At 48.3% G+C, this 71,782-nt stretch overlaps 2 protein-coding genes across 2 annotated transcripts; both read left to right on the top strand.

Annotated features, from left to right (window-relative positions):
* The first annotated feature begins 22,322 nt into the window (after nucleotides 1-22,322).
* Nucleotides 22,323-29,221, top strand: LOC100285631 (ABC-2 type transporter family protein). Its single transcript, NM_001158522.2, has 12 exons — nucleotides 22,323-22,705; nucleotides 22,974-23,164; nucleotides 23,244-23,394; nucleotides 23,480-23,612; nucleotides 24,145-24,346; nucleotides 24,887-25,163; nucleotides 26,202-26,333; nucleotides 26,551-26,771; nucleotides 26,880-27,092; nucleotides 27,190-27,274; nucleotides 27,634-27,846; nucleotides 28,840-29,221. The coding sequence occupies exons 1-11, from the start codon at nucleotides 22,484-22,486 to the stop codon at nucleotides 27,808-27,810; spliced, it is 2,004 nt and encodes a 667-aa protein (NP_001151994.2). The 5' UTR covers nucleotides 22,323-22,483; the 3' UTR covers nucleotides 27,811-27,846; nucleotides 28,840-29,221.
* Nucleotides 29,192-29,896, top strand: LOC109941485 (uncharacterized). Its single transcript, NM_001364504.1, has one exon. The coding sequence runs from the start codon at nucleotides 29,298-29,300 to the stop codon at nucleotides 29,766-29,768; it is 471 nt and encodes a 156-aa protein (NP_001351433.1). The 5' UTR covers nucleotides 29,192-29,297; the 3' UTR covers nucleotides 29,769-29,896.
* The last annotated feature ends 41,886 nt before the right edge of the window (nucleotides 29,897-71,782 follow it).

The raw sequence follows: 71,782 nt of genomic DNA, 5'->3' as shown, positions 1-71,782 counted from the left end.
GGCTCGGACTCGGGTAAGCCCCGGAAGACGGTGAACTCCGCTCCGCCCGACCCAGGGCTCGGACTCGGGCTAAGCCCCGGAAGACGGCGAACTCCGCTCCGCCCGACCCAGGGCCCAGACTCGGGCTACGCCCCGGAAGACGGCGAACTCCGCTCCGCCCGACCCAGGGCTCGGACTCGGGCTAAGCCCCTGAAGACGGCGAACTCCGCTCCGCCCGACCCAGGGCTCGGACTCGGGCTCAGCCCCTGAAGACGACGAACTCCGCTTCGCCTGACCCCAGGGCACGGACTCAGCCCTGGCCTCAGCCGACGGTCTCCGACTCGCCCGACCCAGGGGCTCGGACTCGGCCTCGGCCACGGAAGACAGACTCGACCTCGACCTCGGAGGAGCCTCCACATCGCCCAACCTAGAGCGCGGACCGGCCACGTCAACAAGAGGCGCCATCATTACCCTACCCCAAGCCGACTCAGGCTACGGGAAACAAGACCGGCATCCCATCTGGCTTGCTCCGCCAGACAAAGTAATGATGGCGCCCCGCACGCTCTATGACGATGGCGGCTCTCAGCCCCCTTACGGAAGCAAGAGGACGTCAGCAAGGACTCGACAGCCCCGACAGCTGTCCTTCCGCCAGGCTCCAGCGCTCCTCCGACGGCCACGACACCACACGAACCGGGTGCCAAAACCTCTCCGGCTGCCACGATGGCATGTACTTAGGGCGCTAGCTCTCCTCCGCTAGACACGTAGCACTCTGCTACACCCCCCATTGTACACCTGGATCCTCTCCTTACGCCTATAAAAGGAAGGACCAGGGCCCTCTTACAGAGGGTTGGCCGCGCGGGGAAGAGGACGGGACAGGCGCTCGCGTGAGGCCGCTCGCTCCCCCTCCCGCGTGGATGCTTGTAACCCCCTACTGCAAGCGCACCCGACCTGGGCGCGGGACGAACACGAAGGCCGCGGGATTTCCACCTCTCTCACGCCTTCTTCCCCCCTTCGCGCTCGGCCTCGCGCCGACCCATCTGGGCTGGGGCACGCGGCGACATTCTCACTCGTCGGCCCAGGGACCCCCCGGTCTCGAAACGCCGACACCGCCTTTGCATTAAATGCCCCTGCGATTTGGTCGGTTGGCGTGGCGATTTGGCCAGGGTTGCTTCTTGGCGAAGACTGGGCCTCGGACGAGCCGGAAGTATGTTCGTCGCTGGAGGGGGGCCTCGGGCGAGACGGAGATCCTCCGGGGTCGGCTGCCCTTGCCCGAGGCTGGGCTCGGGCAAGGCGTGATCGAGTCCCTCGAATGGACCGATCCCTGACTTAGTCGCACCCATCAGGCCTTTGCAGCTTTGTGCTGATGGGGGTTACCAGCTAGAATTAGGAGTCTTGAGGGTACCCCTAATTATGGTCCCCGACAAAAAGGTTTGACCCTATTTCTCTTTCAATCTCCCCCTTTTTGGTGATTGATGCCAACAGAAACCAAAGCAAATATATAAGTGCAGAATTGAACTAGTTTGCATAAGGTAAGTGCAAAGGTTGCTTGGAATTAAACCAATTTCTACTTTCACTAGATATGCATGGATTGCTTTCTTTCTTTTAACATTTTGGACCACATTTGCACCACTTGTTTTGTTTTTGCAAATATTTTTGGAAAATCTTTTCAAAGTCTTTTTGCAAATAACCAAAGGTATAGGAATAAGATTTCGAGAAGCATTTTCAAGATTTGAACTTTTCTCCCCCTATTTCAAATGGTTTTCCTTTGACTAAAACAAAACTCCCCCTGAATTGAATTCTCCTCTTAGCTTTCAAGAGGATTTTTAGATACCAATTGAAAATTTTTTGATAATCAATTTGAAATATGGATACTGATTAAGATATAATTTGAAAGATACCAATTAAAAACTTCATTTCGAAAAATTTGAAATTGGTGGTGGTGCGGTCCTTTTTCTTTGGGCTAATATTCTCTCCCTCATTGGCATGAATCACCAAAAACGGAGACTTTGATAGCCCTTTTATTTTCTCCTTATTGGTATGAGTAATATGAGTGAAGATTATACCAATCGAGAGTGGAGTGATGGCGAAGGGTAAATAATACCGATAGAGTGGTGTGGAAGCCTTGTCTTCGCCGAAGACTCCATTTCCCTTTCAATCTACGACTTAGCATAGGAATACACTTAAAAACACATTAGTCGTAGACATAAAAGAGATATGATCAAAAGTATATAAGTGAGCTATGTGTGCAAAGTATCAATCAAAGTTCCGAGAATCAAGTACATTTAGCTCATTCCTAAGTTTGGTAAAGGTTTTCTCATCTAAAGGTTTGGTAAAGATATCGGCTAATTGTTCTTTTGTGCTAACATAGGCAATCTCGATATCCCCCCTTTGTTGGTGATCCCTCAAAAAGTGATACCGAATGGCTATGTGCTTAGTGCGGCTGTGTTCAACGGGATTATCCGCCATGCGGATTGCACTCTCATTGTCACATAGGACAGGGACTTTGCTTAATTTGTAGCCATAGTCCCTAAGGGTTTGCCTCATCTAAAGTAATTGCACACAACAATGACCTGTGGCAATATACTCGGCTTCGGCGGTAGAAAGAGCGACGAAGTTTTGTTTCTTTGAAGCCCAAGACACCAGGAATCTTTCCAAAAACTGACAAGTCCCTTATGTGCTCTTCCTATCAAATTTACACCCTGCCCAATCAGCATCTGAGTATCCTATTAAGTCAAAAGTGGATCCCTTGGGGTACCAAAGACCAAACTTAGGTGTGTAAACTAAATATCTCATGATTCTCTTCACGACCCTAAGGTGAACTTCCTTAGGATCGGCTTGGAACCTTGCACACATGCATACGGAAAGCATAATATCCGGTCGAGATGCACATAAATAGAGTAGAGATCCTATCATCGACCGATATACCTTTTGATCTACGGATTTACCTCCCGTGTCGAGGTCGAGATGCACATTAGTTCCCATGGGTGTCGTGATGGGTTTGGCATCCTTCATTCCAAACGTGTTGAGTATGTCTTGAATATACTTGGTTTGGCTGATGAAGGTGCCTTGTTGGAGTTGCTTGACTTGAAATCCTAGGAAATACTTCAACTCCCCCATTATAGACATCTCAAATTTTTGAATCATTATCCTACTAAACTCTTCATAAGTAGATTTGTTAGTAGACCCAAATATGATATCATCAACATACATTTGGCATACAAACAAATCATTTGCAATAGTTTAAGTAAAGAGTGTGGGATCGGCTTTTCCGACTTTTAAGTCATTAGTGATAAGGAAATCTCTTAGGCATTCATACCATGCTCTTGGGGCTTGCTTGAGCCCATATAGCGCCTTAGAGAGTTTATACACATGGTTAGGGTACTCACTATCTTCAAATCCGGGAGGTTGCTCAACATAGACCTCTTCCTTGATTGGTCCATTGAGGAAGGCACTTTTCACGTCCATTTGGTAAAGCTTAAAGCCATGGTAAGTAGCATAGGCAAGTAATATGCGAATTGATTCAAGCCGAGCTACGGGTGCATAGGTTTCACCGAAATCCAAACCTTTGACTTGTGAGTATCACTTGGCCACAAGTCGGGCTTTGTTCCTTGTCACCACACCATGCTCATCTTGCTTGTTGCGGAATACCCACTTGGTTCCTACAACATTTTGGTTAGGACGTGGAACTAAATACCATACCTCATTTCTCGTGAAGTTGTTGAGCTCCTCTTGCATTGCCAACACCCAATCCGAGTCTCTTAATGCATCTTCCACCCTGTATGGCTCAATAGAAGACACAAAAGAGTAATGTTCACAAAAATGTGCGACACGAGATCGAGTTGTTACCCCCTTATCAATATCGCTGAGGATGGAGTTCATGGGGTGATCTCTTTGAATTGCTTGGTGGACTCTTGGGTGTGGCAGTCTTGGACTCTGTTCTTCTTGATCATCTTCCTTATCTTGATCATTGTCATCTCCCCCTTTATCATTGTCCTCCTCTTGAGGTGGCTTCTCTTCTTGATCTTCTTCTTCATTGTCTTGAGCCCACTCCTCATCTTGGGTTGGTGGAGATGCTTGATTTGAAGATGATGGTTGATCTTGTGCTTGTGGAGGCTCTCCGGTTTCCTTAGGGCACACATCCCCAATGGACATGTTCCTTTGCGCGATGCATGGAGCCTCTTCATCATCTAGCTCATCAAGATCAACTTGCTCCACTTGGGAGCCATTAGTTTCATCAAACACAATGTCACAAGAAACCTCAACTAATCCAGTGGATTTGTTAAAGACTCTATATGCCCTTGTGTTTGAATCATATCCTAGTAAAAAGCCTTCTACAGCCTTAGGAGCAAATTTAGATTTTCTACCTCTTTTAACAAGAATAAAACATTTGCTACCAAAGACTCTAAAATATGAAACATTGGGCTTTTTACTGGTTAGGAGTTCATATGACGTCTTCTTGATGATTCGGTGACGGTAGAGCCGGTTGATGGAGTAGCAGGCGATGTTAATCGCCTCAGCCCAAAACCGGTCCGTAGTCTTGTACTCATCAAGCATAGTCCTCGCCATGTCCAATAGAGTTCTATTCTTCCTCCCACTACACCATTTTGCTGAGGTGTGTAGGGAGAAGAGAACTCATGCTTGATGCCCTCCTCCTCAAGAAAGCCCTCAATTTGAGAGTTCTTGAACCCCGTCCCATTGTCGTTTCTTATCTTTTTGATTCTCAATCCGAACTCATTTTGAGCCCGTCTCAAGAATTCCTTTAAGGTCTCTTGGGTTTGTGATTTTTCCTACAAAAAGAATACCCAAGTGAAGCGAGAATAGTCATCCACAATTACAAGACAGTACTTACTCCCGCCGATGCTTATGTAAGCGATCGGGTCAAATAAATCCATGTGCAGTAGCTCAAGCGGCCTGTCGGTCGTCATGATGTTCTTGTGTGGATGGTGGGCACCAACTAGCTTTCCTGCTTGACATGTGCTACAGACCCTGTCTTTCTCAAAATGAACATTGGTTAGTCCCAAAATGTGTTCTCCCTTTAGAAGCTTGTGAAGATTCTTCATCCGAACATGAGCTAGTCGGCGATGCCAGAGCCAACCCATATTAGTCTTAGCAATTAAGCAAGTATCAAGTTCAGCTCTATTAAAATCAACTAAGTATAGATGACCCTCCAATACTCCCTTAAATGCTACTGAATCATCACTTCTTCTAAAGACAATAACACCTATATCCGTAAAAAGACAGTTGTAACCCATTTTGCACAATTGAGAAACTGAAAGCAAGTTATAATCTAAAGAATCTACAAGAAAAACATTGGAAATAGAATGGTTAGGAGATATAGCAATTTTACCAAGTCCTTTGACCAAACCTTGATTTCCATCCCCGAATGTGATAGCTCTTTGGGGATCTTGGTTTTTCTCATAGGAGGAGAACATCCTTTTCTCCCCTGTCATGTGGTTTGTGCATCCGCTGTCTATTATCCAACTTGATCCCTCGGATGCATAAACTTGCAAAACAATTTAGGCCTTGTTCTTAGGTACCCAAACAGTCTTGGGTTCTTTGATGTTAGAAACAAGCACCTTGGGCACCCAAACACAAGTCTTTGATCCCTTGTGTTTGGCTCCAACATATTTGGCAACTACTTTGCCTGATTTGTTAGTCAGCACATAAGATGCATCAAGAGTCTTAAATGAAATAATTGTCTCATTTGATGCAGTAGGAGATTTCTTTTTAGGCATTTTAACATGGGTAGAATGCCTAGAGCTAGATGTCTCATTCTTGTACATAAAAGCATGATGGGAAACATAATGAGACTTTCTAGCATGAATTCTCCTAATCTTATGCTCAGGATAACCAGCAGGATATAAAATGTAACCCTCGTTATCCTGAGCCATGGGAGCTTTGCCCTTGACAAAATTAGACAATCTTTTAGGGGTATTAAGTTTGACATTGCTTCCCTGTTGGAAACCAATGTCATCCTTGATGCCAGGGCGTCTCCCATTATAGAGCATGCTTCTTGCAAATTTAAAATTTTCATTCTCTATCTCATGCTCATTAATTTTAGCAGTTAGTTGAGCTATGTGATCATTTTGTTCTTCAATTAAAGCTAGGTGATCATGAATAGCATCAACATTAACATCTCTACATCTAGTACAAATAGAGACAAGATCAACACTAGATGTGGAGGGTTTGCAAACATTTAATTCATCAATCTTAGCATGTAAAATAGCATTCTCATCTCTAAGATTGGAAATAGAAACATTGCAAACATTTAAATCTTTAGCCTTTGAAATTAAACTAGCATTTTCAATTTTAAGGCTAGAAATTGATTCATTCAATTTATCAATCTTAGCAATCAAACTAGCATTATCATTTTTAAGATTGACAATTAAATCATGACAAGCATTTGATTTTTCAACCTTAGTAAGTAAATTACCGTTCTCATTTCTAAGGTTGGAAATGGTGTCATGGCAAATGTTGAGCTCCTTAGTCAAATTTTCATTCTTTTCTACTTCATGAGCATAAGCATTCTTTACCTTAACATGTTTTTTATTTTCCTTAATAAGAAATTCCTCTTGACTATCCAAGAGTTCATCCTTCTCATGAATGGCACCTATCAATTCATTCAATTTTTCTTTTTGTTGTATGTTTAAGTTGGCAAAAAGAGCAAGCAAATCATCCTCATCTTCACTAGAACTACCCTCATCACTAGATGTTGTATATTTAGTGGAGGCTCTAGATTTTACCTTGTTCTTTTTGCCGTCCTTTGCCATGAGGCACTTGTGGCCGACGTTGGGGAAGAGGAGGCCTTTGTTGACGGTGATGTTAGCGGCGTCCTCGTCGGAGGAGGAATCGGTCATGTTTTCGTCGGAGTCCCATTCCCGACACACGTGGGCATCGCCGCCCTTCTTCTTGTACTACTTCTTTTTTTCCTTCATTCTTCCCTTATTGTCGTTGCCCCTGTCACTATCACTAGACATAGGACATTTAGCAATGAAATGACCGTGCTTACCACACTTGTAGCACACTTTCTTAGAGCGGGGTTTATAATCCTTCCCCCTCCTTTGCTTGAGGATTTGGCGGAAGCTCTTGATGATGAGCGTCATTTCCTCGTTGTCGAGCCTAGAGGCGTTGATGGGGAGCCTACTTGATGTAGACTCTTCTTTCTTTTCTTCCGTCGCTTTGAATGCGACGGGTTGCACCTCGGGTGTGGAGATGCCGCCTTGCTCGACGATTTGTTTGGAGCCTTTGATCATCAACTCAAAGCTCACAAACTTTCCTATCACTTCCTCGGGAGACATTAGCTTATATCTAGGATCACCACGTATTAATTGAACTTGAGTAGGATTATGAAATACGAGTGATCTAAGAATAACCTTGACCATTTCATGGTCATCCCATTTTGTGCTCCCGAGGTTGCGCACTTGATTCACCATGGTCTTGAGCCGGTTGTACATAGCTTGTGGCTCCTCTCCTTGGTTGAGGATGAATCGACCGAGCTCCCCCTCGATCGTCTCCCGCTTGGTGATCTTGGTCACCTCATCTCCCTCGTGCGCGGTCTTGAGCACGTCCCAAATCTCTTTGGCACTTTTCAACCCTTGCACTTTATTATACTCCTCTTGACATAGAGAGGCGAGGAGTATAGTAGTGGCTTGGGAGTTGAAGTGTCGGATTTGGGCAACCTCGTCCGAGTCATATCCTTCATCCCCTTAGGATGGTACTTGCGCTCCAAACTTAACAATGTTCCATATGCTTGCATGGAGTGAGGTTAGAGGATGCCTCATTTTATCACTCCACATACAATAATCTTCATCGTCAAAAAACGGTGGTTTGCCTAATGGGACGGAAAGTAAAGGAGTGTGTTTGGAAATGCGGGGATAGCGTAGGGGGATCTTACTAAACTTCTTGCGCTCATGGCACTTAGAAGTGACGGACGGAGCGTCGAAGCCGGAGGTGGATGGCGACGAAGAATTGGTCTCGTAGTAGACCACTTTCTTCATATTTTTCTTCTTATCTCCACTCCGATGCGACTTGACGCGGGGAGGTGAGTCCTCCCTTCCTTTGGCGCCGGACTCCCTTGATGGAGTCTTCCCACGGCTTGTGTCCGTTTCCATCTCCCTCTTGGCGGATCCTCCCGACATCACTCGAGTGGTTAGACTCTAATGAAGTACCGGGCTCTGATACCAATTGAAAGTCGCCTAGAGGGGGGTGAATAGGAAGAATATGAAATTTACAAACTTAAGCACACACTACAAGCAGGGGTTAGTGTTAGAAATAAATTCGAGTCCGAAAAAGAGGGCAAAAAAATCAAAAACAAATGAAGCGGATGACACGGTGATTTGTTTTACCGAGGTTCGGTTCTTGAGAACCTAGTCCCCGTTGAGGTGGTCACAAAGACTGGGTCTCTTTCAACCCTTTCCCTCTCTCAAACGGTCACCTAGACCGAGTGAGCTTTCTCCTTAATCAAACGGGTCACTTAGACCCCACAAGGACCACCACACAATCGGTGTCTCTTGCTTTTATTACAAGTGCTTGAAGAACAAGAATGAGGAAGAAGAAAGCAATCCAAGAACAAGAGCTCAAAGAACACGAGCAAAACTCTCTCTCTAGTCATTAAGTGTTTGGAGTGTATTTGGGACTTGGAGAGGCTTTGATTCTTTTGAATTGTGTCTTGTATTGATTGCACTAGCTCTTGTATTGAATGAGATGTACGAAAAACTTGGATGCTTGGAGTGGTGTTGGTTGGGGGGGTATTTATAGCCCCAACCACCAAACCAACCGTTGGGGAGGCTGTATGTCGATGGGCGCACCGGACAGTCCGGTGCGCCACCAGACACTGTCCGGTGCGCCACCGGACACTGCCACGTCACCCAACCGTTAGGATTCTGACGATTTCGACCGTTGGAGCTCTGACATCTTGGGGGCACCGAACAGTCCGGTGCCGCACCGGATAGTCACTGTTCACTACCCGGTGCACTCTTCTAGCGCTGCTCTGACTCTACGCGAACTGTTCGTGCACTGTTCACGTTTGCAGGCGACCGTTGGAGTTGACCATTGCGCTAGATAGCCATTGCTCCGCTGGCACACCGGACAGTCTAGTGGCCCACCGGACAGTCCGGTGAATTATAGCGGAGCGGGTCTCCAGAAACCTGAAGGTGAAGAGTTTGAGTCGATCGTCCCTGGTGCACCGGACACTGTCCGGTGGCACACCAGACAGTCCAGTGCGCCAGACCAGGGTTCTTTTCGGTTCTTTTTGCTCCTTTGTTTTGAACCCTAACTTGGATCATTTTATTGGTTTGTGTTGAACCTTTAGCACCTGTAGAATATATAATCTAGAGCAAACTAGTTAGTCCAATTATTTGTGTTGGGCATTTCAACCACCAAAATCATTTAGGAAAAGGTTTGACCCTATTTCCCTTTCAGTTCCCTGTTATGCTCCTACTCATGCATTCTTTGTTGAAAAAAAACTTATGCCATTGGTATTCAACAGAACACGGTTTTGTTGAAATATAAGTGGCAATAATGATTGTAGATAGATATGTTATTATTGCATTGCAGTTCATCTATATCGATCACTCCAGTGCTTTTGTTTCATTGTATGCTTGCAGCCTTGCACTTCAATTTTTGCAGTCCTACCAGAAAAAATGGTTTATATAAATGTCCCAACTGTATACATCTATCTATGGTTAAAACACCTCCTTTTCTATCTTTTTGTTGGTGATTTGCTACCCCAACTTGATCGGGATTAAGTGTTGTTATTGTTTATTGAATTTCATTAAGGATGATATAACAACTAGATGCATCTCCATAGTTTTGAATCGATTTAATGTATTGGATCGTTCCTTAATAATATTCTTATGTGGCTCTGTTCATATCTAACATGCATGTCAAGCTAATTCTTTTCTTTGCAGTATCCAACAAGGTACCCTTTAGGGCATGGTTGGTTGGGAGAAATGGGAGCTTAACTACAGGAGTATAGTACAATTTTACCAGGCTAAATGGTCTAAAGTTCTATTTTTTACTTGGATATATGACTCTCTTAAAACATAAATTCATTGTTTTGCATTCCTTTGTTTATTTGTAGATATGAACAAGTCCTTTGTTCTTTAAAGGGTTTGATTTTGCTGGCTTGAACTCTTTAGGTTTTTGAACTAACGATAACATATGCAGACCTAAAAATTCGTAGACTATTGTACTGAACCTTCTGATGTTTGTTCCTTTCTTCATGTTGTAGGTTGCTGATCAAATTTTAAGCAAGAAATCTGGTATGACGCATGACAAGGTTGTCTGCTAGGGCATACAACTATGTCTCTATTTCATCCTGTAATGAGTTGTAAGTCCTTGTTAGACTCTATGTTGCTAGTAACTTCGTTTGTTAATATGAATTAAATCTGCTTATGTATGTGGGCACTACATTCTGCCATTGCCAAATGTGTTGGTTTTTAATAATATGTTTCAGACTTTTAGAGCATGTGTTTAGTTACTTGGAGTTTCAGCCCGCTGGAGATTCAACCCTCGTTCGTATTTCATGGGGCCTTCGGCCACCGATGTTGCTGACAATGTATGGATGAATTGAAGGAAGTAAAGAAGACATACAATCATACAAAAACTCTGCATCTTGAAACTACCATGGTTGGCAAAGAAGCTGGATGCATCCTTTGCATTGGTGTCTTCTTATCACCAAGCAGTAATGTGAAGCAAGTTCATTTGTTGACTAAGAACAGATGAACACAAATCAGTGAAGATTTAGTTGCGCTAGAGATGGAGGATGGAGAGGTTGTAAATTTCAATATGGCTTTGATACTATTTTCCCTAACAATCTTTGTACGAAACAAGAAAAATGACGATGTATGTGGATACTATTGTAATTCTATAATTTATTTCTAAATAATAAATATGACTACAAATGAGACTTTTGTGATATAATTGATGAGACTATGGATTTAAATATTGTTATGTGATTGTGTGTGAGATGTTTTATGTGAAAATATGTTGTGCTATATAGCTTTTGATATATTTGTTATGTTGTGGAATGTGGTGTAAAATAAAAATAAACAACATTTGTAATGCTGGTCAAATTAACTTCCTAGAGGCCAATTAAGCCGTAGGAAGTTAGACAGCTAACTTCCTAGGGGCTACAGTCAGCCGTAGGAAGTTAGTCAGCTAACTTCCTAGGGCTACAGTCAGCCGTAGAAAGTTAGTCGTAAGAAGTTAGTCAGCTGACGGCGCTGACGGCGTGAAGCTACTAACTTCCGAGAACCTACTAACTTCTGAGAGGCTTCTTTGGCTGTAGGAAGTTAGCTAACTTCCCAGAGGGCTCTAGGAAGTTAAGCTAACTTCCGACAAAAAAATTTCAAGAGCCAAACTTCCGACGGGATGGCTTAACTTCCGAGAGTTTACCTAACTTCCTAGAGTTTAGGGCTAACTTCCTAGGGTTTAGGCTCTAGGAAGTTCACTATTTTGGTGTAGTGTCGGGTGTCCTACCAACCCCGGGGCACCCCCTAGAACTCTCCTCCTCGATGGGTCCCTCCCAGGGTCGTGTCATAGGGGTTTTCAAGAAAAAAGACGACTTTGTGCCATCGTGAACCATCCGGGCTTGCGGTCTGGACCATCCCGAGAGTCATAGAGAGGAGCCGCTCCTGCAGCAAGGTCACAGACCGTCCGACCCTCAGCCACGAACCATCTGTGCTCCCACAAAGAGCTCTACCAAGTGGTTCACCCCTAGTGTTTGGCTCCAAATCAGAACTAACAAACTTTTTGGTGACTCCACTGGGGAAGAGGGTGTATGGATGTACTAAAAATTAGCCTCCAAAATGACCGGTTCAAAATATCGCACCAATGTTTCTCCAAGCAACATCATGAAGCCGAATATGGAGAACCTATGAGCTGAAGACCAGCAGCGCTTTGAGGACTACGCAAGACAACTGAGAGAAGAGGTGTTGCGAAAGGGAGATCAAGAAATCGAGGAGGCAAAGGAGAAGTACCTGACGCACTTCAAGATGGACTGGCATTAGAAGGTCATCCAACAAAGGGAATGTGACATGGCATCTCTTCTACCTATCGCACCTGCCTCCGATGTAAGTAAAGCTGACGACATCCAAACTCTAAGGCATTATGTAGATGAGAAACAAGATCAAGTAAAACAACACATGGGGGTATGGAAGAAAATTATAGAAGAATTTTAAAGATTTGTAAGAATTCTCCCAAGATGTTGATAACCATGTTCTCTAATGATAGATTAGAAGCCAAATTCCCATATAAGAGTTATCTTTGCTTCCTCTAAATATTTAACTTAAAATATAGATTATATCAATGTGCCTTTATGGGAATTGATAAGGCATCAGATTTGGTTAAAATTTAGGAATGAGAAGGGAAGGATTCATATCCTAATTATAGACGTCGTGACTATGGGCATAAGGAAAAGGTTCGAGGGTGCAAATCAAACAATAGATGGGTTGTCCCTTAGAACCCTTACCTCCTTTGGACTCGGGCAAGTCGTGACTGCGTCTCCCGCCTGGGGATGGCCTCGGGCAAGTGGTAACTGTGTCTCCCACCCAGGGTTGGCCTCGAGCGAGTGGTGACTGTGTCGCCTGACCTCGGGCGAGTCGTGATTGTGTCTTCCGTGCTGAGATGGCCTCGAGCGAGTCATGACTGTTTCTCCCACCCTACGGTGAGTCGTGACGAGTCGTGACTGCGTCTCCCACCCTCGGGCGAGTCGTGATGAGTCGGGACTGCGTCCCCATCTGGGTTTGGCCTCGGGCGAGTCATGGCTGCGTCTGCATCTCCCACTCGGGGTTGGCCTCAGATGAGTCGTTACTAATTGCATATCTCGCCCAAGGTTGGCCTCGAGCGAGTCATGACTGTGTCTCCCACCCAGGGTTGACCTCGGGCGAGTCATGGCGGTGTCTCTGGCCCGAGATTGGCCTTCGGCGAGTCGTGCCTGCGTCTCCCACACGTGGTTGGCCTCGGACGAGTTGTGACCGTGTCTCCAATCGGGGATGGCGTTGGATGAGTCGTGATTGTGTCTCCCGACCCTAAGCGAGTTGTGACTGTGTATCCCACCCAAGGTTGACCTCGGGCGAGTTGTGACTTTGTCTCCTGCTCGGGGTTGGCCTCGGGCTAGTCATGACTGCATCTCCCGCCCGGGGTTGGTTTTGAGCGAGTCGTGACTGTGTCTCCCGCCCGAAGATGGCCTCGAGAAAGTCATGACTACTTCTCTCGCCCGGGATTTGCCATGGGCGAGTCGTGACTGTGTCTCCCACCCTCGAGTGAGTCGTGAAGAGTCATGACTGTGTATCTCACCCTCAGGCGACTCATGACGAGTCATGATTGTGTCTCCCTCCTGGGTTTGGCCTTGGGCGAGTCGTGACTGTGTTTCACGCCTGAGGTTGGCCTCGAGCGAGTCATGATTGCATCTCCCGCACAGGGTTGACCTTAAGCAAGTGGTGACTGTGTCTCCCACTCTCGAGCGAGTGGTGACTGCGTCTCCCATCCTCAAGCAAGTCATTACTGCGTCTCCCGTCCGTGTTTGGCCTTGGGCGAGTCGTGACTATGTCACCCACTCAAGGTTGGCATTGGGTGTGTCATGGTTGCGTCTCCCGCCTAGGGTTCGCCTCAGGTGAGTTATGACCGCGTCTCCCACTCGGGGATGGCCTCGACCGAGTCATGACTGACTGCATCTCTCGCCCGAGGGTGAGTCATGACAAGTCATGACTGCGTCTCCCACCCGGGGTTGGTCTCGGGCGAGTCGTGGATGCGTCTCCCGCCTAAGGTTGCCCTTCGGCGAGTCGTGCCTTCGTCTCTCGCTCGAGGTTGGCCTCGGGCGAGTCATGACTGCGTCTCACCCCAGGGATGGCGTCGGGCGAGTGGTGATTGTGTCTCCCGCTCGAGGTTGGCCTCGGGCGAGTCGTGACTGCCTTTCCCACCTAGGGTTGGTTTCGGGCGAGTCGTGACTGTGTCTCCCGCTCAAGGATGGCCTTAGGCGCATCGTGACTGCTTCTCCCATCCGGGATCAGCCACTGGTGAGTCGTGACTACGTCTCCCGCCCTCGAGTGAGTCGTGACGAGTCATGACTGTGTGTCCCACCCTCAGGTGACTCATGACGAGTCATGACTGTGTCTCCCACTCGGGTTTGGCCTTGGGCGATTCATGATCGTGTCTCCCATCCAAGGTTGGCCTTGGGCAAGTGGTGACTGTATCTGCCACCCTCGAGTGAGTGGTGATTGTGTCTCCCGTCCTCGGGCAAGTCATGACTGCGTCTCTCGGCATAGGGTTAGTCGTGACTGCGTCTCCCACCCTTGGGCGAGTCGTGACTGTGTCTCCTGCCATCGAGCGAGTCGTGACTGCGTCTCCTGCCCTCGGGCGAGTCGTGACTATGTCTCCCACCCGAGCTTGGGCTTAGGTAAGGTGAGCCATGCAAGGGAAGGATTCATATCCTGTTTATAGACATCGTGACTATGGGCGTAAGGAAAAGGTTCGAGGGTGTGAATTGGACAATAGATGGGTTGTCCCTTACAACCCTATTCTAGTTTGGCCTCAGGTGAGTTGTGACTACGTCTCCCGCATGGGGATGGCCTCGGGCAAGTCATGACTCCGTCTCCCGCCCAAGGTTGGCCTCGGACGAGTGGTGATTGCGTCTCCCGCCCTCAGGCGAGTCGTGACTGCATCTCCCGCCCTCAGGCGAGTCGTGACTGCGTCTCCCACCCTCGAGTAAGTCATGACTATGTCTCCCGCCTGGGGATGGCCTCAGGTGAGTCATGATTACGTCCCACCCAAGGTTGGCCTCAGACGAGTGGTGACTGCATCTCCCACCCTCAAGCGAGTCGTGACTGCGTCTGTCACACCCGGTTTTAGAAGGCAAACCGAATGCGAACTATGTACGTGCCAGGATCAGACACTCACGTACACAGCGATTACATAATTGGACATCATCACACATTGCTCAAAGTAAATAGTGGAAAGGTACTTTTATTACATCAAGATGTCCAAGACATCCACAGAGTCTTTAACATAACATAGTCATTTAATAACATCAAAGTGCGGAATATGAAACGTAGCAGATAAAGCCTTCACAGGCAGCTGACTGGAGGTTTGCCACTAACGTAACTAGAACTCGTCGTAGTCCTGGAACTCCTCAAAGTCCCCCATGTTGCCTGTGTCTCCTCCTAAGCACTGAATACAGTGGGGACAACCTGAGGTGGGGGTGGTTTTTAAAGCAAGGGTGAGTACACATCAACGTACTTAGTAAAATGCCCCGTTTGGCTAAAGTGGACTAGCTGTATGTGGAGTTAAGGTTAAACAGTTGCTTTTAGTTTGTCAAGTATTTATTACTAATGGTAGAGCCAAATTTTAGTAATGAACCCAGTTATTACCCAAATGTACTCCCTCCAAGAGGAAATACTAGAGATCATAATTATAACCATCATTATTACCCATCACCATAAAAGTATCCAAAGTTCTTCTAATCAAAGAGGATCCCAAGGCCGCTCTTAACCGTGAGCTCGACCGATATACTAGTTTCTAACACTCTGCATAGGTTGCACACTTTACCCATGAGTCATGATTCCCATTCTGCCCGGAGATCATGACTCCCCATTGATCATTACCAAGGTGACCTGGCAGGGTCTCACTACGTAGCCTTTACAAAGACTCCCCTGGTGCATAGCCGCTTGTTAGGTTTCGCTAGTCATATAAACGCAGTACACCTCCCTAAGGTGGGTGACTAACAAAATCAAATTGAATGAACCTCTGCACCCCCTTGGCAGAGCGAGCACTAGGCCCCAGCCCCCATTGACGGCCCTCCGGCAAAGCCAACCACACCCCTAGGTTCATCTAATTATTCAGCTAAGGGCGTCCCATTCCACCCTCATGGTTGCACTATTGTCCCGGGTGGTCACTCAATGAATAGGTCCTTACGGAGAGGTACTCAGCAAAACAGCTGGAGTCCCCAAAGTATCACAAGATCGTCAACGGGATAACATATCGTATCATAAATATTCACATCATGTTCGTTGATTAAGTTAAAGCAATAGCATAAGCTAACCATGATAACCTAAAAAGGTAAACAAGGATAAGGTAAATATAGACAAGTCAATCCTTAGGTTTCAATAATGTAATGCACGACAGTGAATTATAAAGTAAGTAGGACATAATAGGTCTGAGGACACTTGCCTTCATCAGGTTGTTGCTCAGGAAGATCTTCGGCAACACACTTAGGGAGCACGGGCTGCTCGTCGTCTAAATAAAGCGATCATACATTTAATACATTTGGATAATGACAAATGAACAGCACACCAATCATGTACAGACAATGAAACACATCAAAAAGGAAAAGTATAAACTCAAAAGGGAGTTTATGTTATAGGGTGAACTAAACACATTTAGTAGTTTGTTATTCTCTAAGTGTTGTCTATCTCCATGATTACATAATATAATTCCACTTATTTAAATGAGACGTAAGAGTTAAACCAGGGATAAATCCATACATTACATATTATTAATCTCACAAGAGTAAACATTTTCATTTACCATTAGGGTTTCCTTTTTATTTATCTTTTTAAACAAATAAATTACCACATAAACTAACCTATAGCCTAGACATAAAATTAGAATACATAGACATTGAATGATCCTAATTTATTTGAACATAGAATAATTCTATGAACATTTTGCAATTTGAATCACACAATTTGGAGTTCATATGCAAAAGATATGAAACAAACAAGTTTTGAAGTTTCACATACAAAATTAGGACTAAATCTGTGATTAAACAAAAGTCCAGGGTTCAGTCATCAAGATTACAGGGGTCTGCGCGCGAAAACTAGGGACGACATGTTGATTTCAAACAAACCAGGGTTCTCTTTAACAATTTTACCACGTGAAGGGGTATCGGGCTCTCTCGACCATCGGATCTGAGATCAACGGTCGAGAACAGATACGTGGACGAGCGCGCGGACGCGGGCGCGAGCGCGCACTGACCAGCTGTCCAGGGCGGTCAGCGACCGGGGGCAGGGAGGCGGACTGACCGGTCGGGCCCAGCACCAGGGGCACATGCGGTCGACAGATGGGTCCAGGCGCAGGGCGCACATGCACAAAGCGATATCCCGAGATCTAGGCCTTGCAATCGGGATCGGACGGTGGAGATCAACGCCGAGTTTTGCGTTGCGGGCGGCGCCGCTCCTGCTCCTCGGCGGTGAAGTTGCCGGAGCTGGGACGGGTGTGGGCTACAAGGGTTCCGGGGTCGTCGGGGTTGGCCAGGATCGGTGAGGAGAACCTGGCGAACACACTGGTGGGGTTCTGGCCACGAGAGCGGGGCCAGAAATGGGAGAACGGTGGAGGGAGAGCTTCGGGCGGGTCAGGGGTAACTCTGGCGAGGAATCCTGGCCATGGGGAGAGGCAATCGAGTGCGATAGGGCTTGGTCTAGCTCTGTGGAGGTAGGGGAGTGCTATGGGCCAACACAGGGGCATGGGACGGGGCTGAGTTGGCTCGACACCGTGCGGGGCGCGACGAGCAAGCGCGACCAAACTCCGGTGAGGCCAAATTGGCTAAGGTCAGACGCGAATAAAGAAAACCAAGCACGGGAACAGTTTCTCACCTTAGGACGGAGCTCGGGGTGGCTTAGCGCGGCTTCTGACGGGCTGGATGGCCGGCACAGCGGGCGCGGAACACCGGCTAGCGCGAGCGGCGAGCAGAGCACGAGAGAGGGTGAGCTTGCGCGAAATGAGACAGGGGAGAGAGAGCGGGTGTGGGCGGTGCTCAGAAGGGAGCTGGGGGGCGTGGGCAGGCAGCATGGTCGGGGTTCTCGGCGTGCGTGCGTGCTGGTCCACGATGGTTCGTGGGAAAGGCGGAGCTGACAGAGCGGTCCCATGGTGCAGAGAGAGGGAGCGGGTGTGCGGGGGAAACGACTCATCGCGCTGACGAGACGGGACCGTGAGGTAGAGACGGAAAGGGGGGGCGCGGGCGAGGGCGATTGGCGCCGACACACCTACCCCACTAGGCAGAGGGAGGGGGAAAAGGGAGCGTGCGGGGTAGGAAACCGCCGGACATGTGGAGCCCACCTGTCAGGCGGCACAGGCGCTCGCGGGCGTGGCCTCGCTGGGCTGGACTAGGCCGGCTTGGGCTGAAAGTGTTTTTTCCTTTTTCTCCAAATTTCTAATTGCTTCTCTTTTTATTTTCTCTAGGGTTTTGAAATTAAATTCAAACTAAGTTTCAAATTCAAACCAAATCAAACATGTGCATCAATTCAAAGAATATTTTAGGCTCAACATGATGCAACAATTCATGACTCACATAAGTTTTGACAAAATAAATAATAAACCACTCACTAAATTAACCTAATTCTACTCAAAAGGAAGAGAGAGAGACGAGAGAGAGAGAGAGACAAAGGGTAACACCTGAATTTGGTAGGCATTTAGAGAAGAAATTTTATACCCCCAAACTCAGGGTGTTACAACGTCTCCCGCCCTCGAGCGAGTCGTGACGAGACGTGATTGCGTCTCCCGCCCTCGGGTGAGTCATGACGAGCCGTGACTGCGTCTCCCACCCTTGGGTAAGTCGTGCTGAGTTGTGACTGTGTCTCCCGTCAGGTGTTGGCCTCGGGCGAGTCGTGAATGCGTCTCCCGCTCGGGGTTGGCCTCGGGCGAGTCATGACTGTGTCTCCCTCCCTCGGGCGAGTGGTGACTACGTCAGATTTGAGTGTGTCGTAGTCCTCTCCTTCCTCCCTGCCTTTCGTGCCATCCGCTATAGGGTTTCCACGTTGAAAGAAACAGGTAACGCCTAAGAGGGGGTGAATTAGGACTTCTAAAACTTTCAATAAACTAGGCCAAAATAAATCCCTAGAGCAAAACCTATACAATTAATCAAACTAGAATGTGCAAACTAGGTTTCGTCTAAGTGTTGTTATCTCTACCGCAATGACTGAGTTTCAATCTACAACAATATAACTATAAACACAAGATTGAGACTTAAATGCTTAATATAAATGCAGAAGCTAAAGAGCAAGGTAGAGATGCAAACTCTCGTGAATGACGCCTGTATTTTTACCGAGGTATCCGGAACTACGCAAGGTCCCGACTAATCCTCGTTGGTGCCCCTACGCAAAGGGAAGCCCATGTGAGGGCCAAGCACCTCAGTCGAGTAACTCCGTAGAGAGCCGCGGGCCTTCTCCACACGCAAGTGGTGCTCCGCTTCCGGCTCCTCTTGGACGCTCCCCACCGTCTCCACTATCGAGCTTCCGGCCGAAACGTCGCGGGCCTCGTTCCCTCCGGTACACGGTGGCGGTCGTGACACAAACGTTGTTGTCACGGTCTCACAAGACTCTTGCCCCACTCGGTACAATTATAACGGCTCGCGCAAGAGTCGAGGGGTTATGTGGTTGGTCTAAACTCATTCAACTAATTAGGATTCACCTAGAGCAAGCGCTAATGCGGTCTAACTAACCTAAGCACTTCGCAAAGCACCTACGCTAATCACCGAGTGATTCTATTAAGCACTTGGGTGTTTGAGCACTTGGAAATGTCTACAATATGCCTTGGTATGTTGCTTGGGCTCCCACATCTTCAAATGGCTGGTTGGGTGAAGTATATATAGGCCCCAACTCAACTAGTCGTTGAAAAGCAGACTGTTGTAAGGGTGGCACACCGGACAGTCCTGTCAGCCAACAGTGTGCCAACTGTGTGCCACCAGTGAGCCAACTGTGTGCCAACGGTGTGCAACCAACGACTACTTCTAACACACCGGACAGTCTGGTGCGCCAACAATGTGCCAACAGTGAGCCAACTGTGCGCCACCGGTGAGCCAACTGTGTGCCAACGGTGTGCAGCTAACGGCTAGTTCTGACAGCTAGCCGTTAGGTGCACCGGACAGTGAACAGTGAGTGTTCAGTGCATACCGGACAGTCCGTGCCTCCTCTCATAATGGAAACTCTGTTGGCTGTCCTGTGCACCAACTGTGTGCCACCGGTGAGCCAACTATGTGCCAACGGTGTGCAGCCAACGGCTAGTTCTGACAGCTAGCCGTTACGAGCACCGAATAGTGAACAGTGATTGTCCAGTGCACACCGGACAGTCTGGTGCCTCCTCTCAGGCATGAGCAAATGGAAACTCTATTGGTTGTCCTGTGCGCCAACTGTGTGCCACCGGTGAGCCAACTGTGTGCCACCGGTGAGCCAACTGTGTGCCATCGGTGCGCTAACTAACAACCCATCTTCTAGGTCTTCTGTATTTTGTTCTTAGGCTCCTTTGGTCTTGAGTCTTGGGCTTTTAAGCTCTTTTTATGTCTTCATTTGAGGTGTTGCATCCTCAGTCTTAGTCCAATGCTTTTCGCATCCTGTGAACTATACACATAAACACTAGCAAACACATTAGTCAACATGTTATGTTGATCATCAAACACCAAAACCTATTGAGCCAAATGGCCCAGGGTCCATTTTCCTTACACACGTGATGCACTGCTCCTAGATCTGGTGGAGGTGACAGAGGCAAGGGGGCGAGGGAGAGGTAGCGAGTCGAGGCATCAACCATGGAGGCGGAAGCGGTCCTGCTCCCAGATCCGGTGGAGGCGGTAGAGGGGAGAGTAGCGCGGGCGACGACAGACGCAGGCGCATCTCGAGCGGGATGTTTTCACGGGTGCGCTCTGAGTCATGTAGAGGTGAAGGCGAGCGAGGTAAGTGGGTGTCGGAGGCGAAGGCGGGCAAGCATCGTAGGTAGGGTCGTGGATGCTGACTTTACACTCTTAATAGGGAGGGCGGTATGCCGGGCAGCGCCGACGAGGGTGGGGCAGGAGGCATAGTGGCCTTTGGTATCCATCGGAGGATGCTGCGAGGGAGAGGGTAGGAGAGGGGGCATAGGAGCGGGGGGAGGGGAAGAGTAGGAGACACATCAACTCTAGTCGTGAGAGCCACGGGCGTGTGTGGGCGAGAGTGTGGATGTGGGAGGTGGGGGCGTGCGGACGCGGCTGACACAGGCGGGGGGTGGGGCTGGGTATGGACGCTGACGCTAGACTCTCAATAGAGTAGTATAGATTTTTAAGTTCACAACACGTCTGTTTTTTTGAAACCCACACCTCCCCCATGGGCCGTACTTTGCTACGAGCTGAGCTGAAGCCACGGGTTGATATCGAAGCCCAAATCGATGGCCCACTACCTCACAAACAGCGCAACGAAATGGACAGGCGGGGGCAGGGCAGGGTGTGGACGCTGACGCTAGACTCTTAGGACCTATTTGGGAGAGCTTCACTTCAAGAATTTTAGATCTATTTTGGCTTCTTCTATCTAAATGGGTCGAGCTTCACGAGCTCTAGTTTAAAAAAAACTAAAACTAGAGACCGATTTTATGAATTTTTTGAAGCTCCTCAAAAGATGCTTCAAAAACATTGTTTTTATACTTACTCATGAAGTTGCACAAAATTACCCACCATGCCATTGGTTACATGATCTATTAATTCATGTCTCTTTCTCCACCCGTCAATCATCAAGGGCAATTAAGGAAACTCGCATAAATTAATTGTATTACAGAAGCTGGAGTCTATGTGCAAACCGAACACTCTTGAATCATGTCTTACTAATTTGTTGAAGCCATTTCATGGTAAAGCTAAAAAACCGAAACTGCAATTCTTGAAATAAAGTCCTCCTAAACAGGGTTTTAATAGAGTAGTATAGATTTTTTAAGCTCACAACACTAGGGATGAAAGTGGTAATCCGAACTGTTAGAATAAATTTAATATTTTAAAATAGATACGTATAAAATTTGATGTTGATCTTTTCTTATGTTATCAAGCACATTAGTACAAATATGAATAAAATATTACATAAATTGTTTTATGTATTATTTGCTCCCTACAACACAAAACGTTGAAAAAATTTCCGAATTTGTTTCCGAATCTATACCGAAGTTTATAACTATTATTTGAGAAAATATAGGATGATTTTGAGATTTACCTTTTATGATTTTTAACAAGCTGGATGTTAAAAACAAGAATACAAATTTGTATTGTATATTCTATATCCTATTTATTCGCAATCAAAGAAAAACGACCAAAAAACTGATTACCGAATAAATACCGTTTCCGACCGTTTTCATCCCTACACAACACGACTGCTTTTTGAAAACCCACGCCTCCCCCGCGGGCCGTAGTTTTGCTACTAGCTGAAGCGACGGGTTGATATCAAAGCCCAAATCGCTGGCCCACTAACTCACAAACAGCGCAACGAAACTAGTTGTACAGTCCTGGCCCACAGCAGAAAAGGTCCAGTTCAACAATCCATCCGGCAATACGTCTCCTCCTCTCCCATCTCGTGGCTCATGGGTCATGCCGCAACAAACTCATCACGACCACACAAACTGGCGGAACTGCTCTCAGCTCTCCTCACGCCTTGCAGAAGCGCAGAGGCTAAACCCCCGTCTAACCCTGCTGCCGCTTGCCACTACTCCGCTTCGTTCTCCGCCGCCTCCCCGGACGTCCGGAAACTTCTAGATTGAAGGGGGATAGCCATTGGCGTCAGCGTGTGTGATGGAGGTCAGGGGACTGGGGCAGCTCCTGGCGGCGCTGGCCGCGGCGTTCTTCGTCCGCGCCATCGCGGGACCCGGTCCCGCCCTCCTTCCGCCGGCGGAGGACACGGAGACCGACGAGGCCGACGCGGAGGCTGGCGAGGGAGGTGGTGGTGGTGTGCCGCCCGTGACCATCCGGTGGGCTCGCATCACCTGTGCATTGAAGAACAAGCGCGGGGAAGTGGTGAGTGCTACACCGTCGCCACGGCACCACCTCTTCCCATTTCGCCGCAGCCGCGCGCACGAAACCCTCGCATTGCCCATTTGCGCCTCTGCCGTCCTCGTCTCGTTCCGTTTGCCACATGGCCCACACCACATGTGCTCGTTCGCGGTTGACTCGTTGACCCATGGTACCAGTACAAACATCCGGAATATTCCGGATATAATATAACTAGATTGGGCTAACAGATGTTTATGACATATTGTCTAATTGTAAATCGTCACTTTGCCAGGCAAGGTTTCTGTTGTCAAATGTGTCAGGGGAGGCGAAACCGGGGAGGCTGCTTGCACTAATGGGGCCATCGGGCTCTGGCAAAACAACTTTGCTCAATGTGCTAGCAGGGCAGCTCGCCGCATCGTCTTCCTTGCACCTTTCCGGGTTTCTGTATATCAATGGTCGGCCTATCTCGAAGGGCGGATATAAGTAAGTTGTGTTCATGCAGCTGGGGTCTTATTTCTGCTCTTGTTTGCGGAAAGGAGCTAATGACTATCTCCTTGTGCAGGATTGCTTTTGTCAGGCAGGAAGACCTGTTCTTCTCACAGCTCACTGTGCGGGAGACGCTCTCACTTGCTGCTGAGCTCCAGCTTCCTGACTTGTGGGCTCCTGAGAGAAAGGAGAGCTATGTCAATGATCTTTTGTTACGTATGGGGTTGGTGAGTGCTAGAATTTTGATTATTGTTTCTAGAAATTGAAGTGAACGGTTCGGAGGACAGTCTTAATGGTTGGATCGTTGAGTAGGTCAATTGTGCTGATTCTATTGTTGGTGATGCAAAAGTTCGTGGAATAAGTGGGGGTGAGAAGAAGCGCCTCTCACTTGCATGTGAGTTGATTGCTAGCCCTTCAGTCATCTTTGCAGACGAACCAACAACAGGTATTAAACTTGATTTAGTCTTGGCCTTCCCTACTTGAACAAGGGTTTTCTTTATTACTTCTAAATGTGGTCCTCATTTAGACGAAACATTTTTCGTGTAAATAACATGTTTTATTTTTCTGATCTTACAAATACAACAGTTCATGTCAGATATGACACCATGATCAAATGAAAATAAATTGTCTGCATTATGAAAATCATTTATGTTCAAGGCACACTAAATTTGTAATCGTGAAGCATAAGGATCTTAACTTACTTTTTTAACTGAAACATAACTACTTTGGCTAGTGTTTTGCATCATCTTCTTGTCATCATTCAGGGTTCGTTTTCCTGTTTCACCATGATGAGACAATGGCAACTCAGCTCTGCTGCTGAATGCTCTATGGTCTTTCTGTTTTTTTGTTCATTGGAGCTAGCATGAAACAAGATCCATCATAAACAGTAGTCATCAACATCTGTTTGGTCATCTGACAATATGAAAATGTCAAATATTAAGTTATATTTTTTTGTATGTATGTGATTTGTCTTTTAGGCCTTGATGCCTTCCAAGCTGAGAAGGTCATGGAGACTCTTCGTCAACTTGCTCAGGATGGGCACACTGTTATCTGTTCGATACACCAGCCAAGAGGTTCAGTCTATGGCAAATTTGATGACATCGTACTACTGTCAGATGGAGAAACTGTATACATGGGACCTGCAAAAGAAGAACCTCTAACATACTTCTCATCATTAGGGTTATTGTGCTACACCCTTCCCTTTCCTTCCAGTCTTTTCTTAAGTATTTTATTATCATGATTTCTACTTGATTTGAATGTGTTTTTGTCTATATACTTTTGTGTGTGCTCACTTTTTGGCTTGCCTGATCTAGCATAGCATAATAAATAATTCATTTCCAATCCTGAACAGTGAACATGTACCCCTTCTCAAACCTATTTTGTTTTGAGTATAACAAAACAATCTGGCCTTGTGGTGTGCACTTTCATTGTTTGCATTTCCAATAAAACTAATTACTTCATGTCACTGACTACATTTATTCTTATTGTCCTTGTACACATCAAAATTCCAATATTAGCTATGCTGAAACTTTTGAAGGTTAATTGTTGCATGTTTGTACCATGCACATGCAGAATGCCTCTGGTCTCTGTCTATTTGGGTTTTGATCAATAAGAAACTGTGCCTTTTCTTTTGTTACATAAATGGCCAATATACCATGATGCTGATTTTAATTTTGTTACTATCGCCCATTGATAACTTGAGTTTTGATGATTTATTAGGTACCAGTGTCCAGATCATATGAACCCTGCCGAGTTCTTGGCTGATCTCATTTCCATTGATTATGGCTCAACTGAAAGTGTACAGTCATCACAGAAAAGGATCGAGAATCTCATTGAGGCGTTTTCTAACAAATCTGTGGTCACTGAAGGTAACAATTTAATTGCAATTCCAGAGGATCCTGAATTGTCTGCCAAACTTGTTCGGAAGACTACAGTGAAGAAAAGACATGGTTGGTGGAGGCAATTTCGTTTGCTTTTTAAGCGAGCATGGATGCAGGTTCATCTCAATATATCTGTCCTGTGGTTCCAGCTTAACATTTTTGTGTGTGTGAATATATTTAGTAGCTTTGTTGACATTTGATTTTATCCTAAGCAATTGTAGGTATCGATGTCATATTTTTACATAAAATGTCTATAGTGTCCACCTATTACGTATTACCTAATTCTGATCTTTATAAAATATACGGTTTATTGTTCATTTTAATTGATATTGGAGGAAGATGTTAGCCTTAGCCATAGAATCAATTCAGGGTGGAGGAAGTGGTACCAAGTATCTAGCATTCTATGTGACTAGAGAGTACCACGAAAGCTAAAAGGCAAGTTTTACATGACGACTATTAGACCTGAAAAATTGTATGGTGCAGATTGTTGGCCTATAAAAAGACGTCATGTTCGGCAGATAAGTGTTGCAGAAATACATATGTCGTGTTGGATTTGTAGCCATACAAGAAGGGTTCTAGTTCAAAACGATGATATACATGATAGACCAAGGCTAGTACTAATTGAGGAAAAGGTTGTCCAACACCGATTGAGATCGTTTGGACCTGTCTAACAGAGACCTCTAGAAGCACCGGTACGTAGTGGAATCCTAAGACACGATAGTAATTAGAAGAAGGACAGGGAAGGCTGAAATTGATACGAGAAAAAACAATAAAAGGAGACTTGAAAGTATGGAATAATATACTGAAAGATTTAGTCTTGAATAAGAGCGAATGGAAAACAGTTATGCATATGTCTGAACCTTGATTGATTTCTGTTAGGTTTCAACTCTACACCAACTTGTTTGAGACTAAAAGGATTTATTGTTATTGTTGTTGTTGTTGCTTAACTGATATTGGAGAAGCATTATTGTTCAATACTTGAAATTTGCTACATGCATGCCTATATGACACTTTTGTCTCGAACAGGCAGGGAAATTGTATCATTGAAAAAGAAGAAATAACTATAAAACATTTGAGGACAAATGTTAAGATGTAGGTTGACTATCTCTCGTCATCCATTGCTTTTTGTAATGTGTAGGATCTTTTGTGTTCAGGCTTTTCGTGATGGACCAACAAACAAAGTGAGATCACGAATGTCTGTTGCTTCAGCAGTTATATTTGGATCTGTGTTTTGGCGAATGGGAAAATCTCAAACATCCATACAAGACAGGATGGGACTACTTCAGGTAGAATATTGTGAACCTTTGAGGGCTTCTGAAGTTGAATTCCTAGTTTGCACATATTTTGCATTCAGGATATATGTAACATACTAACATATTCACTGTCTTCAAACATTTGGCACTTCATATGATTGTTCTGATTGTATCTTCATGAAGTTGTTCTAGGAATATTGTCTGAACATATTTTGTGTTTGGTCCTTCTTTTTTTAACATACGAGTCAAGGTGGCTGCCATAAACACAGCAATGGCTGCATTGACAAAGACTGTGGGAGTTTTCCCAAAAGAACGGAGTATAGTTGACAGAGAACGAGCAAAAGGTTCCTATGCACTTGGACCATATCTTTCATCTAAGTTGTTGGCTGAGATTCCCATTGGAGCAGCATTTCCATTGATATTTGGATCAATTCTCTATCCAATGGCTAAACTTCACCCAACATTTTCTAGGTCAGTGTATTTTTAAATCTTTTTTGTCAATGCTTAGAGGCACCATTTTATGTATATCTATTGCAGTTTTGCTTATGATTATCTAAAGAACGTTTCTCACTCTACCAGATTTGCCAAATTCTGTGGTATTGTGACTGTTGAGTCATTTGCTGCATCAGCAATGGGTCTCACTGTTGGAGCAATGGCTCCTACAACTGAAGCTGCAATGGCTCTTGGGCCATCCCTTATGACAGTGTTTATTGTATTTGGAGGATACTATGTTAACCCTGACAATACTCCAGTCATATTTCGTTGGATCCCAAGAATATCTCTCATTAGATGGTATTGTTCATTTTTTCTTGTGATATATAGTTGAGTCTAGTGTAGTAAGCATTGCATCATCTAACTACTAGATGCTACTCTTGCCATTAATTTTCAGGGCCTTTCAAGGGCTTTGCATTAACGAGTTCAAGGGTCTGCAATTTGAGCAACAACATTCATATGACATTCAAACGGGTGAACAGGTAGTGTTTTGGGGACATCCAGCAGAAAAAAACTGGCAAAAAAAGAACTTGGTCAAATGAAAGGGGAAATTACTTGGCTTGAAATCTTGTAATGTATTCTAATGAAAATGGCTCATGCCAGTTTGTCCATGGATAGAATTATTGTTGGTATTTGTCAACACCATGATGACCGCAAAATAATATTTATTTGCTTAATTGCTTATATGGAAAGCATACTGTTAGTTGATTGTGATTATTTTTTTTATTGGTGAACCTACTGTCTTCTATTTGTTAACTCCAAGCCAAGCTGCCATAAACATTTTTTAGTTCTATTTAAAGAAAATATTCCAGTTTTGATGTGCAACCTTTTTATGTGGCAGGCCTTGGAAAGGTTTTCATTGGGAGGAATTCGAATTGCAGATACTCTGGTTGCACAGGGTAGGATTCTGATGTTCTGGTACTGGTCAACCTACCTTCTTCTGAAGAAAAACAGACCGAAGTATCAGCAGCTCCTTCCACCATTGGAACAAGATAAAAATAAGCCGCAGGTGGAATAAGCTTTTCATTTGCAGACTTCGAAAGAATAAATTAAGGTAGGGCATCTTTGAATCAATCATTTCTTTGCAGTGGTCCTAATTCAACAAAAAGGCTTTATGTGGGGGGAACATATTGCAATTAGCAACGCAATCAATGTACTATATTGAATCTCCATTACTTCTATACCTTTCTGTTCGTTATCGTTTCCTTCACTAAGTTTTTCTCATGGGAAAATTATCGCCAATAAAACTTGCCCTGGGCCCTGGTTAGAGTTAATGGAATATGAACTCCCAGTCTCATGATGACAGTTCTGCCATGATATAGTTATTACAGTATCTGGTTATTCCCTATAGTTTATAGTTATTTCAGTGTCTGGTTATTCCCTATAGCCCCTGTTTGTTTCGGCTTTTCGCAGCTTCTGGCCACCAAAAGCTGCTGCGGACTGCCAAACACTCAGCTTTTCAGTCAGTTTCTATAAAATTCGTTTGGGTAAAAACCATTCAAAGTCAACATAAATATATAATCGGTTGAGTCGTCGCAATAGTAGTAATCCGTCACTTTATAGATCCTGAGCCCCACGGACAACTTTATCTTCCTCCGCACGTAATCCTAATGATACTCAGATTCTCTATACAGCCAGATTCTCCTTACAGCTAGATTCTTGGAAAAGCTGGTCAGAAAAAAGCTGAACCAAACAAGTCCATAGTTTGTTGCTGCCGTCAAGAAATGACTTAGGATCTGTGTCGCCCAACAATTTGGGTAACTCTGCAGTCTATATGATCCACCGAGATTAACACTTGTTATCTATGAATGTTAAAATCGCGTCTCACTTCGTTGCCCTAGTTTGAGCTGATGCTCGTTGCACATCGTTTCGTTACATGGCTGGCTGGCTCACAATGGTAACTGAAAACCCATCTTAATTTCTGTTGTTTGTTTAGATGGGTATTTAGATTCAGTTATATGAGCTAAATTGTAAAAAGATTTAGCCACTTTACCAATTACCATCTGATTTGTCTACTCACCCATTGTTGATCTGGTTCTCTTTGCAGTATATCTGGAGTCAAAGCGAGGCCGCGTTTTCTGCATAATATCTGGTTATGGGAGACCCCAGCATTATGGACGAGCCGAGGCAGTATACGATCCGCCGCCCAGAAGTTTTCTTTTTTATTTTTTAGATCCTACTAGTTGTGAAGTCAGCTCAATGATTGCCTGGGGCTGTGGGCTGTGGCCATGCCGCTGCAAATAAACTATCTCCAAATCGCCGTCCAAAGTACGACCACTGGCAGAGTGCCAGTAGTACTAGTTTCTTATGGTTTTCTCTCTGTACGTGCCAGTAGTACTAGTTTCTTAATCACGGGTGTAGTGCCTATAAACGCGTGCCCATTTCGGCTCAAAATTCTCATCAGCCTCTATTGGATTCGTCTTCCCTTTCCCTCGATCTCCAGTGTGGTCGTGCAGTGTTCTCTTTCTTGCCTGAGATACGAAGATCAGCCCCTGAGCCGATCCCATGGCTGCTTCTTCCCTCTCCCGTCCAGCAACGCCGGCCGCGCTCCGGCACGGGGCGTGCCACGGGCTGGGGCTGGCGCTACCGAGGAGTTTGCCGCTGTCGGCGGCAACGCGATGCGCCGCGCTACGCCGGGACGCGAGCGGCGGCCGGGACCAGTACGGAGGCGCGCTGGTGGACGAGGGCATGCCCGTGCTGCGGCGGCGGATCCGGGAGGCGTGGATGGTGGAGACCAACTACGAGGCGCCCGCCGAGTGGGCGCCGTGGGAGAAGCGGTACTACCCCGCCTACGTCTCCGACGTGTCTAGCCTCGTCGGCGCGCTGCAGCTGCTGCTCATGGGCACCAGGCCCGGCGTCGCCATCGCCGTCGCCGCCCTGGTGCTGGCCAGCGTCCCCGTGTCCACCGTCGCCGCGCTACACCATCTGGCGATGGTGGCCGAGGCCGTCCTGCAGTCCGTCCATCACATTTCTTGATCCAGTCGGACCATCTTTTGGTCTCCTTTTTTCTTTTCATTTGTAACCTTGAGGCAGTCTGCCGCGTGAATAGTATTGGAGGCTTGTAGTTGCAGCTGGATTGATCTAAAGATTCTTTAGCCTTGACAGATAGTAACAGTTTATTTTGAAATGCTCAAAAAATTTCAACACTAAGCAAACCGCTAACCCATCCACCCAAGTAGAGGTGTCAGTACCCGATAACCATGCGGAATTCCTCTATTAGGGCTGGTTTGGTGGACATAGAATTGGAGGGGATCCATGGGGAAGTAATCCCCCTCCGTATTCAAATTTGAATAGGAAGGGGATTCCTCCCACATGGATCCCCTCCAATTCCTTGTCCACCAAATCAGCTCTTAGGGATAAGGTATAAGAAGATTTTAATCCTATAGATATAGATTTTGGAGAAATTCTTTCCTCATTGAATATACGGGTATCAAAAAGCAGAACTCAAAACCAATTACTCATGAGTAATATTCATTTAGTAAAATTATATATGCACCCCAATAGGCAATAAGTCTAACAACCAACACTAACTCTCTCAACCCTTTTAAGCATCCATCCAATCCAGGAGAATAGCCACCCCGCCTACCCGTCCACATATCACTTTGTTTTTGTTGTTTTGCATGGTCAAACATGTTTTTTTTGTTAGATTTCAGTTTTTTTTGATATATTGTTGTTGGGTGTCGTGTGTGTTAAGGTCATATAAAATATAATATGATCATGCTTTTCTTCATCGGTGGTGTGGACTTAATGAGAATCCGATATCCGAATGAAGATGGGTATGGGAGAAATCCTATATCCATGATGGGTGTAGGGATGATGATAGTTTCATGTGGATGGGTATAAGATGTCTAAACATGATGGGGAATTCCCAATTCCCATTGACATCTGTACACGCAAGTTTGGACGCTTAGACTTTACAGTATTTGCAATTAGATTTGCTGCACTGAACTAAAAGGCATCCAGAAGGAACTTATCCGTTGAATTAATAAAATCGAAAAACATTGATGCATTTCTAAACAGCTTGTACCAAACTGAATCGAACTTTTCTGTGTTAGACTGTTTATTAATAGAAGGGAGGCGCCCAAATAGCTTGCGTAGCTACTTTTGTAACATTTTTATGTTTTTTTTCTTGTATTGTCCTCTTTCTATGCGTTCTTACTATATTTATTGACACGACTCTAGATATCATCGACTAATTTCTCTGTATAAAACTATTGTTGTCTTTCTTTTCTTCTCTCTCTCTCTATACTCCAAACTTTTTCTTTTTCTTTACGAACCGGCATTAGTTGTGCCAATCATTCTACATGGAATCTAGTATGCAAGTTCAGGTACTGTAAAACACCACATCACTAATAAATTCTTATACAATGGTATAACTTGAAACTTGAATCACCAAACATGATATAACCATAAAAATTTGAAAGAGCAAATCAAACGATCATTTGTAGAACTTTAACAAGTGGTTCATCATGCACTTATAACTTTAACGGAAGTTTCATTTCACACCCTCACTACCATTACCAGTCATACTAGCACATATCAGACAAACACCATCATAAATCATCTTATACTTGAATCATACTTGAAAACTATAACAAAACTCACACAAACATAAATTCTAAGTGGATAATGATTTTTTTATTTTTTGGACATAAATGAGGCAAACAGGTGCATCCTGAAAATCGTCTATACAAAATTTTCTACAATTCCCCATGTTGGTCACTATGACAAATTCTACAAAAATTAAGATAAACTTCCTACCTAAATTTGTTTTCATTTCCAAGACAACATTATCATTTTCGCAATTACTCCTAAACTGCTAATCGAATTGGAACAGAACCAGAGGCATTGGAAAGATAACAATGAAACCTACAACTTTTGTATCCATAGAGTCATTAAAATTTTAATCAATCTATACTAGATTTTGGATTTATTCCTATTGATCTCGAAGCAACGGACGATAAACAAATTCTCCTTGCCCCCTTCCTTCTCCATCTCCAATCAAACACTGCTGCAACAACATGGGGCGGTCTAGGGGAGAGGAGGAGGAGGAGGAGAGGGTGGCGACGACTAGAGGAGATGGGATGAGGGAGGAGCGGCAAGTATAGGAGGAGGAGGGAGTGACAGCCAGGAAGGGGACACCACGAGGATAGGGAAATAAATATGTGGATTCCTCCTAACTCTACATTATCTAACTACCTATATTTATTGGCTCCATAAAAACTCATTCAATACCCAAATGTGATAAGTTAACAGTCAAACTGATTTGTCTCAATGAGCTCTACGCATCCTGTCTCTAATCATCCATATGACACATAATTCATTGGGTCTAATTTGAGCCATATAGCAGTATTTGATTATGATTGTTATTTTGTTCGCTGGATATTACACTTACCACTAGATATGACTTGCTAAAAGAGGAGTACACTAATACCAAGTTCAACCATGACAACTTTGTTTTTTATATGATATCTTATCCAATGAAACACTTGATGCTACTACCAATGTTGTCAAGATCGATATAGCAACATCATATGATGACTTGATTCTCAAGGGCATTGAGCAAGGTTCTAGTAGCAAACACCGTCAAAGTATGAAGTTACCAAAGTGGATCAGAAACATCAAAGACTACTCAGCTCCTAGAGTAAAGGTAAAATTATGGTCAAATTATGACGGTTGGCATGACGAAAATATAGTCTTTATAAATTTAGTTCCATATATATTATTACTAGAAAATTACTTTTTCGTCAGTCTGGCTCTTCTGGATATATAGATTTTATTAATATTTTCTTATTATATATATTTAGGCATAGTCTCTATTTGAGTGTATAAAAAACAATTAACATAGAAAAAACCAAAGCGACTTATAACTTGCAAAGAAGAGAGTATTATTTTTTGGGCTAAACCAAAAAAAAACTAAAGAGCATATCTATCACCAACCTACTCCTCAAACTATCTGTCGGCGTTTCGAGACCGGGGGGTCCCTAAGCCGACGAGTGAATGTCGCCGCGTGCCCCAGCCCAGATGGGTCGACGCGAGGCCGAGCGCGAAGGGGGGGAAGTGAGGTGGCCGGAGATGGGCGTGAGAGAGGTGGAAATCCCGCGGCCTTCGTGTTCGTCCCGCGCCCAGGTCGGGTGCGCTTGCAGTAGGGGGTTACAAGCGTCCACGCGGGAGAGAGAGCGAGCGGCCTCACGCGAGCGCCTGTCTCGTCCTCGTCCCCGCGCGGCCAACCCTCTCTAAGAGGGCCCTGGTCCTTCCTTTTATAGGCGTAAGGAGAGGATCCAGGTGTACAATGGGGGGTGTAGCAGAGTGCTACGTGTCTAGCGGAGGAGAGCTAGCGCCCTAAGTACATGCCGTTGTGGCAGCCGGAGAGATTTTGGCACCCAGCTTGGTGTGATGTCGTGGCCGTCGGAGGAGCGCTGGAGCCCGGCGGAGGGACAGCTGTCGGAGCTGTTGAGTCCTTGCTGACGTCCTCTTGCTTCCGTAAGGGGGCTGAGAGCCGCCGTCGTCACAGTGTATGCGGGGCGCCATCATTGCCTATCTGGTGGAGTGAGCCAGATGGGACACCGGTCTTGTTCCCTATGGCCCGAGTCAGCTTGGGGTAGGGTGATGATGGCGCCTCCGGTTGACGTGGCTGGTCTGCGCCCTAGGTTGGGCGATGTGGAAGCTCCTCCGAAGCCGAGGTTGAGTCTGTCTTCCGTGGCCGAGGTCGAGTCCGAGCCCCTGGGTCGGGCGAGGCGGAGGCCGTCGGCTGAGGCCAGGGCGGAGTCCGAGCCCTGGGGTCGGGCGAAGCGGAGTTCGTCGTCTTCTGGGGCTGAGCCCAAGTCCGAGCCCTGGGTCGGGCGGAGCGGAGTTCGTCGTCTTCCGGGACTTAGCCCGAGTCCGAGCCCTGGGTCAGGCGGAGCGGAGTTCGCCGTCTTTCGGGACTTAGCCCGAGTCTGAGCCCTGGGTTGGGCGGAGCGGAGTTCGCCATCTTCCGGGACTTAGCCCGAGTCCGAGCTCTGGGTCGGGCGGAGCGGAGTTCGCCGTCTTCCGGGACTTAGCCCGAGTCCGAGCCCTGGGTCGGGCGGAGCGGAGTTCGCCGTCTTCCGGGACTTAGCCCGAGTCCGAGCCCTGGGTCGGGCGAAGCGGAGCTTCCTATGGTGCCTCCGGCCGGGCCTGACTGCCTGTCAGCCTCACTTTGTCAAGTGGCACCGCAGTCGGAGCGGCGCAGGCGGCGCTGTCTTTCTGTCAGACCGGTCAGTGGAGCGGCGAAGTGACGGCGGTCACTTCGGCTCTGTTGGCTGAGAGGCGCGCGTCAGGATAAAGGTGTCAGGCCACCTTTGCATTAAATGCTCCTGCGATTTGGTCGGTCGGTGCAGCGATTTGGTCAGGGTTGCTTCTTGGCGAAGACAGGGCCTCGGGTGAGCCGGAAATATGTTCGCCGCTGGAGGGGGGCCTCGGGCGAGACGGAGATCTTCCGGGGTCGGCTGCCCTTGTCCGAGGCTAGGCTCGGGCGAGACGCGATCGAGTCCCTCGAATGGACTGATCCCTGACTTAATCGCACCCATCAGGCCTTTGCAGCTTTATGCTGATGGGGGTTACCAGCTGAGAATTAGGAGCCTTGAGGGTACCCCTAATTATGGTCCCCGACAGTAGCCCCCGAGCCTCGAAGGGAGTGTTAGCACTCGCTTGGAGGCTTTCGTCGCACTTTTTTGCAAGGGGACCAGCCTTTCTCGGTTGCGTTTTGTTCCGGTGGGTGCGCGCGAGCGCACCCGCCGGGTGTAGCCCCCGAGGCTCGGAGGAGTGGTTTGACTCCTCCGAGGTCTTAATGCCTCGCGCAATGCTTCGGCTGGTCTGGTCGTTCCCTCATGCGAGCTGGCCGTAGCTCGGGTGTACGGTTGGGTCCCAAGTTCTCGGGCTGGTATGTTGACGCTGTCAACGGTGTGGCCGGAGCCGGGTTTGCGAGAGCAGCCCCCGAGCCTCTGCACAGGGCGAGAGGGCGATCAGGGACAGACTCGACTTTTTTATATACGCCCCTGCGTCGCCTTTCCACAAGGAGGAGGGGGGAAAGCGCCATGTTGCCCTCAGTGGGCGCCGAACATGGTGTCTCCGGTGAGCTGCAGGCGGGTAATCTGAGTGGACGTCCGTGCCCCATTCGTTAGGGGTCGGCTAGAGGCCCGGAGGCGCGCCCAAAAGTACCTGCGGGTGATCTGCCGGACCCGGTCCCCTGGCGACGGGGTCTGAGGGCTCGATGCCTCCCTCCGATGGGATTCCGTTACAAGATCATTCCCGCTGGTCTCGGAAATGTCCTAGGGTACCTCGGGAGCGCAGCCCGAGCCTTGGTTATGTATCGAACGTACCCATGGTCATCCCTCGCTCTGTGTCTGAGGCGGCTGTGAACCCTTCGGGGGCCAGCCTTCGAACCCCTGATCAGTAGTGGGCGCGGAGCCCGAGTAGCCTGAGGCGGTCGTTGAACCCTTCCGAGGGGCTGGCCTTTGAACCCCTGACCAGTAGTGGGTGTGGAGCCCACGCGCTCTGAGGCGGCTGTTGAACCCTTCCGAGGGGCCAGCCTTCGAACCTCTAATCAGTAGGGAGGCTCGGAGCCTGATTCCTTCACGGGGAAGGATCCTTTTCGGGGTATCCCCCTTTTCCGGTCCCTGTTGCAAGAGAGAGAAAGAGGAAAAAAGGAAAAGGATACGAAATCGAATCAACGCGACGTACCTTTTCTGACACAGTCATTATGGCGAAGGCGAAGTGTCGCCCGCTTCTCCTGCTAGAGGCGCCGCCTGTCCCGCCGCGGAGTTAATGCGACGGGGCGTGCGGTTTGCGGGGCGGCCGTTGTGCGTGCGCGCGGGCCGCGAGCCGTTCGAGGAACGACTGTTTTGCTTCGTGTTTTTGAATCCCGCGGCCGGTCCGGGCGGAGCGTCGAAACGGTCTCGCTTGGTCTTTATATACTCGGGGGAGGGTCTGGCGATGGTTCTTTGCTCTGCTTCCTGCCTTCCTCTTAGGTTTTCGCGACCCGAGAGACTTAGCCAGAGAAAAGGAAACCGCCCACCCTGTCCTTTACGCCGCCACCCCTTCTGCTAGGTGATGGCCGACCGGGTGACCATCATCTCGTCGCGCGACCCATGGCCTTTCTCCACAGTGACGGCGGGTGATCTGGAGGATCTTGTTGCTGAGGGTTTACTTCGCCCTCTCTCTGATGAGAGGCGGCCAGAATGGATTCCCCCCGTGAGCGGAGCCGCTCCGTCCCCACCGCCGGGGTACATCGTGAGCTTCGTCTCCTTCCACGAGCAGGGATTCGGTGTGCCGGCGAGCCGCTTTATGCGGGCGATCCTACACCATTACGGGGTGGAGTTGCACAACCTCAGCCCCAACTCCATCTCGCAGGCCGCCATCTTCGTAGCGGTGTGCGAGGGGTTCTTGGGGATCGCCCCCCACTGGGACTTGTGGACCCATCTCTTTTTCGTGGAGCTTTTCGCTTCGCCGACGGGGGAGAGAAAGGTCCGCGCGGCAGTGCGGGCCGGCGGCTGCATCCTCCAGCTGAGGCAGTCGCGGGCGTCGCTGTATATTCCCGCCATCCTTGCGTCCTCGAACAAAGGGTGGCAGCGCCGGTGGTTCTACCTCCGGAATGACGGCGAGTTGCTCCCGCCGTTCTCCCAGCGAGTAGTCACCGTCGCCGCCGATGCTTGGCGCCATGGGACCCCGCACGAAAGACAGAAGAACCTCGAGCCCCTTCTCAGGGCCTTGGAGGCGTTGTGGAAAGGGGGTCTCACCACCGCGGGAGTGATTGCCGCCATCCACCGCCGGAGGGTGCTTCCCTTGGCGGAGTGTCGGTTGCCGCTTTGGGAGATGACACCGGAGGCTGACTTGGAGGGCTCGCGGATGTCCTCGGATCCTCTTCCCTTCGACGTCCTCCATGGGCGGGTGGCCGTCGCGTTAGGGAAACCGGACCCCAGCGCCTTCTCCCAGCCTTTGATGCGTCCTGACCGAGGGTGCGTGACTCTGGTGAGTGTCCGCTCCTACCTTCCTCTTGCATCGGGTTGCTCCTGGTTCTTACGGTTGGGATTTCCCTCCGTCTTCAGGAGGTGGGGTGGCACAAGCCTTCCCTACCACGGGTCCCGCAGGATGCGGTGGACCGAGCAGCGCGGCGGGTCGCCGCGGAGGAGAAGAAGAAAAAGAAGGACGCGGAGAAGGCCCGGGCCCACGAGCGGATGCGGGCTTGAGACGCCTTGGAAAAGCTTCGCCGTCGGCAGGAGAGGGAGGGGCTCCCGAGGGAGCCGTCGCCGGAAACGCCCGATGATGACGACGATGATGAAGATGATGACGAGGAAGACGACATGGCTGCCCGCCTTGGCCTCAGCCCTGGCTTGAGGTTAGGCCAGGAGCCGTCAGGCCAGCCCCCGAGCGGGCTGATGTCGTCAGTCCCCGGAGTCGGGACGCCGGGGTCCCGGCCCGAGGAGCGGGGGCAATCCGAGAGGGTACTCGACCCCTCGGCTGGGGGAGTTGAGGCGGCCCCGGGGAGCCAGGCCGAGGCGTCTGCTCCCCGAGAGCCGTCGCCCACGCCGGCAGCGCAGGAGAGCGACCCTCAGGTCGCCGTGGCAGTGCATGGGCAGTCCGCCCCTCAGGCGTTCAAAGCGCCCAAAGCAAGGGTGGTGTCGAAGCTGCCGGCGGAGCGGACCTCGGCGGCGCCTTCGGGGGTCGAGATCCGAGAGACCTCCCCTCAGGCACGGTTGATCATGGCCCGAAGCGGGTAAGTATCTTGGAACGTCTTCGTCCTGGCTTTTCATTCGTATGTCCCGGCCGTGATTTTTCTTTTCCCCTCAGCAAGCGAAGCCATGGCCTGACCGATCTGGCTCCCCGAAAGGCCCTTAAGACGGCGTCGGCTTGCGCGGCCGGCGCCGCTCCGAGCCTTGCCGTTCAGCTGACCTTTTCGCAAGGTGCTCCACAGCAGGGGGCTTAGGTGGCGCCAGTAGCCGTGGAGCAAGTTCCCGAGGCCGGCTCTTCTGCCGAGGCGGCCATCGTGCTAGGGGAGGCGGCTGACGCGGACGTGGTCCCGGCCCCACCGGACATGCCGGCGGTGCTGGCACCTGTCGCTACTGAAGCCGCCGCCGTCCCAGTCGGGGAGCGACCGGTCGCTGCCGACGCTGAGACGGCCGAGGCGTCGGTGCTTGGTGCCTCGGAGGAGGGGGGCGTGGAGACGCGATCCGTCCCGCCGGGCGGCAGCCTTGTCGCTGTGCGGCGGAGCTCCGAGGGTCGGTGCCAGTTGCTCCGGTTCCGGACCCGTGAGGCCTCGGATCCCGTCTTCGTTCTCGACGATGAACGGGAGGACCAGTCCTGGGACGAGCTCCGCGAGTGTGCCGAAGCAACGGTGGGGTCGCTCCGGTCGTCGCTGGAGGTTTTCTGCAGGGACGTCCCAAAAATCCTCCAGGTAACGGTTTCAGGCATACCTTTTCTCTTTTGTGACCAAGGCGTCTTTCGTGACGCCCCGCTTCTTTCCCTCAGGATCTGACGGATCTGAGCGCCGCCAAGTCGTCGTTCATCCGCCGCGAGGTCGACGTCTGGGGCTCGCTATGATCCCTGAGGACCTCGCTCACCGGGGCTACTGCACGCCTCTCTCAGCAGGGTGCCGAGGTGGCGGACCTTCGGTTGCTCTGCACCGATCTGAGAGCCGAGGCAGTAGTGGCACACGTGGAGGCGGCTACGGCGCGCGCAGAAGTGCAACGACAGCAGTCGGAGTTCGACCGGATCGTCAATGAGCGGGACCAATCTCGGGGCCGGGCTGCCGAGGCCAAAAGCTGGGCTAAAGCCCTTGCAGCCGACCTAGCCGTAGCCCAGGTCGCAGCCTCGGAGCAGCGTGCCCGAGCCGGAGGTACGCCTTGGCCATCTTTGGTTTTCGTTTCTGCTTGTTTCCTCCGCTTGTGTTTGAGGTCTTTCTTCTGGCTGTTCGCAGAGCTCGAGTCCGCCCTTGATGAGTCCGCCAAGGCGCTTGCCGAGGCGCTTGCCGGGGCGGCCGAGCAGAGGGAGGCCGACCACGCGGCCATGTCCGAGGCCGTCTCGGACTTCTGCCGGGTCCTTGGCTCCGACGACGTCCCCTCAGGAAGCTCCCCTCAAAGTCGCCTGCAGGTCTTGGGCGATCATGTGCGCGGCAGATTCCGCGAGGCGCTATGCCACGGCGTCAGGCGGGCCTTCGCCGTGCTCGCTTCCCACTACGTTGTGGACCTGGAGCGGGTCAGCGAGGGGTATTGCCTTCCTGACGAAGATGAAGCCGCCCTGGCAGAAGTCCAGAGGCTCGATACGGCCGCCGCGGGTTCGAGTGCAGTGCTGGTGACCACCTTTGAGGCAGAGATCCTCCCGCCTGCGCCGTCGTCCGAAGCCAGAATGGACTTTGCCGAGGTCGGGGACGAAGCCGAAGGCGCGGCTCGTTCCCGGGGCGACGCCTAACTCTGTCGGAGCAGTTTCTGTTGGATGCGCGTGTGTCTTTCTGCGGCCGTTGGGGCCTGAACACTTTGTTACTGTTGCATGAAGTTGTACTCCTTTCCCTTTCATTTTGCGTGTCCGGCCCCGCCTGTCAGTAGCAGGGTGGCTTCCCCAAGTAGGGGTCACTTTTCGTGGCGGGTGACGAGTGAGGTGTCCGTAACCCGGAGGCGTAGGAGTCCCTCGGCTCAGTCGGCCTTGCCACTTACATGCACCCGCGTTCGCTCCTTAGGGTCCTGCTTCTGACATAGCCGGAGGAACGCAAAAGCCTTTTTGATTGAAAATTTTGACGCAGAGGGGTTCCCCCCTTTTTAGCCCCCGAGGGAGGGTCGGGTCCTGCCGAGGCAGGGCTGACCCTTCCTTGACGACTAAAACTTGCGCGGGGGCAAGGTAAGGGGACAACTCGAAAGCATCTTAAGGGTAAAAGCAACGTAGCTGTTAGACGTTCGAAGTGTTGGTGTAGACCTCGCCTTGACTGTCGGCCAGTTCGTTTGTCCCGGGCTTCAGAGCTCTGGCGATGACAAGCGGCCCTTCCCAGAGGTGCGTGTAGCCCCCGGGTGTCTTTAACAAGGGCTCGAGGTGCTGCGTGATGGCTGCGATCTTCTCCGGGTTGGCTTCGATGCCCCGCTCGGAGACGATGATCCCCAAGAGCATGCCTCGGGGCACCCCGAAGACACACTTTTCGGGATTGAGCTTGATGCCTTTCGCCTTGAGACATCGGAATGTCACTTCAAGATCGGAAAGGAGATCGGAGGCTTTCCTTGTCTTGACTACGATGTCATCGATGTAGGCCTCGACCGTGTGACCAATGTGTTTGCCGAACACGCGGTTCATGCACCGCTGGTACGTCGCGCCCGCATTCCTCAAGCCGAACGGCATGGTGACATAGCAGTACATGCCGAAGGGTGTGATGAAAGAAGTCGCGAGCTGGTCGGACTCTTTCATCCTGATTTGGTGATACCCTGAGTAGGCATCGAGGAAAGACAGGGTTTCGCACCCAGCAGTGGAATCCACGATTTGATCGATGCGAGGCAGAGGGTAGGGAACCTTCGGACATGCTTTGTTCAGACCAGTGTAGTCTACACACATCCGCCATTTCCCCCCTTTCTTTCTCACAAGCACAGGGTTGGCAAGCCATTCGGGATGGAATACCTCTTTGATGAACCCTGCCGCCATTAGCTTGTGGATCTCCTCGCCTATGGCTCTGCGCTTCTCCTCGTCGAATCGGCGCAGAGGCTGCTTGACGGGTCGGGCTCCGGCTCGGATGTCCAGCGAGTGCTCGGCGACATCCCTCGGTATGCCGGGCATGTCCGAGGGACTCCATGCGAAGACGTCGGCGTTCGCGCGGAGAAAGTCGACGAGCACTGCTTCCTATTTGGGATCGAGCCCGGAGCCGATCCGGATCTGCTTGGAGGTGTCACCGCTGAGGTCGAGGGGGACGGGCTTAACCGTCTCCGCTGGCTCAAAGTTGCCGGCATGACGCTTCACGTCTGGCACCTCCTTAGAGAGGCTCTCCAGGTCGGCGATGAGGGCCTCGGACTCGGCGAGGGCCTCGGCGTACTCCACGCACTCCACGTCGCATTCGAACGCGTGTTTGTACGTGGGGCCGACGGTGATGACCCCGTTGGGGCCCGACATCTTGAGCTTCAGGTAGGTGTAGTTGGGGACGGCCATGAACTTCGCGTAGCATGGTCTTCCCAGTACCGCGTGGTAGGTTCCTCGGAACCCGACCACCTCGAACGTCAGGGTCTCCCTTCGGAAGTTGGAGGGTGTTCCGAAGCAGACGGGAAGGTCGAGTTGTCCGAGGGGCTGGACGCGCTTCCCGGGAATGATCCCATGGAAGGGCGCAGTGCCTGCCCGGACGGAGGACAGATCGACACGCAGGAGCCCGAGGGTCTCGGCGTAGATGATGTTGAGGCTGCTGCCTCCATCCATGAGGACCTTGGTGAGCCTGACGTCGCCGATGACGGGGTCGACGACGAGCGGGTATTTCCCCGGGCTCGGCACATGGTCGGGGTGGTCGGCTTGGTCGAAGGTGATGGGCTTGTCGGACCAGTCTAGGTAGACTGGCGCCGCCACCTTCACCAAACAGACCTCCCGACGCTCTTGCTTGCGGTGCCGAGCCGAGGCGTTCGCCGCTTGCCCACCGTAGATCATGAAGCAGTCGCGGACCTCGGGGAACTCTCCTGCCTGGTGATCTTCCTTCTTGTCGTCGTCGCGGGCCCTGCCACCCTCCGCGGGTGGCCCGGCCCTGTGGAAGTGGCGCCGAAGCATGACACACTCCTCAAGGGTGTGCTTGACGGGCCCCTGGTGATAGGGGCACTGCTCCTTGAGCATCTTGTCGAAGAGGTTGGCACCTCCTGGGGGTTTCCGAGGGTTCTTGTACTCGGCGGCGGCGACAAGGTCCGCGTCGGCGGCGTCGCGTTTCGCTTGCGACTTCTTCTTGCCCTTCTTCTTGGCGCCGCGCTGAGTTGACGCCTCGGGGGCATCTTCCGATGGGCGGCCCTGGGGCTGCTTGTCCTTTCGGAAGATAGCCTCGACCGCCTCCTGGCCGGAGGCGAACTTGGTGGTGATGTCCATCAGCTCGCTCGCCCTGGTGGGGGTCTTGCGACCCAGCTTGCTCACCAGGTCGCGGCAGGTGGTGCCAGCGAGGAACGCTTCGATGACATCCGAGTCGGTGATGTTGGGCAGTTCGGTGCGCTGCTTCGAGAATCGCCGGATGTAGTCCCGGAGAGACTCTCCCGGCTGCTGTCGGTAGCTTCGGAGGTCCCAGGAATTCTCGGGGCGCACGTACGTGCCCTGGAAATTGTCGGCGAAAGCTTGGACCAGGTCGTCCCAGTTGGAGATCTGCCCCGGAGGCAGGTGCTCCAACCAGGCGCGAGCGGTGTCGGAGAGGAACAGGGGGAGGTTGCGGATGATGAGGTTGTCATCGTCCGTTCCACCCAGTTGGCAGGCCAGACGGTAGTCCGCGAGCCACAGTTCCGGTCTCGTCTCCCCCGAGTACTTTGTGATAGTAGTCGGGGGTCGGAACCGGGTCGGGAACGACGCCCGTCGTATGGCCCGGCTGAAGGCCTGCGGACCGGGTGGTTCGGGCGAAGGACTCCGATCCTCCCTGCTGTCGTAGCGTCCCCCACGCCTGGGGTGGTAGCCTCGGTGCACCCTCTCGTCGAGGTGGGCCTGACGGTCGCGGTGATGGTGCTCGTTGCCGAGGCGACCCGGGGCCGCAGGCGCTGTGTTGCGCGTGCGCCCGGTGTAGACCGAGGCTTCCCGCATGAATCGGGAAGTCGCGGCATGAGGTTCCGAGGGGTACCCCTGCCTTCGGGAGGTGGAGCTCTCGGCCCGTCGGACCGCGGCGCCCTCCAGGAGATTCTTGAGCTCTCCCTAGATTCACCGCCCCTCGGTGGTTAATGGCTCCGGCATCGCGCGGGGGAGCATTGCTGCTGCAGCCAGGTTCTGGCCGACCCCACTAGACGCGGGTGGTGGCCTGGCCCTGACATCATCGGCGATGCGGTGCTGGAAGCCCTGGGGTAGATGACGTATTTCTCCGGCCGGAGGCTGGCCCGCCCATGCCTGCCCGACGTCCCGGTGGATCGGCTCGAGCGCTCCTGCTCCCTCGTCGAGCCTGGCCTGCACCCCGCGGATTTGCTCGAGCTGTGGGTCATGGCCCCCCGCCTGAACGGGGACCACAGCTAGCTCCCGTGGGATGTCAACGCGAGGCACCGGCCTAGGGAGGTCACCGTCCTCTAGCATGCCGAGATGGTTGCCTTCGGAGGGACCCCCTAGATCGACGTGGAAACATTCACGGCTTGGTCCGCAGTCCTCGTCGCCGAGGCTACGACTACCGTCGGAACAGTCGGAAAGGCAGTAGTCGCATGCGGTCATGAAGTCCCGCATGGCACTGGGGTTGCCAAGTCCAGAGAAATCCCAGCAGAAGCTGGGCTCGTCGTCTTCCTCGGACCTAGAGGGCCCATAGGTCGAGACGTTCGTCAGCCGATCCCAAGGTGACCGCATACGAAACCCCAGAGGGTTTGGGCTCGCCTCTACGAGGGCACCCGCCAAAGTGAAGCCGCTAGGCGGGTCGAGGCTGAGTCCGAATGACGTGGGATGGGAATCGGTCGGTACCTCTTGGTCGACGGGCGGTGATGAAGTCACGTCAGGGACTGACTGCACCGTCGTCTCAGGTACGAGGGTGACGTCCAGCAAGCCTTTCGCGAGTGCGCTGGCGTCGTCCGTTTGCCTGGAATCGGCGCGTTGCGGGGAGATGGCACTCGTCTTCGTCTCAAGCGCGAGGTCGATGCCCGGTGCGCCCCCCGTTGGGGTGCTGACGCTATCGACTCGCTCGACAGCCGACGAGGCGCTGCCTCCTGCTTGGCCTTGGTTGCCCCGCCTTCCCCCCGTCGGCGGGGAAGAGGGCGGGGCGAGCTTGAAGGTTGTTCTTCCACCACGCGGGGAAGACGTCGTCGATTCCGCCGCCGGCGGGCGGACTGTCGGCCGCCATTGCCGCTGTCGCCCGGCGGTGGAATGGGTATCATATCGTAGCTGCCGTCGAGGGACATGAACTCAAGACTCCTGAAACGGAGCACCGTCCCGGGTTGGAGAGGTTGCTGGAGACTGCCCATCTGGAGCTTGACGGGAAGCTGTTCGTCAACACGCAGCAGGCCCCTACCTGGCGCGCCAACTGTCGGCGTTTCGAGACCGGGGGGTTCCTAAGCCGAGAGTGAATGTCGCCGCGTGCCCCAGCCCAGATGGGTCGACGCGAGGCCAAGCGCGAAGGGGGGAAGTGAGGTGGCCGGAGATGGGCGTGAGAGAGGTGGAAGTCCCGCGGCCTTCGTGTTCGTCCCGCGCCCAGGTCGGGTGCGCTTGCAGTAGGGGGTTACAAGTGTCCACGCGGGAGAGGGAGCGAGCGGCCTCACGCGAGCGCCTGTCTCGTCCTCGTCCCCGCGCGGCCAACCCTCTCTAAGAGGGCCCTGGTCCTTCCTTTTATAGGCGTAAGGAGAGGATCCAGGTGTACAATGGGGGGTGTAGCAGAGTGCTACGTGTCTAGCGGAGGAGAGCTAGCGCCCTAAGTACATGCCATTGTGGCAGCCGGAGAGATTTTGGCACCCAGCTTGGTGTGATGTCGTGGCCGTCGGAGGAGCGCTGGAGCCCGGCGGAGGGACAGCTGTCGGAGCTGTTGAGTCCTTGCTGACGTCCTCTTGCTTCCGTAAGGGGGTTGAGAGCCGCCGTCGTCACAGTGTATGCGGGGCGCCATCATTGCCTATCTGGTGGAGTGAGCCAGATGGGACGCCGGTCTTGTTCCCTATGGCCCGAGTCAGCTTGGGGTAGGGTGATGATGGCGCCTCCGGTTGACGTGGCTGGTCTGCGCCCTAGGTTGGGCGATGTGGAAGCTCCTCCGAAGCCGAGGTTGAGTCTGTCTTCCATGGCCGAGGTCGAGTCCGAGCCCCTGGGTCGGGCGAGGCGGAGGCCGTCGGCTGAGGCCAGGGCGGAGTCCGAGCCCTGGGGTCGGGCGAAGCGGAGTTCGTCGTCTTTTGGGGCTGAGACCAAGTCCGAGCCCTGGGTCGGGCGGAGCGGAGTTCGTCGTCTTCCGGGACTTAGCCCGAGTCCGAGCCCTGGGTCGGGCGGAGCGGAGTTCACCGTCTTCCGGGACTTAGCCCGAGTCCGAGCCCTGGGTCGGGCGGAGCGGAGTTCGCCGTCTTCCGGGACTTAGCCCGAGTCCGAGCCCTGGGTCGGGCGGAGCAGAGTTCGCCGTCTTCCGGGACTTAGCCCGAGTCCGAGCCCTGGGTCGGGCGAAGCGGAGCTTCCTATGGTGCCTCCGGCCGGGCCTGACTGCCTGTCAGCCTCACTCTGTCAAGTGGCACCGCAGTCGGAGCGGCGCAGGCGGCGCTGTCTTTCTGTCAGACCGGTCAGTGGAGCGGCGAAGTGACGGCGGTCACTTCGGCTCTGTTGGCTGAGAGGCGCGCGTCAGGATAAAGGTGTCAGGCCACCTTTGCATTAAATGCTCCTGCGATTTGGTCGGTCGGTGCGGCGATTTGGTCAGGGTTGCTTCTTGGCGAAGACAGGGCCTCGGGCGAGCTGGAAATATGTTCGCCGCTGGAGGGGGGCCTCGGGCGAGACGAAGATCTTCCGGGGTCGGCTGCCCTTGTCCGAGGCTAGGCTCGGGCGAGACGCGATCGAGTCCCTCGAATGGACTGATCCCTGACTTAATCGCACCCATCAGGCCTTTGCAACTTTATGCTGATGGGGGTTACCAGCCGAGAATTAGGAGCCTTGAGGGTACCCCTAATTATAGTCCCCGACACTATCACTTTCATATCATAGTCAACAACTGTGCTAATAATGCGTGATTTTATATAAAGCAATGGATAAGTGCAATTTTTCATAATTAATTCAAAGGAACTTTGGAGGAAGTTCCCTAGTGCGTTATGTAAACGGACACTATTCAGGTGCCGTTTGGTTCACAAAATATAACGTAAATGGTAATGATAATAATTCACACTTGATTACTTGCGATAACAAATTTGAATAGGACGATATTAATTTATAGTGTGGTATAGATTACGATTAAACTTAAACAAACATGGTTTAATGTTATCAGTTATCGCTACGTTCTAAATATGTGAAACAAAAAGAAAACGATACCCGCTGAATTCAGAGATGGTTTGATGCTCTTCTTTCTGTACACCTGCCGTCCACATCATGATGAAGGAGACCATGTGGCCAAGTTGGATTGTTGAAGCAAAAACCAACGTACTCTCGAAGAAAAAAAAACTAACTAGCTTATTTGTCATCTATGTCAGCAGAATGTGCCGAGTTTAGCTGTTGCTGGTTGTGATTCGATCAAACTGGGAGGTGATATAAAGGGTCTGTTTGGTTCAGTTTTTTTTTCTAACCAGCTTTTTTAAAAATTTGGCTGTGGGGAGAATCTGGCTGTGGGGAGAATCTGAGTATCATTACGATTACGTGTGGAGAAAGATAAAGTTGTTCATAGGGCTCATGATCTAGAAAGTGACGGATTCTTACTATTACAGCGACTCAACCGATTATATGTTTATGTTGATTTTGGATGGTTTTTTCCCCAACGAATTTTATAGAAGCTGGCTGAAAAGCTGAGCGTTTGGCAGTCCGCAGCAGCTTTTGGTGGCCAAAAGCTGCCAGAAGCCGAAACAAACAGGCCCAAAGCTGCTGTTAGGATTAAGAGTCGGCTGCACTGCGAACCAGACGACGAGTCATTTCCCTAGACCAGAAAAACAGTGCCTCATCGATGCAGACGAAACTGCAGCGAAAACCTACGTACCACACTCAGTCGGTTACTTAGCCATCAGATAACCGCGTCGACAATGCTAAGTATGAACTGTATATAAATAAGTTAAAATATTATATTGACCTGAGGAACAAATATATATACAAGGTGAAATAACGCAGTGAAGGAGTTTCTAGCTTATTTGAAAGGATAAGTGTTCAACATCAAATATGGTCGGACGGTCCGGCACCACCGGACGGTCCGATGTGGCGCCGCGGGCGGTCCGCCCGGAAACAGATTCAATTAGGGATCCTAATTACTTACAAGATTTGTTAACAAACTCCACTAGATTTGTTTGGGAACCAACTAGAAACGGGTCCAGACCTCACCCTTATACAAATGAAGGGGTATGGCCGATTGGCACACAGCCATAATCGAATCTATCAAACCAATTTATCTTATTTGTCTTGTTCTTTCATACATTAGGAGTATGAGTAATATAGCCTTAGTTTTTTCTTGCTCAACCTCAATTTTCACCTCTCTTCGGCTCTATGTTGTCTAAAGACGTCTTAGGTCTATGAGAGCACCTAGAGGGGGTGAATAGGTGGTCCTATAAAAATTAACACTAAATGACACAAACTTGGTTTATGAAATGTTAGTGGGATCAAAACCAAGGTGCTATGTCTAAAGAGAAAGAGATGACTCATTCACTTAATTGCTCTTCACAAGGTGTGTATTAAACTTAGATCAATTATCAAGTGAGTAGAAGCAGAGAGAATCGCACATGAATAACAATAGATGACACAACGATTTTATCCCGTGGTTCGGCCAAGTAGAACACTTGTCTACTTCCACGTTGTGGCGTCCCAATGGACGAGGGTTGCACTCAACCCCTTTCAAGTGATCCAATGATCCACCTGAATGCCACGGTTTTCTTCCTTATAGCAGATGTTCCCTTTGTGAGGAATCTCCACAAGTTGGAGCCTCCCACCCTTACAATATTGATCACAATGAAAACCACAAGAGTAAGGAAGTGAATAGAAACACACGCAAGAGCTAGAGTCACAACAGCGACACACACACACACAAGTCAAGAAACGAGCACACAAACACAGCGCAACGAGTTCACAACTCAACAAGTGCTCAAATCTCAAACACAATGATCCGGATGCGTGCTTGCGAAGTCTAGGCGTCTTAGGATGTTCAATGGAGGCTTGGTGTCTTGCTTCATGCGCTTAGGGGTCCCTTTTATAGCCCCAAGGCAGCTAGGAGCCGTTGGAACTCCATTTGGTAGGCAATTCTTGCCTTCTATCCATTGGCGCACCAGATAGTCCGGTGCACCACCGGACATGAACAATGCACGATTTGTTTCCTTCTTTGGTGAAGCCGACCGTTGAACCCTCGGTCCCCTTGGCACACCGGACACTGTCCGGTGTGGCCTAGTGACCGTTGCCTCTGGCCAAGCGTCGCCCATTGATTGCGCGTAGATCACGCTGCCGACCGTTGGCACAGACGTTGTTGGCTCACCGGACAGTTCGATGAATTTTAGTCGCAGCATCCTCGGCAATTCCCGAGAGCAGCGAGTTCGTCGCTGAGCCAGCCTAGGCACCAGACACTGTCTGGTGCACCCGCAACTGGTGCAGTACTAGCTGTTTCAGCTGAACTCTTTTCCTTCTCTAGACTTGACTTAATTGAGTTCCTAGCACTTATAAAAGCAAGTTCAGCACATAAAATAATTGACTAAGTATGAACTGTATATAAATAAGTTAAAATTTTATATTGACCTGAGTAACAAATATATATACAAGGTGAAATAATGTAGTGAAAGTGTTTCTAGCTTATTTGAAAGGATAAGTGTTCAACATCAAATATGGTCGGACGGTTCGGCGTGGCGACACGGGCGGTCCGCACGGAAACAAATTCAATTAGGAATTCTAATTACTTGCAGGATTTATTAACAAACTCCGCTAGATTTGTTTGGGAGCCACTAGGAACGGGTCCAGATCTCACCCTTATACAAATGAAGGGGTATGGTCGATTGACACACAACCTTAATCTAATCTATCAAAACCAATTTATCTTATTTGTCTTGTTCTTTCACACATTAGAAATAGGAGTAATATAGCCTTAGTTTTTTCTTACCCAACCTCAATTTTCACCTCTCTTTGGCTCTACGTTGTCTAAATTCGTCTTAGGTGGCATGCCAATCCTAAGACAACTCTAGGATTTCTCCTCTCTGGCGGGATCCCTCCCAAGAGGTGAGATTCTGGTTTTTTGCAAAAAAGAAGACTCTGCACCATAGCAGGCCATCCAGGCCTATGCGCGAACCGTCCGAAAGCGTCTGAAAGCATGCAGAGAGGAGCATCTCCTACGACAAGGTCGTGGACCGTCTGGTGCAAGATCACACAGTGCACCACCTCGAGGTTCATACCAGTGTTTGACCACAAATCAGCGCCAATGCGCTTTTTGGCGACTCCACTGAGAATGATAGTGTCTAAATCTACTAAAAATTGCTCCCAAATGGCAGGTTCTAAGGATCGCACTGATGTCTCCCTAGACAATATCCTTAGGCCGACTGTTGAGAACCTATCAGCCGAGGAACAACAACTATATAAGGATCTCATGAGCCAAGTAGAAGAGGATGCAAACCACCAACTCGCCAAGATTCAAGAGGAGACGAAGGAGAAGTTCTTAGCACACTTCACTGTGGATCACCACCAAAAGATTACCAAGCATGGAGAGATCGGAATCGCATCTCTTGTACCTTTGTCTCAAGTCCTCAATGTAAGTAAATCTGACGACATCCAATCTATTAAACAATATGTAGACCAACAACAGGATCAAGTGAAACAGCAGATTAGAGGGTTAAAAACACTTAGAGAATTAACACGCACATTTGAGAAATTTGTTGCTCCTAGTTTTCCGTCACATGAAACTAGTAACAGGATATCCACACCTAGTACATCGGCAACAAATGGGGATTCGCAGTCCTAGCCATTATATATGGTATGTCGATGAATTCATATCCGGACAAATACCACCGCCGCCATCCCTTCTTGACAGAACGACAACACTGGATATAACCAGACCGTTCGAACCTAGTCACGAATAGTCCGATCACAATACAGACCGTCCGACACTCCCTATTGGACAGTCTAGGACTACGCCAGGCCCACCATGTGGCACCCAGGCAATAGTAAGCATGACCGGACAATTCGGGTATAATATCGGACTGTTCGTCATCACAACGAACAGTCCGAATACACATACACCAAATCTGTTGTTGCACATGACACACCAGTTTTTTATGCACCACAACAGCAATATATTCGTCCCCCTACATATCAAAGCCACGACGCTCCATATGATCATAGGCAGACATTGTTTTCGATCAGTCATGAGCAGAAGGTCGACATAACACTGCCCGACCAACTGAGCCCTATATCCCAAGGGCCGGTGGGTTTCCACCTGGCACTATAGAAAAAATTAGAGAGGAGATGACCAAATTGTTGTGAGAAAGACTCAAAGTAAGTGTAACTAGGTTGGGGCAATCATACTAAAAGTTATATGATTACCAGTTTGACACTCTCCCATACCTGCGGGGACTAGGATATCAGATTTCTCCAATTTTTCGGTGAATGTGGTAGAAGCACACACGAACACCTGGGCCATTTCCTAGCGCAACTAGGTGAATTGGCCAATAGAGGGGCTTTCTATGTTCACTTATTTTCCTTATCCCTTACCGGTACCGCTTTTGAATGGTATGCTGCTCTGCCTCCTAATTCCATTAATTTTTGGATTGATTTAGAGAGTTAATTACATGAATATTTCTTTTTCGGTGAGTATGAATTGGAATTAGTTGATTTAGTTTCACTTCGACGGGGATGCGAAGAATCGGTTAATGACTATATCCGGAAATTCCATGACACTAGAAATCGATGCTTCCAAATTCATGTCTGTCGGTACCCGGGATTAGGGGTACCCCTTACTACGGTATAAAGGCATGATGTCTGCGCAGCTACCCTTAACCACGCAGAGAACAACCCTAGAGGTATCTTGTGAGCAGTTATGGTGGCGTTCTCGAAGGCAACGTCGTCGGACCCAGAAGGCACGGGACCCCTGTACACACAACCCGGACCCCCGAAGTAAAGTGGCCCGGAGCCATTGGATAGGGTTCGGACCCCATCAAGTGAGCTTCGGACCACCCGTAACAAGGACCCGGGAGAGGAAGTGACGTGACCTAGGCATGGGTCCGGTATTGACGCGTGTCCAGGCTCTATACGGAGCGCCTCCGCTCCCCACTTGGCCAAGGGTCTAATACTGCCACTTGGCTTATTGTCCGTGATGTAGGCCAGCGAGCGGTGCATGACGTGAGGGCTCTGGGCCGCACGATCTCCGCATTTATTGTGGAGAGGACGTGCCGCCTGTCCGCCCTTCTGACAGGCGATGTGCCCCCACGACATTTATTTTTTAGTTAATTTCAAACTAATTTAACAATAGAAAATAGTAATTATACTCATAGTTTCACAAACCACGTTAATGTAACACTAAATTAGCACAATTTATCACTCATTAATTCACAATTCACATACATGTTCATCAGTTTAACCCATAATTATATTTGCATAGACCAAATTAACACATAGTCATAGTTCATTAATCATTAGTTTAATTCATGGGCCATAGACACCTCTGAAAGGATCACGATGCCCAAGAGGGGGGGTGAATTGGGCTTCTCTAAAAATCAACACTAAATAAAAGCTAAGCAAGAGCTAAGCAAGAGCCCAACTTCACCCCAACAACTAGCACTAAGATAATAATACTCGAAATACAATAATGCTAAGACAATACTTCAAATACTTTCTAAACAAATACACAATGTAAAGTGCTTGAATTAAGTGCGGAATGTAAAGCAAGGTTTAGAAGACTCCTCCAATTTTTCCCGAGGTATCGAAGAGTCGGCACTCTTCACTAGTCCTCGTTGGAGCACCCGCGCAAGGGTATCGCTCCCCCTTGGTCCTCGCAAGAACCAAGTGCTCACTACGAGATGATCCTTTGCCACTCCGGCACGGTGGATCCCTCGAGACCGCTTACAAACTTGAGTCGGGTCACCAACAAGATCTTCACGGTGATCACCGAGCTCCCAACGCCACCAAGCCGTCTAGGTGATGCCGATCACCAAGAGTAACAAGCCGTAGACTTTCGCTTGACCAAGAGAAGCCCAATGCAAGTGGTGTGTGTTCTAGGTGGCTCTCGCTAGCGCTAATGAGGAACAAATGCGGGATTAAGATTCTCTAATCTCCTCACTAGGCTTTTGGTGCTTGCAATGCTCTAGCAATGTGCTAGAATAAATGTGGGGTGCAAGACATTGAATATGGTGGGTGGAGGGGGTATAAATAGCCCTCACCCACCAACTAGCCGTTACAGGCATTTCACTGCGCACGGGCGCACCGGACAGTCCGGTGCGCCACCGGTGCGCCAACGGTCGTTTCCAACGGCTAGTTCTAACAGTTAGCCGTTGGACTCATGGCACACCGGACAGTCCGGTGCGCCACTATAATTCACTTCTGAACCTTGCGCGCTCGGGTTTTGCTGCCCGGGGAGACCTTCCCCTGGGCCAGCCTGGCCCACTTGGCAGATGGTGCACCGGACAGTCCGGTGCCCCAGGGCCAGAAACCCTACCTCTTGTTTTTTAGCTGATTTTTAGACCAGTTTTCGTTCTAACTTGTGAGTGAGTTCTAGAGTGACACCTAGCACTATATGTGAGTGTGATTGTGCACCAACACTACACTAGAACTCTCTTGGTCAAACTACTCATCGACAACCCCTCTTTATAGTACGACTAAAAGAGAATAAAAGACCTAACTAAATCACGAGTGTCCACATCTCCTTGACACTCGGACTCTGTAGTCCTTCACCTTTTGTTTCGTCGTTTTAGCCGTCGCTTCGAGTTCTTATCTCTGGGATTGTTTTCACCGTTGTAGTACTCCTATCTGTAATGCGACCTAACTTACCATTTGTCTCTGCAAAACACACGTTAGTCACATATAACATTACGTTGTCATTAATCACTAAAACCAACCAGGGGCCTAGATGCTTTCAATCTCCCCCTTTTTGGTGATTGATGACAACCCTACAAGATTTGTGAGAGTAGTTTGTTTTTGAAATTTTTGTCAATAGAAAAGATGGTTAGATATACTTAGTAATCTTTGACAGATAGAATGTGTACCATAATAATAAGAATGAGCGCATACACATCGTAAGTTTCTTGTTCATATAAAAGTGAAATTAAATCGATGAATCAAGAACTAGAAGACTGGTGATAAAATATAAGGTGAAAACATAATACACATAGTCAATCATAAGCATCGAGAGTATATATAGAGTTTGTGAGCCAAAAGCACCAAGCTAGTACAAAGAGTAACAAGCACATATATTACATCAAAATGACTCTCTACTAACTCTCTAACTGCCCCTAGCTCTCACAACTCATATCTCTCCCCCTTTGGCGTCAAACACCAAAAGGGTACCGAACCTACACATCTGAAGCTGGAGGAGGCGGCGGGGGCGCATCCGGTCGCGGTCGAGGCAGCAGAGCGAACGCCGGCTGGGGGTCAGAGTCAGTCTCGGATCCAGGATCTGCTGTAGAAGCTGGAGCTGGTACTGACTCGGACTGAGGCCGCGTTGCAGAAGCTGTCAGAACTGAAGTGGTCACAGATACTGCCACAGCAGTAGTGGTAACAGCAGAAGCTGGTGGCACTGGCGGCTGAGGGCAGACAAAGCTGAGAACCGGTGATGTGAAAGCCAGGGTGACCGGCCGGAGCGGAGAGGAAGAAGGACCAACAGAAGGAAAAGGGGGTCCTGACTGAATCGCTGGCACAACAGGAGCCTGAAGCGGAGGAGGTGGTGCAGACTGAACCGGGGGAACCGAGACACAAGAATGTTGTACCATAAGAGCCATGAATGCCCTGCTCTTAGCCCGATCCTGGAGAAGCTGCTGCTGAAGAGAATCCTGCCTGTCCTGTATGGTCTGAAACATCGAGAGCATCCTCTCGGATAACTGCTGATGAGCTACTGCCTGGCGGGTCTGCTCGGTTGCCAAGTGAGCCTGCTGCTGAGTGAGTGTCTGAAGAATCGAAGCAAGTGCGGGGTCAATAGCAGGAGGGGCAGCAGGGGTAGCACTAGAACTCTCAGCCTCATGATCATGTGAGCGTGGAGGCATATGAGGCGGAGGCGGAGGTGGAATCCCAAAATCATCATCATCATCATCAACTGCTGCATCCTGAGCTTCGAACTGATGAATAGCAGCATCCTCGGCCTGAGTGTCGAAAACAGGAGCAAAAGCTGGCACAGATGAGAGCACCTAGAGGGGGGGGGGGTGAATAGGTGATCCTGTAAAAACTTGAAACTTAATGCCACAAAACTTGATTAGGAGTTAGCACAATAAATCCAAGTGGCTAGAGAGGAGTTCTTGCAAAACACAATAACCACAAGAAGATCAACACAGTGAGGCACAGTGGTTTATCCCGTGGTTCGGCCAAGTCCAACACTTGCCTACTCCACGTTGTGGCGTCCCAATGGACGAGGGTTGCACTCAACCCCTCTCAAGCGGTCCAAAGACCCACTTGAATACCACAGTGTTTTGCTTTGTTTCACTATATCCCGTTTGCGAGGAATCTCCACAACTTGGAGCCTCTCGCCCTTACAATTTGATGTTCACAAAGAAGCACGGAAGTAAGGATGGGATGACCAACGCACACAAGACACAAAATCAGAGCACAAATACGCACACAAGTCACAACTCGAGCTCACAACACAACCCGAAGAGTTCTCTACTCAAATGGAGCTCTAGTTGCTATCACAAGGAATCAAATGCGCGGAATTGGAGCCTTGGTGCTTAGAAATGCTTAGAGAATGCTTGGTGTACTCCTCCATGTGCCTAGGGGTCCCTTTTATAGCCCCAAGGCAGCTAGGAGCTGTTGAGAGCATTCCAGGAAGGCAATTCTTGCCTTCTGTCGCCTGGCGCACCGGACAGTCCGGTGCACCACCGGACACTATCCGGTGCGGATTTCTTTCCTGTTTTGGCGCAGCCGACCGTTGGAGATTTGGAGCCGTTGGCGCACCGGACACTGTAGCACGCTGTAGCACGCTGAAGGTCAAACAACCGAGGATCAGCAGCCAGAGGTCGCACCTCAGTCTCATCGCGCTCCCGGAAGCGAGCAGGTGGGATAGGTGGAGCGGAAACAGGAGCGGGAGGAGGAGCAGTGGAAGCTGGTGCAGAGGAGGTGGTGGATGGCGCAACAGGGGTGACAGGAGCAGGCAAAGTGGGTGGAGGAGTGGAAGCTGAAGCAGTGGTGGTAGTGGAAGAGCGAGTGAAAGGGAATTAGGCTTACACCTAGTTCCTAAATAATTTTGGTGGTTGAATTGCTCAACACAAATAATTGGACTAACTAGTTTGCCCAAGTGTGTAGATTATACAGGTGTAAAAGGTTCACACTCAGCCAATAAAAAGACCAAGTTTTGGATTCAACAAAGGAGCAAAGGGGCATCCGAAGGCACCCCTGGTCTGGCGCACCGGACTGTCCGGTGTGCCACCGGACAGTGAACAGTACCTGTCCGGTGCACCAGGGGACTCAGACTCAAACTCGCCACCTTCGGGAATTTCTAGGGCGACTCGGCTATAATTCACCGGACTGTCCGGTGTACACCGGACAGTGTCCGGTGCGCCAAGGGAGGTCGGCCTCAGGAACTCGCCGGCTTCGGGAAACGCCAACGGCTAGTCCGCTATAATTCACCGGACTGTCCGGTGTGCACCGGACTGTCCGGTGCGACTCCGAAGCAACGGTCGTCTCCGCGCCAACGGCTCTCTGCCGCGCATTTAATGCGCGCTCTGCGCGCGCAGAAGTCAGAATCGCCCATGCTGGCACACCGGACATCAAACAGTACCTGTCCGGTGTGCACCGGACACCCAGGCGGGCCCACAAGTCAGAAGCTCCAACGGTCAGAATCCAACGGCAGTGATGACGTGGCAGGGGGCACCGGACTGTCCGGTGTGCACCGGACTGTCCGGTGCGCCATCGAACAGACAACCCAGCCAACGGTCAAGTTTGGTGGTTGGGGCTATAAATACCCCAACCACCCCACCATTCATTGCATCCAAGTTTTCCACTTCCCAACTACTACAAGAGCTCTAGCATTCAATTCAAGACACACCAAAGAGATCAAATCCTCTCCAAACTCCACACAACGCCATAGTGATTAGAGAGAGTGATTTGCTTGTGTTCTTTCGAGCTCTTGCGCTTGGATTGCTTTCTTCTTTCTTGATCCTTTCTTTGCAATCAAACCCACTTGTAATTGAGGCAAGAGACACCAATCTTGTGGTGGTCCTTGCGGGAACTTTGTGTTCCAAGTGATTGAGAAGAGAAAGCTCACTCGATCCGTGGATCGTTTGAGAGAGGGAAGGGTTGAAAGAGACCCGGCCTTTGTGGCCTCCTCAACGGGGAGTAGGTTTGCAAGAACCGAACCTCGGTAAAACAAATCCGTGTGTCTCACTTCATTATTTGCTTGCGATTTGTTTTGCGCCCTCTCTCGCGGACTCGTTTATATTTCTAACGCTAACCCGGCTTGTAGTTGTGTTTATATTTGTAAATTTCAGTTTCGCCCTATTCACCCCCCCTCTAGGCGACTATCAATTGGTATCAGAGCCCGGTGCTTCATTAGAGCCTAACCGCTCGAAGTGATGTCGGGAGATCACGCCAAGAAGAAGATGGAGACCGGCGAAAAGCCCACTACAAGCCACGGGAGCACTTCATCGGAAGAGTCCCGCACCAAGAGGAAGGAGAAGAAGAAGGACTCCTCCAAACGGAAGGAGAAAAAGTCTTCCTCTTCTCACCACAAAGAGAAGAAGGAAAAATCTTCTTCTCACAAGCCGCATCGGAGAGGGGACAAGCACAAAAGGATGAGGAAGGTGGTCTACTACGAGACCGACACTTCATCAACATCAACCTCCGACTCCGACGCGCCCTCCGTCACTTCTAAGCGCCAAGAGCGCAAGAAGTATAGTAAGATCCCTCTACGCTACCCTCGCATTTCCAAACATACTCCTTTACTTTCCGTCCCACTAGGCAAACCACCAACTTTTGATGGTGAAGATTACGCTAGGTGGAGCGATTTAATGCGATTTCATCTAACCTCGCTCCACAAAAGCATATGGGATGTTGTTGAGTTTGGCGCGCATGTACCATCCGTAGGGGATGAAAACTATGATGAGGATGAGGTGGCCCAAATCGAGCACTTCAACTCTCAAGCAACAACAATACTCCTAGCCTCTTTGAGTAGAGAGGAGTATAACAAAGTTCAAGGGTTGAAAAACGCAAAGGAGATTTGGGATTTACTCAAGACCGCGCATGAAGGTGATGAGCTCACCAAGATCACCAAGCGGGAAACAATTGAGGGGGAGCTCGGTCGGTTCCGGCTTCGCAAAGGGGAGGAGCCACAACACATGTACAATCGGCTCAAGACCTTGGTGAACCAAGCGCGCAACCTCGGGAGCATAAAGTGGGATGACCACGAGGTGGTTAAGGTTATTCTAAGATCACTCATTTTCCTTAACCCTACTCAAGTTCAATTAATTCGTGGTAATCCTAGATATACTAAAATGACCCCCGAGGAAGTTATCGGGAATTTTGTGAGTTTTGAGTGCATGATCGAAGGCTCGAGGAAGATCAACGAGCTTGATGATGCCACCACATCCGAAGCTCAACCCGTTGCATTCAAGGCAACGGAGGAGAAGAAGGAGGAGTCTACACCAAGTCGACAACCAATAGACGCCTCCAAACTCGACAATGAGGAAATGGCGCTCGTCATCAAGAGCTTCCGCCAAATCCTCAAGCAAAGGAGGGGGAAGGATTACAAGTCCCGCTCCAAGAAGGTTTGCTACAAGTGTGGTAAGCCCGGTCATTTTATTGCTAAATGTCCTATATCTAGTGACAGTGACCGAGGCGACGACAAGAAGGGGAGAAGAAAGGAGAAGAGGTACTACAAGAAGAAGGGCGGCGATGCCCATGTTTGTCGCAAGTGGGACTCCGACGAGAGCTCAAGCGACTCCTCCGACGACGAGGACGCCGCCAACATCGCCGTCACCAAGGGACTCCTCTTCCCCAATGTCGGCCACAAGTGCCTCATGGCAAAGGACGGCAAAAAGAAGGTTAAATCTAAGTCCTCCACTAAATATGAATCCTCTAGTGATGACAATGCTAGTGATGAGGAAGATAATTTGCGTTCCCTTTTTGCCAACCTTAACATAGCTCAAAAGGAAAAATTAAATGAATTGGTTAGTGCTATTCATGAAAAGGATGACCTTTTGGATTCCCAAGAGGACCTCCTTATTAAGGAAAACAAGAAACATGTTAAGGTTAAAAATGCTTACGCTCTACAAGTTGAAAAATGTGAAAAATTGTCTAGTGAGCTAAGCACTTGCCGTGAGACAATTGACAACCTTAGAAATGAAAATGCTAGTTTAAATGCTAAGGTTGATTCTCATGTTTGTAATGTTTCAATTCCCACTCCTAGAGATAATAATGATGATTTGCTTGCTAGGATTGAAGAATTAAACATTTCTCTTGCTAGCCTTAGATTAGAGAATGAAAATTTGATTGCTAAGGCCAAAGATTTTGATGTTTGCAAAGTTACAATTGCCGATCTTAGAGATAAGAATGATATACTTCGTGCTAAGATTGTTGAACTTAATTCTTGCAAACCATCTACATCTACCATTGAACATGTCACTATTTGTACTAGATGTAGAAATGTTGATATTGATGCTATTCATGATCACATGATTTTAATTAAGCAACAAAATGATCATATAGCTAAACTAGATGCTAAAATTGCCGAGCACAACTTAGAAAATGAGAAGTTTAAATTTGCTCGTAGCATGCTTTATAATGGGAGACGCCCTGGCATCAAGGATGGCATTGGCTTCCAAAGGGGAGACAATGTCAAACTTAATGCCCCTCCTAAGAACTTATCTAACTTTGTTAAGGGCAAGGCTCCCATGCCTCAGGATAACGAGGGCTACATTTTGTACCCTGCCGGTTATCTCGAGGACAAAATTAGGAAAATTCATTCTAGGAAGTCTCACTCTAGCCCTAATCATGCTTTTATGTATAAGGGTGAGACATCTAGTTCTAGGCAACCAACCCGTGCCAAGTTGCCTAAGAAGAAAATTCCTAATGCATCAAATGAACATAGCATTTCATTTAAGACTTTTGATGCATCATATGTTTTGACTAACAAATCCGGCAAGGTCGTTGCCAAGTTTGTTGGGGGCAAACACAAGGGCTCCAAGACTTGTGTTTGGGTACCCAAAGTTCTTGTTTCTAATGCCAAAGGACCCAAAACAGTTTGGGTACCTAAAGTCAAGAACTAAATTTGTTTTGTAGGTTTATGCATCCGGGGGCTCAAGTTGGATACTCGACAGCGGGTGCACAAACCACATGACCGGGGAGAAAAGGATGTTCTCCTCTTATGAGAAAAACAAAGATCCTCAACGAGCTATCATATTTGGGGATGGAAATCAAGGTTTGGTCAAAGGATTGGGATTTGTAGCGCATGTCAAGCCGGGAAGCAAGTTGGAACCCAACATCCACACAAGAACATCATGACGACCGACAGGCCGCTTGAGCTACTCCACATGGATCTATTCGGCCCGATTGCTTACATAAGCATCGGCGGGAGTAAGTATTGTCTTGTAATAGTGGATGATTATTCTCGCTTCACTTGGGTATTCTTTTTACAGGAAAAATCTCAAACCCAAGAGACTTTAAAGGGGTTCTTGAGACGGGCTCAAAATGAGTTCGGCTTAAGGATCAAGAAAATAAGAAGCGACAACGGGACGGAGTTCAAGAACTCTCAAATAGAAGGTTTCCTTGAGGAGGAGGGCATCAAGCATGAGTTCTCCTCACCCTACACGCCACAACAAAATGGTGTAGTGGAGAGGAAGAATAGAACTCTATTGGACATGGCAAGAACCATGCTTGATGAGTACAAGACACCGAACCGGTTTTGGGCCGAAGCGGTCAACACCGCCTGCTACGCCATCAATCGGTTATATCTTCACCGAATCCTCAAGAAGACATCCTATGAACTCCTAACCGGTAAAAAGCCCAACATTTCATACTTTAGAGTTTTTGGTAGCAAATGCTTTATTCTTGTTAAAAGAGGTAGAAAATCTAAATTTGCTCCTAAAACTGTAGAAGGCTTTTTACTTGGTTATGACTCAAACACAAGGGCATATAGAGTCTTTAACAAGTCCACTGGACTAGTTGAAGTCGCATGTGATGTTGTGTTTGATGAAACTAACGGCTCTCAAGTAGAGCAAGTTGATCGTGATGAGTTAGGTGAAGAACAGGCTCCATGCATAGCGCTAAGGAACATGTCCATTGGGGATGTGTGTCCTAGGGAATCCGAAGAGCCTCCAAATGCACAAGATCAACCGTCCTCCTCCATGCAAGCATCTCCACCAACTCAAAGTGAGGATGAAGCTCAAGTTGATGAAGGGCAAAATCAAGAAGATGAGCCACCTCAAGATGATGGAAATGATCAAGGGGGAGATGCAATTGATCAAGAAAAGGAGGATGAGGAAGAACCAAGACCGCCACACCCAAGAGTCCACCAAGCAATCCAACGAGATCACCCCGTCGACACCATCCTCGGCGACATTCATAAGGGGGTAACCACTCGATCTCGAGTTGCACATTTCTGTGAACATTACTCTTTTGTTTCCTCTATTGAGCCACACAGGGTAGAGGAAGCACTACAAGATTCGGATTGGGTGGTGGCGATGCAAGAGGAGCTCAACAACTTCACGAGGAATGAGGTATGGCATTTGGTTCCACGTCCTAACCAAAATGTTGTAGGAACCAAATGGGTCTTCCACAACAAGCAAGATGAGCATGGTGTGGTGACAAGGAACAAAGCACGACTTGTGGCCAAGGGATACTCCCAAGTCGAAGGTTTGGATTTCGGTGAAACCTATGCACCCGTAGCTAGGCTTGAGTCAATTCGCATATTATTGGCCTATGCTACTTACCATGGCTTTAAGCTTTATCAAATGGACGTGAAAAGTGCCTTCCTCAACGGACCAATCAAGGAAGAGGTCTATGTTGAGCAACCTCCCGGCTTTGAAGACAGTGAGTACCCTAACCATGTCTATAGGCTCTCTAAGGCGCTTTATGGGCTCAAGCAAGCCCCAAGAGCATGGTATGAATGCCTAAGAGATTTCCTTATTGCTAATGGTTTCAAAGTCGGCAAGGCCGATCCTACACTCTTTACTAAAACTCTTGAAAATGACTTGTTTGTATGCCAAATTTATGTTGATGATATTATATTTGGGTCTACTAACGAGTCTACATGTGAAGAGTTTAGTAGGATCATGACACAGAAATTCGAGATGTCGATGATGGGGGAGTTGAAGTATTTTCTAGGATTCCAAGTCAAGCAACTCCAAGAGGGCACCTTCATTTGCCAAACGAAGTACACTCAAGACATTCTAACCAAGTTTGGAATGAAGGATGCCAAGCCCATCAAGACACCCATGGGAACCAATGGGCATCTCGACCTCGACACGGGAGGTAAATCCGTCGATCAAAAGGTATACCGGTCGATGATTGGTTCATTGCTTTATTTATGTGCATCTCGACCGGATATTATGCTTTCCGTTTGCATGTGTGCAAGATTTCAATCCGACCCTAAGGAATCCCACCTTACGGCCGTAAAACGAATCTTGAGATATTTAGCTTATACTCCTAAGTTTGGGCTTTGGTACCCTCGGGGATCCACTTTTGATTTGATTGGTTATTCGGATGCCGATTGGGCAGGGTGTAAGATTAATAGGAAGAGCACATCGGGGACTTGCCAGTTCTTGGGAAGATCCTTGGTGTCTTGGGCTTCAAAGAAGCAAAATTCGGTCGCTCTTTCCACCGCCGAAGCCGAGTACATTGCCGCAGGCCATTGTTGCGCGCAATTGCTTTGGATGAGGCAAACCCTGCTGGACTACGGTTACAAATTAACCAAAGTTCCTTTACTATGTGATAATGAGAGTGCAATCAAAATGGCCGACAACCCCGTCGAGCATAGCCGCACTAAGCACATAGCCATTCGGTATCATTTTCTTAGGGATCACCAACAAAAGGGAGATATCGAGATTTCTTACATTAACACTAAAGATCAATTAGCCGATATCTTTACCAAGCCTCTTGATGAACAATCTTTTACCAGACTTAGGCATGAACTCAATATTCTTGATTCTAGAAATTTCTTTTGCTAGCTTGCACACATAGCTCATTTGAATACCTTTGATTATATCTCTTTTATATACTATGACTAATGCGTCTTCAAGTCTATTTCAAACCAAGTCATAGGTATATTGAAAGGGAATTGGAGTCTTCGGCAAAGACAAAGGCTTCCACTCCGTAACTCATACTTCGCCATCACTCCAAGCATCTCTCTATTCCTTGGGGAGAAATGAGAATTCAAAGCAAAAGGACTTCGTCTTTGGTATAATCTTAACTCACTTACTTATGACCAAAGGGGAAGATAGTACCTAAGGGCTCTAATGATTCCGTTTTTGGCGATTCATGCCAAAAAGGGGGAGAAATGAGCCCAAAGCAAAAGGACCGCACCACCACCAATTTCAAAACTTAGTGTTTTCCAAGAAGTATTTATCAATTGGGATCCTGTTGTGTTCAAAAGGGGGAGAAAGTAGTATTTCAAAATGGTATATCAAAACCCTCTTGAACACTAAGAGGAGGATTTAATTTAGGGGGAGTTTTGTTTAGTCAAAGGAAAAGCATTTTGAAACAGAGGGAGAAAATTTCAATTCTTGAAAATGCTTTGCAAACTCTTATTCATTTACCTTTGACTATTTGCAAAAGATCTTTTAAATGAATTTACAAAAAAATTTTTGCAAAAACAAAACATGTGGTGCAAACGTGGTCCAAAATGCTAAATATAGAAAGAAACATTCCATGCATATCTTGTAAGTAGTTTTATTGGCTCAATTCCAAGCAACCTTTACACTTACATTATGCAAACTAGTTCAATTATGCACATCTCTGTTTGCTTTGGTTTGTGTTGGCATCAATCACCAAAAAGGGGGAGATTGAAAGGGAATTAGGCTTACACCTAGTTCCTAAATAATTTTGGTGGTTGAATTGCTCAACACAAATAATTGGACTAACTAGTTTGCCCAAGTGTGTAGATTATACAGGTGTAAAAGGTTCACACTCAGCCAATAAAAAGACCAAGTTTTGGATTCAACAAAGGAGCAAAGGGGCATCCGAAGGCACCCCTGGTCTGGCGCACCGGACTGTCCGGTGTGCCACCGGACAGTGAACAGTACCTGTCCGGTGCACCAGGGGACTCAGACTCAAACTCGCCACCTTCGGGAATTTCCAGGGCGACTCGGCTATAATTCACCGGACTGTCCGGTGTACACCGGACAGTGTCCGGTGCGCCAAGGGAGGTCGGCCTCAGGAACTCGCCGGCTTCGGGAAACGCCAACGGCTAGTCCGCTATAATTCACCGGACTGTCCGGTGTGCACCGGACTGTCCGGTGTGCACCGGACTGTCCGGTGCGACTCCGAAGCAACGGTCGTCTCCGCGCCAACGGCTCTCTGCCGCGCATTTAATGCGCGCTCTGCGCGCGCAGAAGTCAGAATCGCCCATGCTGGCACACCGGACATCAAACAGTACCTGTCCGGTGTGCACCGGACACCCAGGCGGGCCCACAAGTCAGAAGCTCCAACGGTCAGAATCCAACGGCAGTGATGACGTGGCAGGGGGCACCGGACTGTCCGGTGTGCACCGGACTGTCCGGTGCGCCATCGAACAGACAACCCAGCCAACGGTCAAGTTTGGTGGTTGGGGCTATAAATACCCCAACCACCCCACCATTCATTGCATCCAAGTTTTCCACTTCCCAACTACTACAAGAGCTCTAGCATTCAATTCAAGACACACCAAAGAGATCAAATCCTCTCCAAACTCCACACAACGCCATAGTGATTAGAGAGAGTGATTTGCTTGTGTTCTTTCGAGCTCTTGCGCTTGGATTGCTTTCTTCTTTCTTGATCCTTTCTTTGCAATCAAACCCACTTGTAATTGAGGCAAGAGACACCAATCTTGTGGTGGTCCTTGCGGGAACTTTGTGTTCCAAGTGATTGAGAAGAGAAAGCTCACTCGATCCGTGGATCGTTTGAGAGAGGGAAGGGTTGAAAGAGACCCGGCCTTTGTGGCCTCCTCAACGGGGAGTAGGTTTGCAAGAACCGAACCTCGGTAAAACAAATCCGTGTGTCTCACTTCATTATTTGCTTGCGATTTGTTTTGCGCCCTCTCTCGCGGACTCGTTTATATTTCTAACGCTAACCCGGCTTGTAGTTGTGTTTATATTTGTAAATTTCAGTTTCGCCCTATTCACCCCCCCCTCTAGGCGACTATCAGCGAGGCCGGGAGGCGAGACGACGAACACGGTACGCAATCTGATCTGAAGGAGTCTGAGGCTGATCTCCTAGCTCGGCCTGCTCAGCGGCTGCTGCTGCTGCTGCCGCTGCTCGGGCTGCTCTGTCCATACGCCGCTTCTTGCGGCCTTCCTGCTGCTCCAAGTATACTGTCTTGCCCTTGACCTGCCTGAAGGGGCGACGAGGATCCTCATCATCGCCTCCCCCTGGCGCTGACACATTCTTCGTGTGCGGCATCCTGACCTGACGACTGCAAATGAGAGGGGGGCTAAGCACAGGTCGATAATATCCGATAGAGTATCAAAGGAGGAGATGTCTACCTGGAAAACTCACACGACAGGTGGAAATCTAGGCAGGACAGGAGACGGCTCACGGATAGGCAAGGTCACTGAAATGATAGAAGAGGTGAGCACGTATTAGTCACATAGTCATAAGTATATGAAATGTGAATAAATACATACACAGAGAAATATGGCACAGAAAACGAGAGATATGGCGATCAAGAGGTCAAACGTCGTGAAAACGGCGTTTGAACGATAAAAAGTGCCATAGGAGGTTTGGAATTCGAATTGAGGCACGAAATGACGTGGAATTGAGCTGATACTTCACGAATAGGTTTATATGGGTGAATATGAGTGAAGTGTGTGCTTGGTTTGAATTTAGGCGAAGAAAATGAGATTTGGGCACTCGGCTCAGAAACGATCGCTCGAAACGGGGAATTTGGTGAAATTAAAGCATGGAATATCGGATGGGCGTGAAATTTTGCAAATATGTCACTGGAGGTGTTGTGAAGGTTCCTGAAGAATTTGGGTTCAATTGTAGCATTTTTGGCTGGTTTGGGCATTTCACCGAGCATGTGGTGTGCGAGGATTTAGGGTTTTGGAGAAATGGCTATTGGAGGCTGTGAAACCCTCCCTAAGGAGCTAGAAACCTGCAGGAGTACTCAAGGAACATAAAGGGACTCAATCATGCACTTGGATTCATGGGATTTGATAGAAATTGGAATTTGAATCAAATGGTGGAAAGGTTTGAGTGAGAGCTTCAGTCAGGGAAGAACAAAGAGAGAGAGGGATAAGGAAGTCTCACCAGAGAGGGGGGCAGGTCTGAGCACAGGGTCGCCGGAGGATCCCCGCCTGGGAGGGGAAATCGCCGGCGAGGGAGGAAATTGCCTGAGACAGAGACCAGTGGCAGAGAACAGAGAAGAGTGACTGCCTGGCCTCGGGCGTGAGAGGGGAAAGAATTTTTAAAAAACCGAGTATGGGCGCACCGGACAGTCTACAGTGCCTGTCCGGTGGACACCGGACAGCGCACAGGAGAATGGAATTTTAGCGCGCGGCTGCCGGTGCACCGGACATTGCACAGTGCAGTGTCCGGTGCACACCGGACTGTCCGGTGAGCCCAGACAGAGGGAAGTTTTGAAATTTTTGAATTTTTCTATCTAATTTCCAACCAAACCAAATCCCAACTTATAATCACACAAAATAACACTTGTTGGGACAGGTATTGGTACCATCACATATTTTCTCATAATTTTCAAAATATTTTGCCATAGGCTAGATAATTTTTAGAGAAAATAGGCAAATGGTGAAATTTGCATTTTGGCCTTGCACTAGGGGTTTTCATGAGTGATTTGAGTTTTGAATACTCCCCCTAAGTGCAGTACCTCATGCATATTTCAAGAACCAACAATTGCATAAGATGTAAGAATTTAAGTGCTAAAAGCTTAAAACTAAGACTTGTCAAGTTTGATCTGAGTTAAGCTTTTTCACTCGCTTTGTTGGCGGTTATCTCAACTAGGTTAGACAAGCCCTAGATGCAATACAAGAAATTTAAACATGCATGCAATGCAAGCTTGACAACACCATTTGACATCTTACATAAAATTTCTGAGATCAAGAATATTTAGTTCATTCCTCAACATGCAAAAGCGGGTCTTATCAAGAGGCTTAGTGAAAATATCCGCTAATTGATCTTCCGACCTCACTCCTAAAATGATATCTCCTTTAGCAACATGATCTCTAAGGAAGTGATGACGGATATCAATGTGCTTGGTGCGAGAGTGTTGTACAGGATTATTAGCAATTTTAACAGCACTCTCATTATCACACAACAAAGGTACCTTTTCTAGAACTACGCCATAGTCTAGAAGAGTTTGTTTCATATACAAAATTTGTGTGCAACAAGCACCTGCAGCAATGTATTCCGCTTCGGCAGTTGACAAGGCAACACTATTTTGCTTTTTGGATGTCCATGAAACTAGTGATCTACCAAGCAGATGGCATCCCCCAGAAGTACTTTTCCTATCAATTTTGCAACCGGCATAATCCGAATCGGAATAGCCAATTAAATCAAAAGTAGCTCCTTTGGGATACCACAGACCAACGCTTGTGGTGTGCCTGAGATACCTAAGAATTCTCTTAACAGCGCGAAGATGAGCTTTCTTAGGATTAGATTGAAATCTAGCACACATGCAGACACTAAACATGATATCGGGCCTAGATGCGGTAAGGTACAATAAACTACCAATCATAGAACGGTAGAGAGTTTGATTAACCGGTTTACCTCCCTCGTCTAAGTCGAGATGTCCATTTGTTGGCATGGGGGTCTTGATTGGTTTGCACTTCTCCATGTTGAACCTTTTCAACAAGTCTTTGGTATACTTCTCTTGTGAGAGAAAGTTACCATCTTTCATTTACTTGACTTGAAAGCCGAGGAAGTACGTTAGCTCACCAATCATTGACATCTCGAACTCCTTCGACATCAACTCACCAAATTCCTTGCAATGATAGTCATTTGTCGAGCCAAAGATTATATCATCAACATATACTTGACAAATGAAAATATCACCGTTATGTTTCTTTGTGAATAGAGTTGTGTCGACGGTCCCGATCTTGAAGCCCTTTTCGATGAGGAAGTCGCGAAGGCGCTCATACCAAGCCCTTGGAGCTTGCTTTAGCCCATATAGCGCCTTGGACAACCTGTAAGCATGGTTAGGATATCTAGGGTCTTCAAATCCAGGCGGTTGCTCAACATATACAAGTTCATTTATAAAGCCATTTAAAAATGCACTTTTTACATCCATTTGATAAAGTTTTATATCATAGCATGATGCATATGCAAGTAGGATACGGATGGCTTCTAATCGAGCAATCGGTGCAAAGGTCTCTCCAAAATCTAAGCCTTCAACTTGAGAGAATCCCTTTGCAACTAGTCTTGCCTTGTTCCTTACAATCACACCTTGATCATCTTGTTTGTTTCTGAACACCCACTTTGTTCCAATGATTCTTGCATCTTGTGGGGGCTTCTCCAGGGTCCAAACTTCGTTACGGGTGAAGTTGTTAAGTTCTTCATGCATGGCATTCACCCAGTCCGGATCCTGTAGCGCCTCATCTATACAAGTAGGCTCAACATAAGAAACAAAGGAGTGATGTTCAATAAAAGAAGCATGTCTATGTGATCGAGTAATAACCCCTTGTGAAGGACTCTCGATGATTTGGTTTTGAGGATGAGCTTGAAGTAGTGATGAGTTTCTCCTGTCAACCACTTGGGAAGAAGATCCTGGAGCATCAACATCTTCAGCTTGTACCCTTGCATGTTCATGAGAGACAAATGTATCTTCATTTGCATGTCTTTCATCTTTTTCATCATCTTGTGGTACATTTGATGAAGAAGGCCTATCAATGTTTTGCACCTCTTCTTCATCTTCTTTTGGTTTGATAGCTCCAATTGGCATGTTCTTCATTGCTTCCCTAAGTGGCTCATCACCTACATCATCAAGATTTTCAAGTGCTCCTTGGGAGCCATTAGTCTCATCAAATTCCACATCATATGTTTCTTCTACCACGCCAGTGGCATGGTTGAATACTCGATATGCTTTGGACTTTAATGAATAACCCAAAAGAAAACCAATATCACAACGTCTTTGAAACTTCCCTAGGTAATGGCGTTTCTTGTAGATGTAGCATTTGCACCCAAACACCCGGAAGAAGGAGACATCTGGCTTTTTCCCATTTAGCAGTTCATAGGGAGTCTTCGCAAGTAGCCGGTGAGGAAATAGCATGTTTGATGCATAACATGCAGTGTTGACAGCTTCAGCCCAAAACCTCTCCAGTGTGTTATACTCATCAATCATTGTTCTTGCAAGTGTGATCAAGGTCCTATTTTTCCTTTCAACAACTCCATTTTGTTGAGGTGTGTATGTTGCAGATACTTCATGCTTGATCCTAATTTCATCACAGTACTCATGAATGTTGGTGTTGTCAAATTCTTTGCCATTATCACTTCTAATCTTCTTGATCTTGCAATCAAATTCATTTTGTGCTTTCTTGGCAAACTTCTTGAATATAGATGCAACTTCAGATTTGTCATGGAGAAAGAACACCCAAGTGTATCTTGAGAAGTCATCAACAATCACTAGACAGTAGAGGTTGCCATCGGCACTTACATAATTTGTAGGTCCAAATAAATCCATATGAAGTAGTTCCAGTGGCCTTGATGTTGACATGAAAGCTTTAGTAGGATGTGTATTAGCAACTTGCTTTCCAGCTTGACATGCACTACATGGCTTGTCTTTTTCAAACACCACATCCTTTAATCCTCTAACCATGTCTTTCTTTAATACCTTCTTGAGTGTGCTCATCCCAACATGTGCAAGCCTCCTATGCCAAAGCCATCCAAGTGAAGCTTTGGTGAAGAGGCAAGTTCTTAAGTCTGCATCTTCTGAAGTGAAATCCACTAAGTAGAGGTTGTTGTATCTAAATCCCTTGAACACCATTGATTCATCATCCATCTTTGATACAATAACCTCTGTTGGAGTGAATAAGCATTGAAGTCCAAGATCACAGAGTTGACCCACTAATAATAAATTGAAGCTCAAAGGTGCAACCAAGAGAACATTTGATATTGATAAATCATTTGAAATTGACACCTTGCCAAGTCCTTGCACTTTTCCTTTTGAATTGTCTCCAAATGTGATTTTATCTTGTCCATCAACATTCTCATCAAGTGAGGTGAACATCCGTGGGTTGCCTGTCATATGTTGTGTGCATCCACTGTTAATAACCCAATGGCTCCCACCGGTCTTGTAGTTCACCTACATCCATAGACAAATCAAGCTTGAGTTTTGAGGGCCCTATATTGCATAGGACCAGTGACTCTCTCAATCAAGGACTTTGCAACCCAGATTTGTCTAGGTCTACTCTTGTTTGGTGGACCTAGGAATGTAACTTTGACCTTTCCATTTGCAACCTTTCTTAGAACATAATGAGCATTGAAAGCAAATGGTCTTGAGTGCTTAGGCAAGGGAGTTGGTGGTTTAGCTTTGTAGTTGTGGGCAAAATGACCTTCATTTCCACACTCAAAGCATTTGATAGGCTTGTGAGTCTGCTTAGGCTTGTATTGAGTAGTAGCTTTCTTTTGCACAAAAGCATTGTATCCAATACCACTCTTGTTGTTTTTCATGACAGTGTTCATAAGCAACTCATTTTGGAGGTATTGGCCTTTGTTGAACTTTTGCACACTTGTTGCAAGATGTTCATTTTCATTCTTAAGTTTCTTGACCTCATTTTTAAGCCTTTCATTATCCACTGCCAACTCATTGTTGAAATCATTGTTCTCAATAGCAACCTTTCCTCTAGTAGTTGCATCAGTCAAGTATCTCTTCAATTTTTGGTTGTCTAGAGTCAAGACTTCAACTTTTTCAGTCAATTCAGCATGTAGGCTAGTTTGCTCTCCTTGACTCAAATCATCACATGAGGTTGCTACATCAATCTTAACAACAGGGTTAATAGCCTCATGTGTTTTGCAAGATAAAAGTTTATTTTCAACAAGAAGATTATCATGATCAAATTTAATCTGAGTATAGTCTTCCTTGATTTTTACTAGTCTATCTTGCAACTTCCTATTAGCTTCATTTAGCTTGTCACATTTATCCTTAGCATCTTTTAGGGAGGTTGTGAGCTCATTTACAGTTGATGACATAGTTTTATTTTCTTCTTTCATTTCATCACTAGCTTTCATAACTATGTCATATTTGGCATTTAAAGATTCATTTTCATTTTTCAACCTATCACATTTAGCTTTTGACTTTCTAATGATTTGAGTATATTCTTTAAGCAAGTCAGCTAGCTCATCATATGAAGGTGAAGCAAATTCCTCATCACTATCACTATCACTATCATCAATAATATCAATATCATTTTGTACCTTCCGTTCACCCCTAGCCATGAGGCATAGGTGAGAAGTCGATGATGGCGATGGTGGTGGTGAAGAGAAGTCCCCGGCGATGGTGGCAACTTTTTCATCATTCTCTTCTTCACTTGAAGAAGATCCACTTGATGACTCAATGTCAGTGAGCCAGTCACCAACAATATATGCCTTTCCATTCTTCTTCTTGTGGAACCTCTTTTGCTTCCCATCCTTCCTCTTGAAGAATTTCTTTTCCTTCTTTTCATCATCGCTGTCATCTTCTTTCTTGCCCTTGAACTTGTTCTTCTTGGGCTTGTTACATTGATGAGCAAGATGACCGAGCTCTCCACAGTTGTAGCAATCCATCTCAGAAATGGGCTTTCTTTTGTTGGAAAAGAATTTCTTCTTTCTTGAATCAAATTTGATGCCTTCTCTGTTGAGCTTCTTCAACATCTTGGTGGTCTTCCTTACCATCAAGGCAATGTTAGCATCAAGGTCATCATCACTTGAGGATTCTTCCTCAACTTGTATTTTTGCTTTTCCTTTTCTTTCTTGATTTGCTTTGAGAGCCAAATCCTTTCTTTTGGAAGATGACTCATCTTTGTCGTTGATGTGCATGTACATCTCATGAGCATTGATGTTGGGACTATGCTTCGTCGCCGAAGGTCTTGTAGGAAGAAGCGGCTTTCGGATGAAGCTGTTTGTATGGGATGGCCGAAGGTTCCTCTTCATGAAGCTTCGGTATTACAAACCGACTTAAAGATAGAATGACCTTTTAGCCCATAAGGGTCTGAGTCAATGTTGTAAACTTTTATGAGGGGCGTAATTGTAATTCTTCACAGGCTGCGACCTGTGCCTATAAATAGTGAACAATATTCCTTTACTGTTCACGCATTCTGGTAATTGCTATCGCATCTTTCGGGAACCAATCTTTTCCAAGGCAGAGGTATAACTGTTTTCAATGATTCAATATATTGAGTAAATATAATATAATTCGTTTATGATTCATTTACCTTTTTATACCCTTTATTTTATGTTATCTTATACAATCTATTAAAATTTAATTACGAAGACTTAACCTTCGTAATTATATTCTCATCAACCTTCGTCCAAGGTTCATTATCCTCAAGGGAATAATGTTTCATGGACGAAGGACGTTAACATTTAACATTTTATGTTGCCTTGTTCTTAATTCATAGCATTTGAGAACAAGTCCCCAACATTGGCGCCCACCTCCGGTGAACTCACTTCCACTTTTTTGAGCTGATGGCTTCGTTCAACGATCAAGCTGGAGCTGCTTCGGACCCGAAGCTGGTGCTCCCGATTACAGGTGGTTCGTGCTCAGAACCAGCCAATAAAAAGCAGAAGAAAGAGGCGCAGAGAAGGGTACAACATGTTGGAGTGCAAGGACCCTTTATCAAGTCAAGGTGGTCCCACATCCCAATCACCTTCTCCCAGGAGGACCTTCAGCTCAAGGATTTTCCTCATAACGATGCTATGGTTATTTCTTGCGTTATCAAAGGGTTTCTGGTCCACAATGTCTTGGTTGATACAGGCAGTGCAGCTGATATCATATTTGCTAAGGC

Source organism: Zea mays, chromosome 8 (assembly GCF_902167145.1).
Source record: "Zea mays cultivar B73 chromosome 8, Zm-B73-REFERENCE-NAM-5.0, whole genome shotgun sequence".
Taxonomy (NCBI): Eukaryota; Viridiplantae; Streptophyta; class Magnoliopsida; order Poales; family Poaceae; genus Zea; species Zea mays.
The sequence above is the reverse complement of the archived record's forward strand: the minus strand, read 5'-3'. Positions and strand labels throughout refer to the sequence as shown.

Coding starts and splice junctions, on each gene's coding strand:
- LOC100285631 (NM_001158522.2), top strand. CDS start 22,484: ATGGAGGTCAGGGGACTGGGGCAGCTCCTGGCGGCGCTGGCCGCGGCG. Junction 23,165..23,243: donor ATCTCGAAGGGCGGATATAA/GTAAGTTGTGTT, acceptor CTCCTTGTGCAG/GATTGCTTTTGTCAGGCAGG. Junction 27,275..27,633: donor ACATTCAAACGGGTGAACAG/GTAGTGTTTTGG, acceptor TTTATGTGGCAG/GCCTTGGAAAGGTTTTCATT.
- LOC109941485 (NM_001364504.1), top strand. CDS start 29,298: ATGGCTGCTTCTTCCCTCTCCCGTCCAGCAACGCCGGCCGCGCTCCGG.